Source organism: Papaver somniferum, chromosome 1 (genome assembly GCF_003573695.1).
Source record: "Papaver somniferum cultivar HN1 chromosome 1, ASM357369v1, whole genome shotgun sequence".
Taxonomy (NCBI): Eukaryota; Viridiplantae; Streptophyta; class Magnoliopsida; order Ranunculales; family Papaveraceae; genus Papaver; species Papaver somniferum.
In genome coordinates, this window is record NC_039358.1 from 72,567,985 (window position 1) to 72,640,073 (window position 72,089).

The 72,089-nt window shown below is 36.7% G+C and overlaps 4 protein-coding genes and 1 non-coding gene across 6 annotated transcripts; 3 read left to right on the plus strand and 2 right to left on the minus strand.

Moving 5' to 3' along the window:
• Window positions 1-12,133: 12,133 nt before the first annotated feature.
• On the plus strand, window positions 12,134-15,517 carry LOC113290585 (UPF0307 protein plu4061-like). Of its 2 annotated transcripts, none has more exons than XM_026540178.1 (5): window positions 12,134-12,582; window positions 12,691-12,791; window positions 13,113-13,276; window positions 13,513-13,626; window positions 14,981-15,517. In XM_026540178.1, exons 1-5 carry the CDS (start codon window positions 12,203-12,205, stop codon window positions 15,140-15,142), a joined length of 921 nt encoding a protein of 306 aa, XP_026395963.1. In that variant the 5' UTR covers window positions 12,134-12,202; the 3' UTR covers window positions 15,143-15,517. The 2 variants fall into 2 exon arrangements, with proteins under 2 accessions (XP_026395963.1, XP_026395968.1); XM_026540183.1 differs by lacking the exon at window positions 14,981-15,517 and adding an exon at window positions 13,769-14,948.
• A 3,588-nt stretch (window positions 15,518-19,105) lies between these two features.
• On the plus strand, window positions 19,106-21,175 carry LOC113290599 (thaumatin-like protein 1b). The gene is made up of 3 exons (XM_026540190.1): window positions 19,106-19,313; window positions 19,478-20,168; window positions 20,278-21,175. The coding sequence occupies exons 1-3, from the start codon at window positions 19,253-19,255 to the stop codon at window positions 20,477-20,479; spliced, it is 954 nt and encodes a 317-aa protein (XP_026395975.1). The 5' UTR covers window positions 19,106-19,252; the 3' UTR covers window positions 20,480-21,175.
• Window positions 21,176-25,287: 4,112 nt separating this feature from the next.
• Window positions 25,288-25,371, minus strand: TRNAL-CAA. The gene has a single exon. It is a non-coding gene; the product is annotated as a tRNA-Leu (tRNA).
• Window positions 25,372-36,119: 10,748 nt separating this feature from the next.
• On the plus strand, window positions 36,120-38,518 carry LOC113290613 (thaumatin-like protein 1). The gene is made up of 3 exons (XM_026540201.1): window positions 36,120-36,837; window positions 36,942-37,617; window positions 37,863-38,518. Exons 1-3 carry the CDS (start codon window positions 36,753-36,755, stop codon window positions 38,236-38,238), a joined length of 1,137 nt encoding a protein of 378 aa, XP_026395986.1. The 5' UTR covers window positions 36,120-36,752; the 3' UTR covers window positions 38,239-38,518.
• A 1,549-nt stretch (window positions 38,519-40,067) lies between these two features.
• On the minus strand, window positions 40,068-44,947 carry LOC113290606 (endoplasmin homolog). The gene is made up of 15 exons (XM_026540196.1): window positions 44,794-44,947; window positions 44,254-44,377; window positions 44,002-44,155; window positions 43,825-43,905; window positions 43,599-43,710; window positions 43,387-43,513; window positions 43,147-43,285; window positions 42,899-43,010; window positions 42,637-42,821; window positions 42,315-42,530; window positions 42,013-42,178; window positions 41,600-41,741; window positions 41,291-41,441; window positions 40,774-41,178; window positions 40,068-40,617 (listed from the first exon to the last, which is right to left on the minus strand). The coding sequence occupies exons 1-15, from the start codon at window positions 44,858-44,860 to the stop codon at window positions 40,348-40,350; spliced, it is 2,451 nt and encodes an 816-aa protein (XP_026395981.1). The 5' UTR covers window positions 44,861-44,947; the 3' UTR covers window positions 40,068-40,347.
• Window positions 44,948-72,089: the final 27,142 nt, after the last annotated feature.

Here is a 72,089-nt window from a genome sequence, read left to right on the forward strand (position 1 = left end):
ATTTTAAGCTTTGGTGATCTGTCTTAATGGTAAATTTATTCCCTTGTAGATATTTCCTCCATCTCTGAATATCCATGACCACATCAAGAAATTCTTTTTCATAAGTGGACAAAGTTAAAGCTCTTGGACCTAAAGGTTTGCTGTAGTAAGCAATTGGTCTCCGTTCTTGTAATAAAACTGCACCAATGCAAGAATCACTTGCATCACTCTCAACCACAAATGGTTTAGTGAAATCAGGAAGTGTTAATACAGGAGTGTTTCTCATGGCAGTCTTAAGGTTCTCAAATGCAGCAGTAGCTACCTGGTTTCAATGGAATGCATTTTTCTTGAGCAGATTTGTGAGAGGCTTGCTGATGTAGTTGTATCCTTGAACAAACTTCCTTTAATAACCTGTGAGGCCAAGAAACCCTATAAGATCTTGAATAGTCTTTAGAAGTGGCCAGTTTTTCATGCACTCAATCTTGGAAGGGTCTGCACTTACTCCTTCAGCTGTGATGATGTGACCCAAATAGTCAAGTGAGGACTGTCCAAAACTACATTTAGACAGCTTAGAAAATAACTGATATTGTCTAAGTAAGGAGAAGACAATCTTGAGATTTTCTAAGTGCTCTTCCATGTTATGGTTGTATATCAGTATATCATCAAAGAAAACTAAGACAAATTTTCTCAAGAATGGCTTGAAAATTTCATTCATCAAAGCCTGGAATGTTGCAGGTGCATTTGTAAGGCCAAATGGAATAACTTTAAACTCATAGTGACCTTGATGAGTTCTGAAAGTTGTTTTGAAAATGTCTAGCTCATGAATTCTGATTTGATGATAGCCAGCCCTGAGATCTATCTTGGAGAAAACAACATAACCACATAGTTCATCCAATAATTCATCCACAATAAGAATTGGGAATTTATCCTTAATGGTAATGCTATTGAGTTTTCTATAGTCTACACAAAATCTCCAGGTGTTATCTTTCTTTTTTACGAAAAGGATTGGAGATGCAAATGGGATGTGACTTGGTTGAATAATACCATAATATAGCATATCTCTGATTATTTGTTCTACTGCATCTTTTTGAATATAGGGACATTTGTAAGCTCTGAGATTAATAGGTGTTGAATTTGGCCGAAGAGGAATTGTATGGTCTAAATTCCTCTTGGGATGTAACTCAGTAGGTTCTTTAAAGATATCTTGAAATTCATTTAGTAAGGGAAGTAGGATATCATGGGTTGGTGGTGTAGGATAAGAAGAAATGGAAAACAAGGTACCCACCAATCCATGAAAAGTAGTAGAAATGAATTTTGTGAAAGTTGCACTGCTCATTTGAAGTAAGGAGTTTGCTGGAGTAATACCTTGTAAAGTAATTAGCTGATTGTGGAGCTTGAAAGAAACACAGAGTATTGTAAAGTTAAATGTTACATTACCCAAAGTCTTGAGCCACTCTGCACCAAGGACAATGTCACAGCCTCCTAGTGGTAAAGTTCTCAAATGTTCCTTGAATTGATGCCCTTGCATACTCCATTGTAAGTTAGAACAAATGCCAGTGATGATTGTTCTGTCCCCATTGGCCACAGTGACCATCATTGATTTGGTTGGATCAATGTAGCAGTTCAATGAATTGGCCAAAGCAGAATCAATAAAGATTGTGGTGCTGCCAGTATCAATGAGTATATAAACTTTCTTATTGTTTATTAGACCAGGAATTTTAATTGTTTCTCCAGTTGCAATGCCTGTTAGTGCATGCAGAGAAATCTCAACATCAGATTGCACTGGAGATTCTTGTGCTTCTTCAAATACTTCTTCCTCCTCATCTGTGTCCTGAGGTGCAGTAGTATCCATATGCAACATGTAGACTTTTTGTCTCCCTTTACAGAGATGGTCTGGTGCGTAAACAGTGTCACAATTGTGACATAACCCTTGAGCTCTTCTCTTGTCCATGTCCTCCTGAGAGAGTCTTTTGACAATTAGGTTTTGGGGATTGGTCTTTGGTGGAGGTTGGAAGAATGACTTTGGGGTTGTTGGGAGAGACTTAGGTGAAGTAAGATTTGGTTTATGTGACACTGGAGTAGTGTCTGGTGGAGGAAAAATTTGGGGAGAAGGATTTAGTGAATGACTTAGAAACTGGACTGGTCAATTGTAGTTTTTGCTCTTGTAATCTAGCTAAATTGAAAGCATCAGCCAAAGTTTGTGGATGAAACATTGAGACAGACTTTCCTATTTCATCTTTGAGGGCCACTAAGAAAGCTCATAACAAAATATGTTTCAATGAAAGATGGGTTCATATCAAGCATCAATGCTTTCAGAGATTCAAATTCTTCATAATACTCATCCATTGTGGTGGTTTGCACTAGTTTATTAAAACATCCCACAAAATTTTCATCCACAGGGTTTTCAAATCTAGCACATATGCTCTTAGCTAAATCAATCCAAGTAATTCTATGCCTATTAACTTGAAAGTTTAAAAACCACTTTTTAGCCTTACTCTCAAGGTGGATTGCAGCTATATCCACCTTTTTGTGTTCTTCAATGTCATGTAATAGAAAGTATCTATCAACTTTTTGTATCCAACCACGAGGATTTGCACCATCAAATCTTGGAAAATCGAGCTTTGGAAAGCGATTGGGAGGGATGTATTGACGATGATGAGCAAAACTTTGTTCCTCTATATCATGACCATGAGATCCAGAAGCATCTTCAGTATGGTGTTGATGTTGATTATTGTTAGGTCGACTGAATAATCTCACTAGATTTCGAGTGTTCTCCTGTAATGTGCTGTTAAGATTTGTTGCTAGAGAATCAAACTTAGTAGTGAGTTCAGCGGATAGGGTATTGAAATATGCTTGAATCTGAGATTGAGAAGTTTTTAATTGAGGTACCTCTTCTTCAACAACTTTAAGAGTCATTGGAATTTTTTTTTAGTGGATTCGAACTGCTCTGAATACCAATTGTTGTGAATGAACAACAGATAATCTAGCAAATCAAATAAGGAAATGGATAAATGGTGAAATCACCTTCTGAATCGAAGATCCATACCTGAATCTGTGCAAATGTGCGCAACCAAATGGGTTTTGTTTTCATTAATTTTCAGATAATCCGATTTAGGGTTCTCTTACAGCATAAATACCAATCATTGACCCTACTCGTTACACAATGGATGAGAAACGCGTGTCAATTATCTAACGGACGCAACTACACCAATAACTAGCAACTGAAATAACTAAAGGCGCCTAGCTAATTACTGAGGGCAGCCACCGAGATGCATGTCACACTGTGACAGATTAATTGCGAGGATGACTCTTTCAAATGACTACCATAGATTAGTTTCCCATTCAATTATGAACGTACATATAAGGATTGTGGAATGATAAAGTGGAACTCAATCTATAGCCGTAAGAACTGTTTCAACCTTAAAAGGTTTAGAGTGTCATCCTAATTAGCTCATAATTAACTCCAAAAGATGAAGTCTCAAGAATGCAAGAAATCGAAGAGTATTATTTTTTATTTTATATGCAAACCAAACATGCTTAACTACTCCCCCACACTTAAACTCAACATTGTCCTCAGTGTTCAAAACCGAAAATTCCGATTTCTGACATAACAACCCTGAAAAACTCGAAAACTGTACAAATGGGTAGAGAAGTAGCAAAAACATCCTCAACGAAAGTTGTTCGCCTACATATTTTCTATAAAGTGTCAAAAGGGAACAATGTTTCGATAAATGTTCTGACTTTTATGGGCTCCGGACTGACTGACATGCAATCTGAAAAAGTTCTGTAAAAATACTGAAACTCAAATGTCCAGGCCTATTGCTCCAACTTAACAGACTCCGAATTCAGATTTTATTTTTGGAAAATAAATGTGAGTCTTCCTCTTTAAAATTTGGGGTCAACCACTCAAATCGGACTCCGTATGAAGTCTCGAGAGCTATTTTCGTAACAAGTGCGCAGTCAGAATTTTTCTGACGAGAATTCGTCAAGACTTTCATTATAGATATAGGACTTGTAAAATCTAAGATGGTAATACAAGATATGATATGCAAAACTAAGAAAACTAAAAACAAAAGGATAGAGATACAAAACCAATGATTGCCTCCCACGAAGCGCTTGGTTTAACGTCGTCAGCCCGACGTTATTGTTATCGTCCGTACACCAATAATCTGAAAATTTGGTAATCCTTCCAAATAACAATCTGCAGTTGAAATAACATCTTCACAAAAACATTAGCACAAAATATAAATATTGAAGCTATCACTTTATTGAAGTTTCCCCCCACACTTAGTCCTTTCTACGCTCGGAAGTGGATAGAGAACATAAAATTCGGGAACTTCAAAAGGTTCCACAGCTTGGTGAACCTGCACAATACTCGAATCAAACACATCAAGTGGTGGATACTTAGAAGCAAAATAATCTGTTAAAACTTTGGAAGCACACAACTCCAATCCTAAGTGAGGTATTTCCTTAAAAGTTTGGTTAACAACTCTTTTAGAATCTACTTCAATTGGATGGAAAGGATCAATAGATATAGAATTAAGCAAAGGATTAGACAAACCTTGTACGTGATCCTCATCTTTCTTAATTAAATTCAACATATTATTTACCTCAAGTATATCGTGGTCCTCTATTAAACTATTATTATCTAGCTCAATTGGGTCTTCCACGACTTCAATCAACTTGGTTTCATTCTCAATCTCCATCTCTTCAACAACCTCGTCATCCGAATCAAATTCCGCTTTCAGGAACTCTTCTTCAGTATAGATTTTGGGGTATTCTGTATGAGTATCCATCGAGGGAATAATCGGGTCTACTTCTTGCAAATCAACCGGCCTAAAAATATTGTAATTCGGACATTCATTGTAACGTTGATATGCATTCGAGTATGTTATGGTTCGGTCATACCAAGGCTTCTCCTTTTGAATAGGCGAATGATCATTATAAAGATCCGGAGTTGAAATAATAACTTCATCACTGTTATGTGGACTTTCCAAAGGTTACTCATCTTCAAAACATTTATTGTCGTCCTCAGAAATTTCAGAATTGGTTTGGTTTTGAGGCCAAACTTCTTCCTCATTCCTATTCTCAATGAGTTGAGCAGTTTGTATCTTTATCTTTTCCATATTCCTTTGAAATTCTTGGCGTGATTCTTCCATGTTTTTGTTGCGCTCATACAAATTTTGAATGTATTGGTCCAACTTTTGATTATCCCGATTCAAATTATCCATAAATTGGTGCATTAGATCTGCAAGACTAGAAGAACTATCATTAGAAGAATAACTATCCCCCATCCTTGTAGTTGCTCACTTACATACCCGTCAAAAGGTTGTTGATATGCATGAGAGTATCCATAAGATTCCGTGGGATATTGATCATAGCCAAAAGATTGGTTTTGATTATACCCATAGGATGGTTGGTAGTTATCATATGAATGAGATTGAAAACCATATTGATTACCATTGTTGTATGTGTAATCTTGTGCTCCGTACATGTTATTTCCGTAAGGAAACATGACGACTCACAAGAACAAAAGAGAAAATAAAAACAAGTTAAACAAATAACAAATCAATTAGCGACTGCTCCCCGGCAGCGGCGCCAAAATTTGTATGAGTTGTCGTAGGCTCAACAAATTAATAAATATATTTCCCACTAATTAACTGGTAATATAGCGGTAGTAAGAGATCGTTCCCACATAGAGCTGTGTAATTGATATGTTATTTGATCAGCAAGATAAAGTAAATAACAAAGGGGGGTTTGGTTGTGAGATAAATAGAAAGACAATAAAGAAAAGAGATGATTAAGGAATCCTTCGCCGTTACCAAGCGTTAACAGGATTAGAATACTTATCTATTGTTCGTAAGAACCATTCATCACCAACTGTAGAATAACAGCTAGATCAGTGTTATTCCCAAAACTCCTTTTATCACTGGATACAGAAGTTATCGCCTACCAGATTCTATCCAACAAACCACCAAGTAGTAGATCACTCAAGGTGTAATCCAATCGAACGCCTTAAGCTTTGTGAATTTAGGTTGATCCCAGTAGTTAAACTCTTAGATCAAGGTTTACTTGCTGGTGTTGTCTTCACACATGATTGCTCCATAGAATCCCTCTGTAAGGTCTCGCGATTTCTACTTGTGTAGAGAGTTAATTGACGATTACTTATCTCATAACTTCTACTAGCTATAGAACAATCAATAGACTAATCTAGTATGCATCCCAAATCAATCTAAGAATCACTCATAAATCCTAGATATGGTAAAAACAAACGATGATGATAAAAACTCTCAATAGATTTGTATTATTAATAAAGCTTCACGCTTAGAACATTGAATTCATCCTTAATCAACCAAGGATTTAGCTACTCATATTACAAAGAAGATGAATAATGGTGGTTTCCCCCTAAAGGGATAACCCGATGTAGAACTTGTGATATGAGATTAACGATGATATTGATTGAAAGACTTAATACCTTTTTTATAGGTTTACATTGCTTGGCCATCAAGTATTTAGTTCGGTTCAAGAACCCGGCCCGAAAATACGACATAAAGACTCCCAAACGTGACCTTAGGCTTTCCAAGGTATTAATACACGTTTTCCACTTGCTAAGTTCGCAAACCCAGTCCTCGAACTTCAAATTCCAGCAGAAATTTTCAGAATTAAAGTATGAAACCCGTCCGCGAACTTTATTGTCTTCGGTATTCAGTAAAAGCTTGTTTTGTCCCCAACTTCTTCATCCGTACTCGGAATGACCTCATTCTTTTTGAATTCTTTTTATCTTTCAATTCTCTTCAAGATGGTGATGATAAATCCTTAATATGAATGAGTTAATCTCGGTATTTTGCCTTTCTCTTGATTTTGAGCGTTTTGCTCCTTTTCGTCGCTTTTCTTCCACTTCTCTTGGACTTGGGCACTTGGGATACTTCTCTTCTTAGCTCTTCTCAGCACTTTGTAGCTCCTTTTTGGATGATTCACCTAATAAAGGAAAATAAGAGAAAACAAGAGTAATAATACGAATACATGCAAGAATAATAGCTAAAACAAGTATGGAATGTACACTAAAATCATATGAATTATGCACTTATCAATAGTCTACAGATTGAATAAATCTGTCTCCCACAGAAATACCCAAGATTTTTTGTTCCATCTTTTGATTAATCAATGTGAACAGGAACCAATTAATAAACCGGTCTTATATTCCCGAAGAACAACCTAGTATTATCAATCACCTCATAATAATCTTAATCGACTAGCGAAACAAGATATTGTGAAATCACAAACGATGAGACGAAGATGTTTGTGATTTCTTTTATCTTGACTATCAGAGAAATTAATCTCGAGTCAATTATTTCAGTTGTACTCAATACGATAGAATCAGGCAAGATCAGAATACGCAACTACAAAGAAAATAGTTGGGTCTGGCTTCACAATCCCAATGAAGTCTTTGAAGTCGTTAACCTACAGGGTATCGATATAAACCTAAGGTTAAAGGATAATCGACTCTAGTTATGCAACTAGTAACACACAATAGATGTGGGGATTAGGTTTCCTAGTTGGTAGAGTTCTCCTTTATATAGTTTCTCAAATCAGGGTTTGCGATCTAAGTTACCTTGGTAACAAAGCATTCAATATTCACCGTTAGATGAAAAACCTGATTCAACCAAGCTAATATCTTTCAACCGTTAGATCCAACTTAGCTTGTTACACACAAATGAAATGTACCCTCATTTAGGTTTATGTAACCGTACCTAAATGTGTACACCATGTTGACTCACAGATAGTTAACCGAAGTTAGCCATATGATTACTCTCATATCAACCTTATTCATCTTAACCATAACTAGTTCAAATGACTCAAATGAAACTAGTTAAAGAGCCGTTCAATTGCTATATTCTCATAGAAGTATACAAGAACACAATTGAAGCAAAATCGATTTGATTCACTCGAATCAATACATGAACATTATAGTCGCGGTTTGCAAAGATTGCATTCCTTAATTTATAAATGTTTAGGTTCATGTACAACACCGATTTTAGAAAGTAACCAGCTCAAGTATGCAAACGGGTACGCATACTTAAGTAGGCGGACCGAGTTTGGTTACGCCAGTTCGCGTACGGGTGCGCATACCTACTCACACTCCAAACTCCAGCATAAACTCACGGACGTGAAACTTCCGCCAGTATGCGTATGGGTACGCATACCTGTCCAGACATCCAACAACTGCTAGTACGCATACGGGTATGCATACTTCAGGTTCTCGGTTTTGGACTTACACACAAATGTGATAACACACTATGTTTATATCCAAACATGGTTACATGGTTCTAAGCTCTTTATTTCAATCACTGAAACTTTCTTAGAGGATGACAATAGCCGTTTTCACACACTATTAGCATCAAAGCAATTTTCAAGATATTGAAATAATCATTAACGAAACGTTCCAAGACTACACCAAATGATTGTATCACACAAACCATGTAGGATGTTACTCGGCAATTTTCACATGATATAAGATGAACTTGGTCGAAGCGAAAGCTTTCCAACACATATTTTGAGAAATATGTAAGCGGGATAAACTCAGCTCGAAATCTCAAATGTGTATATAAAAAACTATACCGTAATACGACTTATGTCTCAATATAGGAGATAGAGTAGAAATAGACTTTTCAAAGTGATAGATGAGTTTCAGTCTCCACATACCTTTTGTCGATGAAGTTCCACAAGCTCCCCTTAGTAGTTCTTCGTCTTCAAATGATGAACGCCGTGAAGTCTAAGCTCAACTACACAATCTATGTCCTAGTCCGAGACATCTATAAATAGGCTAGAAATCAAGACTTATAGTTTTGATCACTAACATTGACAAAAATGCTTGAGATAGCAATGCATGCGAGTTTGACCGAGCAATGCTCTAACATATGCATAATCCGTGAGAGACCGATTTGGTTTAAAGTATTCAATTGAGATGAAGCAACTCTTAATTGGTGGGATTCCATCTAAGGGAATGAATTGTGCAGAATCCTGCTGGGATTCAAGAGTCGCAAGGAGATCGACTGTACCTTCATCGGTGGATTTCCTTTTACGGATCAACTACATTCAAGACCGAAGTTAATTGGTAGTAGGCTAGTGTCTGTAACGGGCTTAATACAATTTTGTGTTCAATCTGGACTAGGTCCCGGGGTTTTTCTGCATTTGCGGTTTCCTCGTTAACAAAATTTCTGGTGTGCATGTTATTTTTTTCCCATATTATATTGTTTATCTTTATAATTGAAATTTCACAGGTTGTGCGTTGATCAATCAGAGTAGAGATGTCCGACCTAGTTTGTTGGATACGATTTGATTGATCGCTGGACATTGGTTTTTCATATCGTCCAAGAAATCTTCTTTGTGATTAGGTTCACAGATTCAATTCTGTAAACGTTATAATTGCAAGAGAGATAGAGATATTAATCCAGACACTTTCCTTGATTGAGTTTAACTCTCGGAGTTGTGTTGAGTTTGTCCATACAGATTGCCTACGAAAAAAATTGGTGGTGTATTTTGGTACCCCAAGTGTTTTCAGAAAACAATTATCAGAAAACTAAGCCAATTCCTCAATTACTCTTAGCTTCACTTTCTCACATACTCTATAATGGTTACAACAAACATTGTTCTCATCCTGCTTCTCCATTCTATTTTTTCGATGTTCATCACAACCATTAGATGTCTGTAATCTTACCATAGCGATCGATGGTGCAAGAGATTATCGAACCACCAGTGAAGCAATAAAAGCCTCTCCATCCTTGAGTATATCATCTTATGTAATTCACATTAGAAGAGGAGATTATAAGGACAACGTTCTGATCCCCCCGAATAAGAAGAATCTTGTTTTCAAAGGGGAAGCATGCTAGCAACCAAGACTATGGGACATCGTAGTAATGCTGGCGAATTTGGGACCCATGATACAACAACACTTGGTGAGTATTTTTAATTTTTCAGAATAACAATTGCACTGGTCTTGATATAGCACGTTCATGAATATTCAATTTTTTTTATTTTGCTATGTCCAAAGTCTATACCTAAATAATTTCAAATGTTTTTAGAATTCTTTGCATGGGTCAGTTGGATGATTTAATACAACATGAACTAGAAGAGCATTTTTTGGCGTCACAATGTAAAGCTACTGCCGGCAGTGTTACAAGTGCAAACAACCAGATCACCAATCTCATGAATGTCGTGCTAATCAATCTCGTGCTACTGCCGACAGTGTTACAAGTGCAAACAACCAGATCACCAATCTCATGAATGTCGTGCTAATCAATCTCGTACTATTGTGATTCAAGCAAGTGATGATTATTTAACTAAAGAACCCCCCTGATTTGGAGGAAGCTCACACTTATGGTGAAGTGGGTGAATACCTTTCCGATTAATTTTATTTTAGTATTACACTCGTGGACGAGTTCTTTTTAAACTGGAGGCTTGATTATAACATTACATATTTAGAGTTTTATATTTTTGGAAGTGTTTTAGAATTAAAATTTCTTATTTGTAGAACTTGTTTAATTCTAGGAAATTGTTTATTTTTAGGATTTCTTATTTCCCAAATTAAAGTCTTAGAGTTATTTGTACTATTTTCTCTATAAATACGAGACAAGTCCAACGTAGTTTCTCATATTATTATTCAATCAATATTGATTTTTTCTACAGTTGTTCTACTTTTACTATCAAACTTCATTGTTCAAGCTTCTGTTCCATTAATTACCAATAGGTATGCCAATATGCACTTGTTGAGTTGAATTTGTTTCCAGTGAAGAAAATATTAAAGTGCTCGGAAATGCTTATAAAAGGGAAGTATGGGATCTAGGTGGTACTTGTTGCAGACCATCCAATGGACCTGGATTAAATTTAGAAAAAATCGCCCTGTGTTCAGTGCCAGCCTCTCTACACTTCCGTCCATGCAATTCACAAAAATAACTTTATTAAAGATCACAACAAGTTAAAAAAAAATCAAAATTTTAAAAACTTGGAAAAAATTTATGATTGTTGAAAACAAGTCATTATCAATGTCACAGTTCGTTTTGTTTTGTTCAGACTTGCTTGCTCGCAACAACATATAAGGCCAATTTTTAGTTGAAGAATTTATTTGAAAATTATGAGGTTGAACGTTTATTCGCATGACTTTGCATGAAAGTTCTCCAAAAGGTGAGTCCTTGTTGTTACACACCATATATAAAATCTAGTGTAAATATAGGAAATTTTTGCAAATTGATTCATCTTCTTTTATAAGAAACCTTGAACCGCAAACTTTGTTGCTTATTTCAGGAAATTTAGTGTGAAATTCGAAAAAACTTTATTGTGAATAAAACAAATCCATGTGAGATTCAAAGTGCAGAAAACGTAAGAATTGAAATCAATTTAAATTGAATATTTATATAATTCAAAATTATATTCATTTCAGTGATATAACTGTTTTAATATTTAAAGAAATCCTTGTGAGATTTGAAATGTAGAAAATATGTGAATTGAAATGATATAATTGCTACATAAAGTTTTGTCGCCCTCTAGCCTCATTTGCCTCCTCATTTATTTGGCGCATAATTTCTACATACATTTCTTGCTCTTCTTCATGCGAGGTTTTATCTATTTCCATATCTTCCTCCGGAGAAACAAAATTAGGATTCATGTTTGCAAAATTAAATTGATCGGGATTAAGAGAAAATCGATTGGATAAAAGAGTCTTGTGATTTTGAAGGATGAAGTTGAGTAATATATACAGAGGGAATAACATAACCGTTGGGATGACCATTAGAAAACTACCCTTTGATGGCCTAGGCTAAGTTGCTAGTAGCAAAGTTTAAAACCTAACGACTGAATTTTAACCGCCAGCGTCTTAATGACGCTTCTTCTTCGGCCGCACAATTCATGTTACCATAATGGAAAATCTATTTTGCCCATCAAAGATGACTTTCAATAGATTTCATTTGATAATTCTCATAGGACTTGTGCGTTTGGATATCAGAATCAGAAGTCGGAAGCAAATGTATTTTGCTCCGTAAGAAGTTAATTTTTCTGCTTATAGGAATCGTTTTGAAATCCTCTCCCCAAACTGACTTCTAGTGGGCCTTTGACACGCGTACAACAGCTTCATCCATTCTCTTTTCCCTTCTACCCAAATTTCCAGAGTTGCCCTCTCTACTCTTCAAGCTTCTCAAAGCTCTCACCAGTTACCAAGAGATAGAGAAAGATGGCTCAGTTGGTAAAACCATTCATAAGAACACAAAACCCATTAATATCTTCATCCTGTTCCTCATCAATCCTTCGTTTTCTCACAACTTTCTTCCCAGATAAATCCCCCTATTCGTCGTCAATCCACAACAACCACCACCAACAACGACGGCGGCAACTTACTAGCTTCATTACACTTCCTCTCTGTAACAGAAAATCTGAATTTAAATCACATGCTTTGAAATTACCTGATTCAACATTACTAGAAGGAGATGAAATTGATTCTTCTTCTGCTTCTGATAAGAGTAGAAATGAGAAGAAAAGAGAAGCTCGTAAAGCTGTTAAATGGGGAATGGAACTTGCTACTTTCTCTGAGGCTCAGATTAAACGAATTGTTAGGTATTTTTTCAATTAAAAACCCTAATTATCTTTTATTTGGCTATTTTCAGTTTCAACCTTATCTGTTTTTTTTTTCTCTTGGTTAAATTTTGAATTGGGTTGTTTCAGAATCGCGTCACTAGAGGTAGAAGTTTACGAAGCTATCATGTTGGTCAAGAGATTGGGTGCAGATGTTCGAGAAGGCAAACGAAGACAACACAATTATATTGGTTAGTAATTAAAAATTGTAATGTTTATCAAAATTCAGAATATTGTAGAAATTTTGGAAATTTCTAGGTTGGTTGAAGTATCATTTGGGTGGTAAAAGGTGAAAACGTTAGGAATAAGTACTTCATTTTATGTATCATCGGTATCTTGGCAAACTCTTTAGGGTAGCCGGGTAGGTGTACTAATTTTATCAGTCCTATTAATCTGAATGAGCGCTAATATCTGTTGCTCTCACTTGCGGTGAGCATGCTTGGTGAGGTTTCTATTAAGGAAAACTATAGTTTAAGCTTTTTAGCTGAATTTTTTTTCTCATTGGGTATTAGGGAGATTACTGCGGAATGTGGATGCTGAATTGATGAATGCTTTAATTCTGGCTACAAAAGATGGTGATATGGATATGCTGGAAGCTTTATCTGGCCTAGCAACTAAAACTGTCGCAGAGGATGAGCCAACATTGGAAGATTCTGAATCTGAGGAAGAAGAGGAGGTAGGATACGGTTCACTTGTTGGCATAGAATGGTGTCCATTCAACTGTCTAAAATTATGTGATTGAACTTTTACTTCAATATGGAGCCTGCTGAAGGCAGTCCCCAAAGCTCAACCTTTAGCTAGTAAAAAAGCAGAAAGAAAAAACACACACCATTTAATATAAGCTAACTCTTAGAATCTTGTTTACTTTCACTATTCTCGACAAATGATCTTTGCATCTTTGTTCAAATTCAGGAGTCAGATCCGTACTCTGATCTAGCAACAAGATGGTGTGAAGGGCTGATGAGTAAGGACTCCGACATTACAAACGAAGTTTATTCCATTCACAGCGTTGAATTTGATCGTCAGGTAAATTAACCACAAATTCTCTTATGTAATTGTCTGAGTAGCATATTACAAGTTTCTCATCAATGAATTGCCAAAACAGTTAAAGTCTTGAGAAATTGTGTTTCATCACTCATAAGCATTATCTTCTGTTTGTTTTCTTTAGTTCATCTCTGCGAAGTACATGATATTTCTGAACTCTAAAGTGTACCTTGCAAACATGAATCTACCCATCACTTCTATACCTAGAATTTCTCCTTAGATGCTCCCTGCATGACTTCGGTATTATAGTTTAAAATGATCATTTGAACATCAAAGAAGTTGGTCTCGTTTCACTTTTATGCCACTGCATATGGAGGGAATGGGATGATGCCGTTTCAAAAGCAAGTATGGAAGTATTGATTGAGGGTTAAAAGAAGGCCTGCTGTTCTTCTTTTTAGGCGCATCACCAAATTCCCTCTCATGGAACTAATGCTACTCTCGCATCCATTCACTCCTAACTTCCTGCTCATTGGTGTACGCCGGACTGGAGACAACATTAGTTCTAAAAGCTCCATATTGCTAGAGTCTACATCATCACTACTTGGGTTTATTGGACGTTTTCTCTCTTATTTTAGTTTATGATCATCCAATGCACTGATGTGACAATAAATCTGAAGTAGAACCCAAGACTGAGGTACTGCTTTTTCTTTGAATTGGCTACTAGAGAATACTTGCTAGATAGCAAAATGAGAAGACGGGAAAATGAGAAGAGAAAGTCAGGATGGCACTTTCTAAACTTGAATAACTGAAAAAGCTGTTGGTAGCATATATAAATCATTGTTTGATTGTAAAATATTGCTTTGCAGTCCATGTTATTTAGTGTTTCTTTACCAACCCAGTGTCTCTGCTCTAAGCATTTAACCATAAGTTAGCTTCCTGCACATTCACATACTATTAGTTTTTATATCATGAATATTTACTGCGTGACATATATTAGTAAAAGTATCCGTATCTTCCTAATGGTATGTCATTTGTTTGATCACCTTACGTTGTGATTTTTTGGCTCATGGTATGCTTTATTGTTTTACTGCCCGGACAGTTTGATACTCAATAGACATGAACTTAAGATACTACCCTAATGCTACTATTTAGGTTGGTCTGTACTTCACATTTGATATTGACTCAAATGTGGAACTAATTATTTCAAGTTGATTCACTAATGGTCTCCCACGCTAGTTATAAGTATCATAGCATCACTATAGTTTCATCATTCCTTGTGAGTGCTATATGGATCACCCACATGAGAAAAATGATGTAGGAATCATAATACGTTGCTTTAACTGTCTAGTTTCTTTTCTTGCTCAAGCATTAAATCTCTTGAGGTGGCCTCTATCAGGAATTACGAAAACTTGTTCGAAAAGTACATTCTATTGAAGAACGCCAGCTCAATAGTGAGAATGAAGGCACTTCTGATAAGGCGTTGATTGGGGCAAGGAAACCACTCTTTGATTTCCTTCATTCTCTTGCGAAGCAAATGCCATCTGATTTAAGTTACTGAATCACTTTCATACAGCTAATTCTTCTTTATCTCTGAGGCTAGATTTTTAGAGGGAATCAATCTGCTGATAACGCCATCCAGATGTGACCATCCAATCCCTTCAGTCATTCGTGGTCCTCATGGAATATTTGGTATTTATCCATTATCCCGAAGCTTAAAAAGGTATGTACTAATTTTATTTGGTAAGTTTATCTTCGTTAGAAAGTTTTGTTATCCCTCAATAGATCTAAATATTTTAGTTCAGATTAAGATCTCCAAGTCCAAGGTGCATAAAGACCCAAAATTAAGATTCATTTCTTTGTAAACTATATGTAGAAGAATTCATCCTCAAGTATCAAAATTTTTGTTGCAGTAAAATTATTTTTTCGGTGTTTACAGTGTTGAAACCCATGATTTTGGCTATTCATGTTGGCTCTTGCACTCTTGCTTAATGAAGAAAGTGCCTTTCATGACTGACTAGCCTGCATGAACTAAAGATAGCTAAAAGCTAAGAAGTCTTCTATTTGAATTAAGATTAATTAGAACCTGATTCGCCATTGAAATACTAGCTTGAGTCTTAGCTAATCTGGTCATTCAGAAACGTGCTTAACGGTGATAATTGCTTATTAAAGATGATAGTATAGGAAGGGTTAAATGAATTAGGACAGTCTGGTGTGAATTTAGATACACTAGAATATGTGAATAAAGTCATCTAAGTGTTGGGTGCTAAAACATCTGAATGTGGGGGTAGTTGTGTAGTATCTTTCAGATTTTTGTATCCAACCCTACCATCCTAGTCATAACCTTGTAGGAGTGAGGAACAAATGGATAATAACAACTGAACAACTACAAAACGAGATCTTATATGTACACTACACCCTACATCAACACACCACACCATGTCTAAACCCCACTGCATTGTTACTGAGCTGCACCACCAAATCTTATTTAATGCTCCCCTGTTTTTTGAAAAAGAGATACTATCACTTTTTTAATTTGGCCTATTTTTAGGCTAAAATGAAAAAGTGATAGTATCTCTTTTCCAGAATCGAAGGGAGTACTACTTAGTAATAGGAGGCACTACTCTGCAAACTTAAGAAAAAAAAAAGAAGTGTCTCGTAGTGCACTATCTAAGTAATTCGTGTAGGGGCTACAGTTAACCCCTACTTAATACTGTGGGGTTTGGGTTGGACCATGTTTTAAATGGTGTTTCCTGTCCAGAGCTTAGCCACCATAATAGGAAACTAGAGAGAAGGTTCATGATCGGTTGTTCGAGTTATCAAGCATTTATAAGTGTACGATTCTTGCATTAAACGGAAAGAGATAGATGGACTGCATAAGTTTCTTCTGTACCAGATACATATAAGATCATGATCAGCGCTGGCCTGCCAAGATTGGGCACCCTCTTATGCATTGCATGTCGTGGTCATATATTTTTCTGACAGATGATCCCAAAGAATATACCTTAGTATCTAACTCCATCATCCATGCAGTTGAATACAAGAGACAACAGGTTAAATATCTATCGTAGTCCATAATTGATATAGTTAAGTAGACTACCATGAAAAAGATCAGATAAAATAGTTAAAAACAGAGCTAAGCATTGTCATTTAGTCTGGTCGGTAAGTCGTGAGACGCGCCTTTTCATAAAACTTACATAAAGAAACAAACAAGAGTAATATAATCAGGTTTTGCTTATACATACCTGTATGGTATTATACACTGATGAATTTTTGATTCTTTAAAATTAACAAGAGGCAAGGATTCTAGTTCTTTTTAAAAAATATGTCATTTCATTTACTACTTTTTAGAAAATATCTTTGCCTGTTTGGTCGTAATAGCCTAGATATTTAATGCAAACCAGCACCAGGGAAACAGTATATCTGCTTCACAGTACTGCTGTGAGTGTGATAGACATTAAAGGTTGGAGATATTTGCGGGTGAATATGAAGGTGAAATATCACTGAAAGAGCAAGATGCTATGAATTTGTGTTTCCGTCTATTATTAATACTCCCTGCGTTCTTTTTTAATAGACCAGTTTCTATAAATAAAAGTTTCAAAAAAATAGGTCAGTTTCCTAATTGGGAAAGTCGAATGTTATTTTAATTTTTGGGGATCACTTTTCTCTTAACTTCTTTTGATGACAAGTGTCATGTGGACCACTTCACTTACTTCTTTTTGCTAACAAGTGTCGTGGGGAACCGGCCTATTAAAAAAGAAAAATTCTCAAATTGGTTGATGAGAATATTACATGCAGCACTCATATCTCGTAATTTTTACACCTTTCCCTCAGTTGTCCATGTACCGTCAATTGGATGCTAGATGGCCCCTCCCTAATGTTCTTCCTCTCTCAAGCCTTTAAATTATCCTTCCAAAGGAGTATTCGACGCACATAGAGCTCCCAATTCTTGTCGCGTCGCCCAAAAAGGATTTCATGGACGGTCCGCTAAAATACTTGGACTGTTTTCATTTGGACACAGAATTTTGATCGGAAAAAGGTGAAAAGGTCAACTTCTGGATGTCTCTCTCGATAGTGAACATCGTCCACTATACTGACACTGTTGCAATCACTTCAGCTAGGTGTTCTACAGATAGAGAGGAACCTTAGACTACAATGGTTTTGTTTTAATGGTCATCATTCTATTTTATTAGTTATACAGGAAAAGATGGGGGCGTTTTATGTTTTTATAATATTGGATATCTGGCGACTCAAGGGACGTTTCGCTACAGGTACTACTATTCTGGGAGAGGAGTTGCCTCGGAGCAATTGATCAGCAATTTGAGAGGAGGATATGTTATTGTACTGAAATCTATAAATAAATGGAACATCCAGGTGACTCAAGGGCCATTCTGATACACAATTTGTTTGAATTGTGGATCATGATGTCAACCTGAGCTTGTTAAGTGTGAATGTGCGATTCTTGATATATCAAGCTAAACAAGAAAAAAAAAAAAACAGGTCAAGTAATAATATGCGGGCTGTTTAGACTCGTTTTATTATTATTTGGAACCAGCTACAGCTAGTACTATTTGCAATTTTATGTCATAGGTCTAACAGGAATTTGAGAAGAAAAACAAGTCATTGCAATTTAATTATTCGTAGTGTTTGAAGAACAAAAGTGGATAAGGTAAATTAAGAGCAATTTACGGAGTCTCCGTGGCTAATTAACTGTAGAGAACGAACCAGGTAGGAATATATCCCAGTTTCTAGATTTCCATTGTTTAACTGAAAAGTCAATTTCGGAGAGACGTTGCTGGCCATACTTGACTTGGTGCCAACATGATCCTTCCCGCATTTGCCATTTCAAAGTATGGAAAAGGTGGTCGGAGAAAACCCCAGAACAGAAAGAGAAAAGACACCAAAACGGCTACTCATATCGTAAACAAAAACTAGTCTGCGTGATCTCATATCCTATGTCTAGTTTCTGTGAGTTAATAAAATATGAAACCTGTTTAGACTTCATATTCCTTTTGATGAGTAATTTGTCATATCAGGAATCACAAATTTTTTTCTTAGCTCCAAGTGTTTAAGATACGAAAGGAATGCGAAATGTCCAAACTTGAAACACATGATGCATCACCTTCCTTGTTTTATCATCCAACTAATTCCTGTCCTGACACTGAAATTAGACCAAACTTTTTTACGCTGCAGAAGACTACTGCAAATTCAGTTTTACATTGAATTCAACATATACGTTACTTATAGAATCTGTTGCCTTTTCTTCTGCTCCATGCAAAATATCTTCTCCTCCTCCTCTCATCCGAAGCAACAGAGAGTCTGAGCAGCTAAGAAGATATTTTTCATTTTCTTAGTGGTCGGATGCATACAAAAAACAGAGTCTTATTGAATACTGCCTGAATCTGCCGACATCATTTCTTGAATTGGTCAAGTCGGTGGGACCACTATATATACACAGTAACATGTGCTCCCATACGATATCCCATCCATTTTACTCATCATCTTTTTCTATAAATCCTCCTCCCAACTTCTCAATTTAAAAAAATCTCTCCCTGTTCTGTTTTTTTTCCTCTCAAAGACAGAAACAGAGTTTGCTAACCGACTCTACTTAGCTTCTCCTTCTTCCTCCAGTTCTTCCAATTCTTCTCTCTACATTTCTCAGCTAAATCAAATGGCTCGAGGGAACGTCTTAGTTGCCTTAATTTCCTTTCTGTTGATCCTTAATGTTTCAGGTTAGTGTTCGTGTTCATATACTCTGTTTCTTATTGGACTTAATTACTCTGTTTCTTCCTCCTCTGCATCACCTTTTTAAGAATACTTTCGAAAGAAATTTTAGATCAATTATATGTTTGATTAATAAGAACTTGTCTAATGTTAAAATTTTTGATGTTTTCAGGGGTATTGTCGGTTACGTTTACTATGATAAACAAGTGTAGTCAAACAGTATGGCCAGGAATTCTATCAAGTGCAGGAATATCACCACTTGACACAACAGGATTTGCATTACAGAAAGATGAATCTAGAATTGTTACCGTTCCAACGTCATGGTCAGGTCGGTTATGGGGTAGAACTCATTGCAGTCAAGACTCAACAGGGAAATTCTCTTGCATATCAGGTGATTGTGGTTCAGGAAAAGTAGAATGTTCTGGAGGCGGTGCAACACCACCGGCTACACTAGCTGAATTCACATTAAACGGTGCAAACGGACTTGATTTCTACGACGTTAGTTTGGTGGACGGTTATAATCTGCCCATGTTGGTGGTTCCAGAAGGTGGAACAGGTGGGAATTGTAGTACAACTGGTTGTGTAGCCAATTTGAATGATCTTTGCCCTAATGACTTGAAAGTAACGAGCGAAGATGGTAGCCATGTTGCTTGCAAAAGCGCGTGTGAAGCCTTCGGTGATCCTCAGTATTGTTGTAGTGGCGCATATGGAAATCCTAATACCTGCAAACCATCTTCTTACTCTGAATTCTTCAAGAATGCTTGTCCTCGTGCTTATAGTTACGCTTACGATGATGGAACCAGCACTTTCACCTGTGCTTCTGCGAGTTATGTTATCACCTTTTGCCCTCCATTATCCACCAGGTAAATTTGCAACCGCCAATTATCACAGTTGGTGTAATGTTTATTATTTACCGTTTAAATTTACGTTCAACAATTTGGTATTGATCAATGTTTTCCTATGTTGTTGCAGTAAAAAGGCCACGAAATATCCAGAGGCAGCAGAGTTGCCATTGTACAACTCAACAATGACATACTTAGGCGGTGGTGAAAGTTTAGAGGATGGCGGTGTATCATCATCCTCAGCCATGCGCGTCTCGTTCGTGCAACTCCTTGGCGGTGCCGTCTCTCTTTTCATTTTATTATCATCATCCGCAATTTGGAGGTCAATTTAATTGGCCTTTCGGATCAAGAACCTTCACCATTCCCAGAAAAACCAAACAAAAGAAGCAGAAACATGTTGTATCATGTGCGGTGTGCCTCTACATGGCTGCTTTTTGGATCGTGATGTGGGCTTGGGCCTAACTGAAACAAACAAACAGAAACCGGTCTTTCCGTGTGGACCCCTTGAGTTTGGCACTAGAGTGACGAAATTGGTTATCACTCTCAGAACCGGACAGGACCAAGGCTTATCACTATTTTTGGCAAAGTGATTAGCAAATTTGATCATATATACTTTTGAAATTTTATGTGGTGAAGGTGGAATTTGACGATGATGATGATGATTGATAGATGGACGTAATAACATTATACGCAATAGATTCTAATCTATACAGCGAATTCGCATTATAAATCGCAGTCATATTCACTGATCTGAAAGAGTTAGAAGCCAGTGATGCCACTTACAGATATTTTTAGTTTAGCTGAAGTGATTAATATATATATATATATATATATATATTTTTTTTTTTTTTGTGTGTGGAACTAAAATCAAGTGGGGGAATTTATTTAATTTGTTATTTTGGATTATGCATCTGTTGTCTATCACTGATAGGTATATGTGAGGTGATGTAATGTAATGAACCATTAACGCCTGTAAAAGCAGCCAAAAATTGCAATATCTATGTAAATTGTACTCGTTTATTTCTCTACGTTTTTCTTTTTTCGTTAATGCAAATAAGAAAATCGAACTAGGATACTGTTTATGATAATAGTACAAACAGATAATGTGATTTAAGTTATCCATTTCAATGACGATTGAAAGTCTCGTACGAGCTAGCTAATACCAGTTTGGACTGGTGGGTGGTGATGTATTAGTTTGTTTAGCTACTTTTGTGAAGATTACGTGTTAATTAGCTTAATATAACTGGATATAACCCACCAAACTTTGTGACGATTTGGTGTCATGTAGCAGCTCGTTGTTGATTAAGATGTGTAACCTTATAACATAATGGACTCCATAATAATTTCATATAAAAATATAACCTAACTAGTACTATCATTTATTTTCGTTTAGACATTCTTTTTTTCCTATCTATGAGAACCCTCTTCATCTTGTGTTCAAGTTTTGGTCAACCGATTTTACTAGTTGTTGGCTTACTCATTGCATTGTGACAAGTATTTTCTTGTAAAAAGTATGGTAAACAAAAAGTATGATAGTGACGAATTTCGAACTCCGATGAAATAGCCAAACCGGCCACTTTATCTATTCAGATAAAGGTTTTTGTAAACGCAAGAGAGGACGCGTACGTCCACAACAATGCTAATCAAAGGTAAAGCAGATAACATCTATTTCGTGAAGATGCTCTAGTTGGTCCCTGCTTAAAAGGAAAACCAACTTGATTGAAATGTCATTGCCAATGTGTGTAATCCAATTCATGAAAAAAGGTTTAAATGTTCTCAAATAGACAGTGGTGTACAAAACCAACAGACCGATCTTACGTGGTGCCACATCAACTACAAACGAATCTATCCATAAAAAAGGCTTCTATGATCTTAGAATGACTTCACATTGTCCACACACATCATTCACTGATATGTGATTAGTTGATCATGTGATTCATGTTACCCTTAAAGAGAATGCACTTGCAAGTTGATTGGTTCTTTTTTGTTTTGTCATTCTGATTTAAAGCCTGTTTAACAACCAGAAGCCGATAACAATGGTCAAGATGCAGAGGCACAAAAACACAAATTTTTTACCAGGAGATATTTGTTGGAATCAACAAACACCTACATCATTTTTTTTTTTTTTTTGAGTCTGACTCATTTGGACCTGACTAAAATTACTCGGCGTATCTGGATCTGGCTCAATGTGTTGCTTTTTGAATCAAATCTGACTCAACTGATTCAAAAATATGTGGACCAGTACTTGGTCCCATGAATCAGAAACATTTTAATCCCTGACTCAAACGGATCCGAATCAGGATTAGGTCTGATACATATCACGAATAAGATTCAAACTAAAAAATAAACGGCCAACATCTGATTCATGTCAAGACAGGAGCCGAAGTCGGATCCTGAGGCAAAAAGAAAAAAAAAATTACTCATGAGCTTAGTATTCTTCTTGTTGTTGACTCTACGAGCCAAATTTAGTTGCTCAATTAACCCTTTTCTACATGATTTATATGGGCTTGATACCAGCTTTACTAAGAGTTGATATCAGTCCATATAGGACAAAAAAATTCTGAGGATCCTGATCATTGGATCGATGGACTGGTATCAGTTCCTAATAGAGCTGGTATCAGCCTATATAAATCGTACTTTTCTAAACTAGAAAAGTGGTAAATACCTACTAGTATTATTGTAGTCAGGGGAGTCATTCAAAAAATTACATAAATTAAATAATTTATATGGGCAATCAAATAATTAACCTCATGTTTTATTGGAATTCTTAGATAATCTTGCACGGTTGCACCAATCAAGCATGAGACATCACATTATCTTCTTGTCAACTTAGAAGACTAGAGTTAATTGATTATGGACCAAACACGATAAACCTTGGAGGACGAGCTAACTTTGATTCCATTGATTACTTGTCTGTCTTCAAACAGAAAATAGGAAAGGGGGAATAATTAAGGTTTGATTAGTTGAAGAAAATAATGTGATTATCCATCTAACAAGTATGCGGCAATTCTTCTTACCAACTATTGCTGTCAAGTAAGGAATTTCGAAGAGTTTCGTAACTTGACCAACTTTATGCCAGAAAATAATGCGATGTTTTTTGATTCTTTACTTGTGCCCTTTGAACTGTGTGTTAATGTTCAAGGTTATTAATTAAGTTAATGCAAGTCTATCTTGGGATACTAACTCAGGTTTTAAGTTAGCGAGACCGGGAAAAAAAGAATAGCATCGAAACTGCAAGATAATCTTCTTTAACAATGAAAATGCAGCACTGGAGTGGAAAGCATCAAAGGAGACACATGCTATCTAGTATCCATGTACAAACGAATAGACCTGCTGACCAGTTGGTCAGCTACGTACACTCCCGAGTATCATGAAATTCTTACCCAAGTATTATAGACTTCAACGAAATTGTCTTTCGGAAAAAATAAGTATATGAAACAAAATAGACAACATGAAAATGACACTGTTGTGACCATCTTAGTCACTTCAAGAATGCAGAGAGCCCAGTGTTAAATAGTGCAGTGCTAATGCGCTACATAGCTAAACCGCAAATGCCAAATGCGAGAGAAGAATCTTCTCTTTGGCCCAAAAACAATTTGAGGTGATAAGATCCAAAGCCTATTTAGGTGCTGATATTTTAGAGAAGACGGTACCCATGTTCGGTTATACAAATCCTATCAAAACGCTTAGACATAGAATGGCAAAACTTTATATATATAATGGAGCTTAATTAACTTTATACTTTGGTTATCACTCATCAGTTATCACCTCTTTGCTCTTTCTGCAAACTTGTTCCTAGATATAAGTATAGCTTCGAACTTTGGTTACTGGTTAGTGTAACAAGGCCGAACAAAAAGAAGAAAAGCAAAAAAGTGTGAATGCATGTATATGCAGCAAAAGCATATCAATGCGGCAACATCTTTAATCGTATAAAGGAACTTAGAAGAAGGAAAAAAAAGCTGCAGAAAAAAAAAACAAGAGAAGAATTAAAATGAAGATGATCGATGTTCAACGTACATTTTTATAGATAAAAAGAAAAAGGAAACGTTATCCTGAAAAACCTCTTTACACACACATATACGTAGACAATCAATTAAAAACTTGTCTCAAGTTGTTATCATCCAAAAGCTACAAATTAACTAGTGTGCTCAGCAGTTAAATAAGTTTCTGTTAGCCGGTAGTTGAAGCGACCTGCTTACTCGCTTGTTTTTAGTTTGCTTTCACCACTAAGAGTCCGGAAACCCTAGAACAATAGTATAGACTTATGCAGTGAGTGAGCAATTGACTTCAGTGGCACTATCTCATTCACTCCTACTTGGCTTCGCCCCTGCATGGCTGCATGTACGGGCTAAGCCAGTTAAACCGTTGAATTTTTAAGCTGGATGTGATTCTAACGGAATATGCAGTCTCGAAAGGCATAATGCTGTATGAACTAGAACTACATTTGTATTTAAAATGGGAAGAGCCATGCATTAGCACTGTTACTATGGATTGGTTTTTTCCACTTTGACGGTGTAACCCACTGGCTATTAAATCAAAAATGGGAAGCAGCCATGCATTGGCACTGTTAATATCCTCTTTTCCACTTTGACGGTGTAACCCACTGGCTATTAAATCAAAAATGGGAAGCAGCCATGCATTGGCACTGTTAATATCCTGTTTTTGTGTGTTAGAAAGTGGGAGATGCTGATTGCATGACTGTTGCTATGGATTGGTTTATTCAATTTTGACGTTGTAACCCACTGCCGTTTAAATCTCAGGCTGATAATCTTAATTTGTCTTCGTTTTCTTCTTTTGAGAAATAAACAAATGACGTTAGTCTTACCGATCAAGAAAAGAACAAATTAAGAAATGAGGTTTATCTAAAGCACAAATGATGATTACGGCAGACCAAAAGTGACTCGTAAAAATAAAAAAAAACACAGCCCCATAATATTTGTCTTTTTGACTAAAGAATGCAGATCATGAAAAACCGATCACCGATGGAAACACAAGGAGTAAAATAATATTGGTGGAACATCACACTTTGAATTGATAAATATGTAAGAAAAAAAGAACAAGTGTTTTTCACATGAACTGTTTTTCTGTTGTGGGTAAGTTGGGTAATTTGAAAGGCACGAAAAATTAAAGAAAAAAATAATGTCAGATGTGGGATTTGAACCCACGCCCTCTCTCGAAGACCAGAACTTGAGTCTGGCGCCTTAGACCACTCGGCCAACCTGACTGTTGATGCCACTTCTGAGCCACAAGAAACACCTTTCAACAAACAAATGTTACTTGTACCGGCCTGTGTATTAATCAAAATATTTGAGCGGATGGCATACAGTTAAATATCTTGATCCGTAAACAGAGCAAAGTGCGGTGAGACTTTGCAAAATTGCACATTTAATTACCCACGTGGATGGGTAAGTTCGATTTTTCACGGTAGGATACTTGAATTGATCGTGGAAAGTTAAGATGGTCATCTCAAGTTGAGCCGAGGCTCATCTCAATCTTCTATGATCGTCTCAAGTTCTAACGCTCTACTCCAAACACTCGACTTATACAGAAGTCAGTCTTCTACATAATTTTCTTTACGAAAAATTCTTATAATATTTTAAATGCTTCTCTAAATTTTCAATAAAAATGTCTTTAACCTCAAGATGCTACACGAAAAAGAAGCCAAAAACCATCATGTACCTATGCCGCGGCACAATCAAGTTCGGAAGAAGAGAACAATCCCAATCTACTTTCTGGTCCAAAATTAGCGAGTGCTCAAGGTCACCTGTCTAAAAACATTGAGCGAGATAGCAATGCTCACAAACCAAGAGGCTATTAGTACAAGGTTAACCTTTTTCCAAAAGAGCTACCTGTTAGAGCACTGCTCGGTCGAACTCGCAAACGTTGTTATCTCAAGCTTGTTTGTCAAGTTTAGTTTCCAAAACTATAAGTCTTGATTTCTAGTCTATTTATAGCTATGTCTCGGATTAGGATAGAATGTCTAGTTGAGCTTTAGACTTCACGACGTTCATCGATTGAAGACAAAGAACTACTAAGGGGAGCTTGTGGAACTTCATCAACAAAAGGTATGTGGAGACTTGAACTCATCTATCACTCAGAAGTCTATTTATATTCTATCTCCTATTGAGACAAAAGTCGTGTAGCTATATAGACTTTATATTATACACATTTTATATTTCGAGCTCAGTTTAACTCGGTTACATATTTTTCGAAATATGTGTTTGTAAGCTTTCTCTTTAACCAAGTTCACCTTTATTCTTGATGAAAGTCAAAAGATGATCATGTGAAAATCGTCTGGTAACATCTTACATGATTTGTGTGAGACAATCATTTGATGTAGACTCGGAATGTTTCGTATTGATCTATTGATCACTTGAAAATTTCTTTGAAGCTAATAGTTTGTGTGAGACAGTTATTCCCGTCTTCTAAGAATGTTTCAATTATTAACATGGAGTTTAGAACGATTAACCATTGATTGGATATAACACAGTATGCGTACTTGTATGCTAACTATTGCAAGTTATTCCAAGTCCGGGAAACATAGTATGCATACCCGTATGCGTACTGGTTTGATAGTTGAAGTCCGAGAACTTAGTATGCATATCCGTATGCGTACCGGCTTAAAAGTTCAAGTCTGGGAATTCAAGTGAGTTTGGTCATGTACGACAGTATGCGTACCCGTTCGCACACTGGCGAACCCAGACCAAGTCCGGATACTTAGGTATGCGTATCCGTTTGCATACTTGAGTGGGTTAAGTTATAAAATCGGTTTGTTCATGAACAAATATATTTATATAATAAGGAATGCAATCTTTTGCAAACCGTGGAAATAATGTTCACGAATTGATTTGAGTGAATCAAAATCGATATTGCTTCAATTGTGTCTTGTATACTTCTATGAGAATATAAACAATTGAACAACTCTAGAACTAGTTTCATTTGATTCATATGAACTAGTTGTGATTAAAATGAACAAGGTTGACATGAAAGTGTTCATATGGCTTACTTCGGTTAACTATTGTTGAGTCAACTAAGTGTGCACGTTTAGGTACGATTACCCATATCTAAATGAAGTCAAATTTCATTTCTGTATAAAAAAATAAGTTCGATCTAACGGTTGAAAGATATTAGCTTGACTCTAATCAGGTTTTCATCTAACGGTGAATATTGAATGCTTTGTTACCAAGGTAGCATTGATTGCAAACCCTGATTTGAAGACTATATAAGGGAGAACCTTAGCAACTGGGAAACCTAATCCCCACACCTCCTGTGTGTACTAGCTGCGGCTAGAGTCGATTCTCCTTTAACCTAGGTTAACGACTTAAAGACTTCATTGAGATTCTGAAGCCAGACCCAACTATTTTCTCTGCAGTTGCATGTTCTGATCTTACTTTGTTCTATCGTATTGAGTACTATGTTCTCTAAGATTTGCTCGAGATTTAATCTCCGATAGGTAAGATGAAAAGTTGTCACAAACATCTTCGTCTCATCGTTTGTGATTGCACAATATCTTATTTCGCTACCATACGATTAAGATTATTTTGAGGTGATTGATATTACAAGGCTGTTCTTCGGGAATATAAGTCTGGTGTATCAATTGGTTCTTGTTCACCTTGATTTATCAAAAGACAGAACAAATACTCGTAGGTATCTCTGTGGGAGACAGATTTATCTATTCAATAGACTTTTCTGTGTGAGACACATTTGTTTATCAAGTCTTAGACTTTGGTTCGTAACAACTCTTAGTTGTGGGTGAGATCAGCTAAGGGAATCAAGTGCGCAGAATCCGGTGTGGTTCAAGAGGCGTGAGGAACGCGACTGTACCTTAATCAGTGTGAGATTGGTTATTTGGAATAATGATAAAACTGGTGACGACAAGGAGTTCGAGGACAAATTATTGTTCACCCCAGCACAACTTAAATTGTGTTGGTTAGTGCATCTTGTCTCATATGCCTGATCAAAAGAGATAAGATTATGCACACCTCAGGCTTTAGGGAAAAAAAATTCTTTTAGATTTTTTTTTTCTTTTATTGTTTTTGCTCTGTTGAGCATTGTAAGTCTTGAATTCGTGTTTTTTTCACATCTAATTGATATTGGAAATGACTTCCCTGTTTATTCAATAAAAGAGGGTTATTCTCGACAATTCTACCCTCTTTAGGGTTCAGAGTTGTGCGTGCGTGAACTTATGTGTTTAAAAGTTCCGTAACCCTACATTCATTTTTCCTTCACTTGAAACTCTTTTTATCATAAGACTGCTTGTTGAGATTATCTTGTGATTTCCTCTCACAATTCCTCTCATATGGAAATTCCAACCATTATGTCGTGTGACAGAAAAGATGTTAATATGATTGTTAAGCTATCAATCATGAAGGAAAAATATAAATCTCCGTTACTTCCAACTTTGAAAAGAAAAAGAAGGAATGTGAGGAAGCCAAGAGTTGTTCCTTCAAATTCTCAGAAGTTTTCTGGTGTTTTTGAAGAGTTGAAGGAAACAAGGAAGGAGATTCAGGAAATAAAGGCTATTGCTTTGAGAACTCTTGAAATTCAGAAGGCCCTGTTTCGGCATCAGTTCAAAAGGTTTGTTGGAATTTACTCCTTTCTTCATGAACCTTATGTTCTCATGGCTGTTGACAACAAGGAGTTCGGGGAAGATAAAGAATTTTTCAGAGGTCTCAATGTCTAGGAAACTTCTTATAAGAATTTATTCTTGTGTTTTTAAGAAGGATAACTAGGGTTTGGAATAACCATTATTGTGAGTACACATAGTTATTGCCAACGTTTTCATCTTGCAATGTTTTTTGATTTATTTTTTTAAATTCTAATGTTTATTTGGAAGATGATTTTTGCAGTATTAATCTTTATGGTTTTATATATTGCAAAGTGTTATGGGATATGTTGTTTACGTTTGTGAACCTTGACTGTCCCATACTTGTTCAAAAGTTAGCTCTATTATATGTCGGTATGAAAGTATTGATAAAAGATAGAATGAACTTTTGACTACAAAAGTTAAGCCTTTTATGTCATTATGCAAATATTGATGGAAGAAATGATGAACTTTTGTTTACAAAGATTAAGTCTATTATATGTCATTACTCATTATGCAAATAGTGATGAAAATAGAATAAATCTTTGATTATTCCGCAGTATTGGTGTTTCCCTGATCCACATCTTTGTGTATGTGTTGTGTTGCTCCGTAAGTTCTCTTATGTCGAGCATGACCAATTGAATTGATCATTTTCCTTATGGTTAATTCAATTGAGATTTTTGGATACAAATTCATGTCATTTGATTTGTTAATGTCCGAAGAAATCCTTATTTTCTTGTAAAATTAAGGTCGCTCTTGTTGTTCTTTCGGGAATGACATTTTATGGGGGATAGTTCTTAATTGATCTTGTGCTTAATTTCCAAATCTTTGTGGGGAGTGCGGCTGTGGAATATTGTAGGGGTTATCTTGAATCTTTATAAACTCCTTGATGAATACACTAATTTTCGACTATGTGAAATCATCGAAACAAGTTGGTATGTTGTTCTCTTATGGTCATGAAGTATCTCTATGAAAATTTCATGAGGATCCCACTAGTTTTCGTACATTTTCCAATTCATATTGACAAAAAGGGGGAGAATTAATGTGTAGTTCACACTACAAATACATATGGTTTACGAATCAATATGTAAGGGGGAGTGGTTTTCATTGTGAGATGAAGTATTGACTAAGGGGAAGCGATACATATAACCATAGTATTCTTGTCAAAGTTGTGATACAATTGAACTTTGATGTTGTGTAATGATACTATGACACTGTATAACAATGATTAAGAGCAACTGTTTTCTCATTGTTATAGCTACGGATCTTCAACAACTATGATGCTGGGTTAAACACCTTTATAATCATTGGAGTACTTGGAAGTGACGAAGATTTCGAGTAATGTTGAAGAACCAAGGAGATCAAGCATTTGGATGAGAAGCTAAAAAATTTATTTATTTTGTAATCCATATGTATTGATAGTTTTGTCACTAAAATTGACAAAGGGGGAGATTGTTACAGCACTGCTTGGTCGAAACTCGCAAGCGTTGCTATCTCAAGCTTGTTTGTCAATGTTAGTGATCAAAACTATAAGTCTTGATTTCTAGTCTACTTATAGTGATGTCTCGGACTAGGATAGATTGTGTAGTTGAGCATTAGAATTCACGGCGTTCATCAATTGAAGACGAAGAACTACTAAGGAGAGTTTGTGGAACTTCATCAACAAAAGGTATCTGGAGACTAAAACTCATCTATCACTTGGAAAGACTATTTCTACTCTATCTCTTATATTGAGACAAAAGTCGTATTACTATATAGTTGTCGATTATACACATTTGAAATTTCGAGCTGAGTTTAACTCGCTTACATATTTCTCGGAATATGTGTTGGTAAGCTTTCGCTTCAACCAAGTTCATCTTATATTCTTGACGAAAGTCAAAAGATGATCATGTGAAAATCGCTGAGTAACATCTTACATGGTTTGTGTGATAAAATCATTTGGGGTAGACTTGGAATGTTTCGTTATGATTATTTCAATAACTTGAAAATTGGTTTGATGCTAATAGTGTGTGAAAACGGCTATTATCATCCTCTAAGAAAGTTTCAATGATTGAAATAAGAGTTTAGAATACTTAACCATCATTGGATTATAAACATAGTGTGCATTCTTGCATGTATGTGATCCATGACCGGAGATAAAGTATGCATACCCGTATGCATACTTGTAGTTGTGAAATTTCGTGTACCAAGTACACATACCGGTAGGCATACTTGCGTACGGTATATGTCCGGGAATTTCTGCTGGGTTTTGGAAGTTTACTAAGTATGCGTACCCGTTCGCATACTGGTGAATCCAAACTCAGATCGGCTACTTAGGTATGCGTACCCGTATGCATGCTTGAGTGGTTAAAGTTCAAAATCGGTTGGCTCATGAACTAATACATTTATATATTAAGGAATGCATTCTTTGCAAACCGTGGCTATAATGTTCATGAATTGATTCGAGTGATCAAACGATTTTGCTTCAATTGTGTTATTGTATGCTTCTATGAGAATATAGCAATTGAACAACTCTTTAACTAGTTTCATTTGAGTCATTTGAAGTAGTTATGGTTAAGATAAATAAGGTTGATATGAGAGTGTTCATATAGCTAACCTCGGTTAACTACGGTTGAGCCAACATGGTGTACACGTTTAGGTATGGCTACATAAACCTAAATGAGGGTACATTTCATTTGTGTATAACAAGCTAAATTCGATCTAACGGTTGAAAGATATTAGCTTGAATCTAATCAGGTTTTCATCTAACGGTAAATATTGAATGCCTTGTTACCAAGGTAACTTAGATTGCAAACCCTGATTTGAAAACTATATAAAGGAGAACTCTAGCAACTGGGAAACCTAATCCCAACACCTCCTGTGTGATACTAGCTGCATAAGCTAGAGTCGATTCTCCTTTAACCTTAGGTTTTCACGAAACCCTGTAGGTTAACGACTTAAAGACTTCATTGGGATTGTGAAGCCAGACCCAACTATTTTCTCTATAGTTGCGTGATCTGATCTTGTTGTTTCTATCGTGTTTGAGTACTATCTTCTCTAAGATTGGCTCGAGATTTAATCTCCGATAGGCAAGATAAAAAGTAGTCACAAGCATCTTCATCTCATCGTTTGTGATTCCACAATATCTTGTTTCGCTACCATACGATTAAGATTATTGTGAGGTGATTGATATTTCTAGGCTGTTCTTCGGGAATATAAGTCTGGTATATCAATTGGTTCATATTCACCTTGATTTATCAAAAGACGTAACAAAACTCGTAGGTATTTCTGTGGGAGACAGCTTTATCTATTCCTATAGACTTTTCTGTGTGAGACAAATTTGTTTATCAAGTCTTCGACTTTGGGTCGTAGCAACTCTTGGTTGTGAGTGAGATCAACTGAGGGAATCAAGTGCGTAGTATCCTGCTGGGATTAGAGACGTAAGGAGCACAACTGTACTTTGAATCAGTGTGAGATTGATTAGGGTTCAACTACAGTACAGTCTAAAGTTCATTGGTAGTAGGCTAGTGTCTGTAGCGGCTTAATACAGTGTGGTGTTCAAATCTGGACTAACTCCCGGGGTTTTTCTGCATTTTCGGTTTCCTCGTTAACAAAATTCTGGTGTCCGTGTTATTTCTTTTCCCCATTATATTTTGTTGTATAATTGAAATATCACAGGTTGTGCGTTGAATCGATCAATTGGTAAATCCAACCTTTGGTTGTTGATTGAAATTGATTGATCCTTGAACATTGGTCATTGGTACTGTTCAAGTTTTTTCTCTTATATTCAATCGGGATCGCAAATTCCTATTTGCTGATTGCAGATTGAATTGAGAGATAAAGATATAAAACTCTTTCATATACTTTTCTCTAGATTGAGTCTAACTGTCTAGTTGATTCTCTGAAAGTATATTGGAGTTTGTCTATTTAGATTTCCAAACAAAATATTGGGTGTGGTTGTTAGATCCCCGCTTTTTCAAGATGGAAACAAAAGGATGCGAAAAAGAGAAGAAAAGAGAAAAGGTTTTGATAATTGTTGTTGGAAGGATCGAAAGAAAGAGACCGAAAAAGGATAACATATATAACCAAACATAGAACAACAAAAATGATTGACATGACACAAACATGACATACAACTGGAGACAATCGAAAAACAAAACAAAACCATTGCAGGAGAAGTGTAAAAGAAGGACATTGGGGATACAGAAGCTATACAAAATACACTTACGAATGGGTTCGGATTTTCTGGGGCATTATAATCATCAGGATTTGCTAGTTTTCTCTCAATCATGATGGTTGTGAAACAATTAATGGTTTGGTTCTAGGGTTTGTTTGTTTTTTTCTCTCCAGACGGAAGTTTATGCCCGAATTTTGGATATTTGTGAAAGAAATTTTTCACCGGATTGTTTTTCATGGATTTTTCTTTGCGGGCTAAAAGGAATGACGTGGAGAAAAATTAGAGGAGAGAGAATCAATTTGGAGAGAAGAGATGGAATTCACTCTTAACATATGGGGTAGGAGTTACGCTCACCGTGCGACGTGGAGGCTTATACGACTTAGGATTATAAGATTTAGATATGAACTTCCAAGGTACTTTTCCCCAACAAAAGAGGCGAAGCACAAGAGCTTAAGAAGTGGTACAATTCCTAATTTCGTTTTAAAGGCATTTGTATACGAAAAATTACACAACAGTGATCCCAAATCAGATATATATGACTCTGAAGCGGATACAAAAATTGCTAAGGTATTTATTTTAGATAAAATTTTTGATGGGGGGGTTTTTTGATCGGGGCATGTGGGACAAATGAGATGTTGACACATGTATTTCCTATTAATTGCTTCCAATAAATTTTTGTTTTAAAAACATAAAAGAAATGTATTTTTCGAGAAAATCTTGCTTATATATTTTATGTTTGGTATTTTTGGAAACATAATTTGTGAAAAGTAGGAAATACCTATTAGTCTTAGAAATAATATATTAGGATGAGTCTAGTCCAGTTGACTGAGACAACTGTCGGTTTGGTCCTTTTTGGTAAAATATATTATAGTTTGGTCCTAAAAATTATGGTTTGGTCCTAGGGTGACGTCATGGATGATGTAATTGTCACTAGGTAGTGGCAGAAATACCCTGTTGGGACCATATATATAGAAAAAGTCAATAGAAAATATCTTATTTCAGATTTACTTTCTCTCTCCTTCAGTTTTCAGATCTAGTTTCTCTCTCCATTTTTTCTTTTTCTTTTTACTGTTGATGCTCATGAAAACGATGAAGCAGGATGATAATTTTTTGGTTTTTTTCTTCAATGTAGCTACTGTTGATGTTGAAGATGATGATGAAGATGATAAAGACGACGAAGATTTTGTGTTTCTTCGTCATTTGTTGCTGCTGCTTTTGTTGAAGATGATGTAGACGATGAAGATTTTTATGTTATTTGGATATATTTTTTTGATTTTGATGTTGAAGATCTTGATCTTGATTTTGCTGTTCGTGTTAAAGATGAAGTTCTGCTGCTGTTAAAGACGATGATGTTTGCTGCTGCTGTTGAAGATGATGCTACTGCAGTTCATTCCAGAAATGAACTCTGTTATTTTTTAGGTTTTTATATGGAGTTCATTTCTGGAATGAACTCTGTTTTTTTAGGGTTTTTATATGGAGTTCATTTCTGGAATGAACTCTGTTTTTTTAGGGTTTTTATATGGAGTTCATTTCTGGAATGAACTCTGGTTTTTTAGGTTTTTATATGGAGTTCATTTCTGGAATGAACTCTGGTTTATATGTTTTCTGAAAAATAAGTAGAAATTAACAGGAGTTCGTTTTGACGAATGAACTACTACAAGAAAATAAGTAAAAATTAACACGGAAGGGTAATTTTGTCTATTTTATATTTTTAAATTATTATGGACAAAACAGTAAAGACGTTTTTCCAAAGGACTAAATAGACATGGGACCACCTAAAAAGGACAAAACGATATTTTTCCCTTGTGAAAACAATTAATATGAATGACATATGTTAACATCTTATTTGTCCGCCATCCCCATAAAAAAACTCCCCATCAAAAAATTTCTCTTTATTTTTTAGTTAATTGGTGCATGTTTTTTCCTCACCTTGAACACTAGTTTTCAAGTAGGATGGTTAGAGGTGTTGCAAAAATACTTGTGATGGGTTTGACTATCTTACCCAAGTTTTACATTGTTATGATGTCACATCATTAGGTTCCTCGAGCATCCAGGCTCTATGGGAAACTGTTGAGGTATATATAGTTGTTATTAGCCCAGTCTAGGCCGATCGTCTAAGATTCAACTGCTAGTCTCAAATTCAACTGATTGATTCAACTTGAAACGGAACGGACAAATGCTCAAATTTGAGCCTTTGCCCATGTTTGCCACTTTGACTGCTCCATTATGGGGGTGTGGATGGGCATATCTGCTCATTTGCACACCCTACTGGATTTGCCCTAAGGATAAGCAATGGGATATTTCTCATACAAAAGATAAATGAGAGAACCTTCCTGAATAAGGTAAATAAAAAAAAATAATAACATTTACATGGTGTTTATATGCTTATATTTCTTCAGAAATCAGAAACAAAAATAATTTGCTTTAGGGAAAAAAATGTTTTACTTCTATAACTCATTTTGTTCGTATCAAAACTAAATCGTGACATTTTGAAAAGTAATTCTGAAACCGTATCCAAATAAGTTATCAATGATAAATAACTTTCACATGAGAGATTTAAGAAGAAGAAAAAATGCAAAAGGATTGAACTCAAACGTCTAATCTCCCTTTTGGAAGCAGTCCCTCATGGACCTCATCAACTAGAAGAGTAATTTTTTATTTTGATTTGTTTTTTGAATTTGGTTAAACAGTTATTGGCTAAACGCTCTTATAAAAATAAGTTATGAGATTAGAAACTTGCTGAATAAAAGCATTACATCTGTAAATGTAAGTTCAAAACCATGTATTTCACAGTTTTATTGTGAGGTCACTTAGACCTTGCACACCCGATCCCATTTGTCACTAGAGTTCCAAACAGCACAGCTCCAAACTATTGTCAGCAATTTCTTTTGGCTGGCCTTTTGCACGAGTTGTTACTAGAAGGTCGGAAGCTTACCCCAGTAGAACATGTTGGGATACAGTTAGCTCACTGAGCAGAATAGTCACAGACTCACAATTGAGGGAATCCTATGTTCATGATAATCGTTAAGTTTTTCTCAAGTCCGTGAGCCATATGCAGGCAAGGCTTCATTAAATACAGAGTCATCTTTAGGACACTGTCAGTCAACGTTTATTGTGAGACTATATGTGTTTGGACAGATCCCACTATCGTCAATTCAACAATGTGCTATAAAGTTGTAGGCTACTAGATTACTGTTAATCAAGTAGCGGTAACATAATCATATCTAGTGTAACACAGCTGATTAAAAGTTGATCAAGGATAATCATATTCTACTTAAAGCTACGTAGATCCAATTAGAAGGTCCGTCCGTCCGTCCGTCCGTCTTAATGTCTTATAAATGCAGAAAAGATTACTGACTCCTGACTCCTCCTCCTCCCCTTCTCTCTATCTCTCTCTTCTTCTTTCAATTATTCTCTCTATACTGGCTACCTCGTGCAGCGATCATTGTTAGGTTTTATTAAGCGGTGGTGGTGGTGATTTTCAACCTCATTTACATTCGTCGTACGCTTCCCTATCCCACTATCCCCTTCCCTATTTTATGTACTGTCCTCTTATTATTAATATTCACACCTTAATTTGATGTTGGAGAACATCACTTCACTACTAATAAATTACTACACCTAGCTACATTCCTACTGTTTTGTCAATAATTTACTTTCTCTTCACTCTTATCCCTGTCAATCCAACCCCCCAATGTAGCAGAAACAACAACAATAAACATTTATCTCATTCTCACCATCCTCATCATCAGCTTAATTAGCTTATCTGGAGAAGAAGAGACAAGTACTCAAATCCATAACTCTCCTTTCTTCTTCTTCTTTTTCATACCTAAAACCAAGTTAGACAAACAAAAGAAGATTAGTGATGATGCATCTTGACTCCATGGTATCCTTAACTTTGTCCCTCAACCTCATTCTCATCCTTGTCATTTTCTCTTTGACATCCAAATGTAAGCACCTGGCTCCCTCTCTAGTTAGTTAATAAGTATATGTACATATAACATACTTCATTTACTGATAAAATGCACCATGGGTTGATCTTTTTTGTGTACAGGTACTTCAGGAGCAACATTTACATTCATAAACAACTGTGACTACACAGTTTGGCCAGGGATACTATCAAACTCAGGCAGCCCTAAGCTTGGAACCACAGGTTTTCAACTACCACAGAGCAATTCGGTCTCCTTCCAAGCTCCAGCAGGTTGGTCAGGTCGATTCTGGGGTAGAACCGGTTGCACATTCGATTCATCTGGTAAAGGTAGATGTTCAACAGCTGATTGTGGATCGGGTACAATAGAATGTAATGGAGCTGGAGCAACACCACCAGCAACACTAGCTGAATTCACATTAGGTATAGGCAGTCAAGATTTCTACGACGTTAGTCTCGTTGATGGATATAACTTGGCCATGATTGTTGAAGGTACGGGTCAATCGGGAAGTACATGTGTTACAACTGGGTGTGTTACTGATTTGAATCGGCAATGTCCAACTGAGTTGAAAGTTGGAAATGGTGATGCTTGTAGAAGTGCTTGCGAAGCGTTTCGTACGCCGGAGTATTGTTGTAGTGGAGATTTCAGTACACCTAATACGTGTCGGCCATCTGTTTACTCTAAGATATTTAAATCGGCTTGCCCAAGATCGTATAGTTATGCGTATGATGATGCTACCAGTACGTTCACCTGTACCGGAGCTGATTATACGATTACGTTCTGTCCTTCTTACTCAAATAGGTAAATTTCTGAGGACTTATAGTAAAAAATTTAAGATATTTCTTCGTACATCTCGATAAAAAGTTAGTCGTTTCTGGGTTGGCATGGCAGGGAAAAGAAGCTGCACTTGTGCTTCTTTCTTTGCTTTTTAACTTTTACTTTCTCAGTTGTAGGGTTTTACTTTTTTATTGTGTTCACACTAGATCCTTAGGGTTTTTGATTTTTGCAAACTAGTCCCTGAGTTTTTTGTTATATATTCTTAACAGTCAGAAGGCTTCAAAAGAGACGACACCGGTTACCGCACCACCAGCTACAATAGCAATGACACCACCTGCTACCGGAACAACAGTAGACGGGTCAATTCCCGGATACGCTTACGGGTCGGGTGATGGGTCAACAACAAATTCAGGGTATTCAAACACCAATCCGGGGTATTCAAATACAAATGCAGGGTATGGAACGGGTACAGAATCTGGAACCGGGTCGAGTACTGATTCAGGATCAGGAGGAGGAGCAATGTTGGCTGATGCATCATGGTTAGCAGGTTTAGCTGTTGGAGATTCAACAAGAATCTTTCCTTGGATTACATCATCTGTTGTTGGTGCGACCACCATTTTTGTCCTGTCCTCTTTCTACTTGTAATCTGTCTAAGCAGCAGCAGGGATGGACCAGTTTTGATGTGGATAATATGTTTAAAATGGGCACTGTTAGAGACAGATTGTAAACCACTCAAACCCCCAAAGATTCTCCTCCTGCCTACGTATATTTTTAATGTTTAGCTAGAATTAATGCATGTATACTTTTTTATTTTAATTTGTAAATATGGGTTTAGCATAAATTAGTAGGAGCATATCAGTTTTCTAGTTTGATTAGATTATTTACTACTTTTGAGAGTAAAAGGTGATAAATTTGCTTTTGGACTTGTTTGTTGATTGAGTATGGCTTGATGAGTAGTATCTCCATTCTCCAAATGCCCCCGCTCTTGAGGCCATAATGTCTAAGCAAGAATCCATGTGTGCCAACAACGCAAGATTTGGTTGTTGGGAGATATGATCACTTTACAGTTTACAGTAACTAGTTTGACAAGTGGAAAATGATGACATTGTTTCAACGCATGTCTAAATGAAACAGGTTATTGATTTAATAATAGAGCATGCATGAATGATGCCAATTAGCGGATGTTTCAAGATATGGAAGAAAGATGTAACTGAATGTAGTGTCGTAGGGTAAAGGTGTTGGGCATGGTTTCAATAAGACGCAAAATAAAACAACAGCCAGTAGTATCACTGACATAAAATATCGTAAGAACTAGTACCAAAAGAAATTTAGAAAAGCCAAAGATTACAATGCAAGCTGTCTGCAAAAGCAACCCTACAAAGAAATCATTAGATATGGCTCTATTTATTATTTTTCCTCTTTTTTGTTCTTGTGTGTGAAGTCTGTGGTAAAGGTTTCAGTTTTAGCTCAGTGGTAGATGGCAACTTAGCGTCTCATTGCAGCTTGTTGGGCAACATTGGCGATATCACGCGGCCCTAAGTCAGAACACTTCACTTCTTCTCCACTTGAATAATCAATCACATGACCAATTCCAAGAAAGAAAAATCAAACAAAAAAAACTGAGTTTTGGACGCTGAACAAGCTAGTGTCTTTCTTTTTTCTTTTTTTCTTAATAAGAAAACAGGGAAACCCGGACGTTACAATTAGAATCCGAAACAAACAAGATTTAAATAAATCCCGTAACTCAAATCTCGTAACCAGAATCCCGTATCCAGAATCTCTATAGAACCAGCTAGTGTCAAAAGCAGTGATTTTCTATGTAGAGAATGTGTTATAAATTCAATTAACTTGTAAGTAACTGTATAGTCTACAGATGTAATTTTGCTAACCAAATTTATACATGATTCTTGTCTTTATTATCTTTTCTCCCCAGTGGACTTATTTTACTCAAAAGTGCTGAATGTTGATAGTGTTATTCTTGGAAGGTTTTCTAGTTCTTATATTTGCAATGCACACCAAATGAAATGATCTAAATTAGAACATAGGGATTAAACAAAAGGGGATCACCAAAACATTAACTACAGTATTTCAATTTCCACTAGTGCATATACTAAAAAAAAAAAAAAACTGGTTTGAGAACTTAGTGGCGAGCATCGGCGCGTTGTTGGGTCCACCACCAGTGATAACTTCGGCAAATTAGCCTATCTACGACTACAATTGCTATATCTTTAGCCGCAGAACTAATGGCATGTTTAGTTTTGAGAATCACCAAGAAAAAAATAAGTTTAAAAATGTATTTTGTTCCCACTATTATGCTAATCATTTTCAGTTTTTCCCACGCCTGACTCACTTCACCAATCTTTGGTTGGTGCTTCAACAAATACTACTCACATAATAAGAGATTCGACAGGGAGGTAGTTACGGCTTCAAGAAAGAAGAAAGGTCAAAGGCTAGTTAATATTTAAAATTAGAGGTGATTGGAGTGGATTAAATACCTGCAGAATAATCTCTATTAACTTGGGATTAACTACAAGTTGCTACATAAAAACCCAAAAGGATCCAAAAATAAATCTGGCACTACAAAATTACAGTAACCCTGAGCTCATCCATATTTTTCTGGGTTCAGCAAATGAGCAGAAAGGCAGGACGCACGGTTGGTGGTTGGTTTCTATCCTAACAGAGTTGCAAGTCGTGCCTGCAAAAATAAACAATCTCTTTTGAGAAAGAAAGGATTATTACTACCCAATAGCAAATCTAGAGCTCATCCTTGTATGCAGATTCACTGTCATCTTCTACATCATCTTTTCCTTTGTTGTCTTTGGTTTCTGATTTACTTTCGGTTTCAACCTCAGTCTCTTCTACATCATCTTCTTCTTCAACCGAAGCATCTGGACTAATATTCAAGCTTGATCTCACTGAACTGTAGATGCTGGAAGCAAAATCCTTCGGGTCGCTAAGCATGAACCCGCTCTCCATGAGAGCTGTTTGGTACATAAGACGTGCGGTTTGCTTTACACTTGCGTCCTGTACAACAAAAGCAAAGTCAATCAATATAAAAAGAAAAAAATAAGGAAAATCATTTCAATTTCCTAGCCATATCAAAATATAAATAAATGAAAAACTGCATGGACGTGTAACTCAGCAATCAGTAACAATACTCAAATTAATTTCAACTAGTACCTCGGGATCCTTTGCTACTCTCTCCTGAAGCTCCTTGATGATTGGGTGTCTTGGGTTGATTTCAAGTACTCTCTTGCCACGCATGTATGCCTGCTTGCTAGCATCTGATAAAGTCTGTGATTGCATTATTCTCTCCATGTTTGCACTCCATCCGAACTTTGATGTCACTACAACACATGGACTATCGGCCAAACGGTTACTGAGCTTCACGGAATCCACATTCTCAGTAACGAGGGCATCCTTCCACCACTTGGTCAGATCCTTGAATGAGTCCTTAAGCTCTTTGTCCTTGGAGTCCTTACCAATCTTCAAACCCTCCTTGGACACATTTTGGAATTTATGGTCTTCGTAGTCCATCAAGTACTGCATGAGGTATTCATCCACAGGATCTGTGAAGAAGATAACCTGGAAAATAGATATAAATTAGTGTTTATAAAGATAAAATCCAATCAACAACTTTGGATGCTTGCTAATTACAAGGAAGCGTGAAAAAGGAAATGCACTGCTTAATATATACCTCATAATTTTTCTTTGTAAGCCTCTCAAGGAATGGGGATTTCTCTAACTGTTCCTTGCTGGTTCCTGTAATGTAAAAGATATCCTTCTGCCCTGTTTTCATTCTTTTGATGTATTGATCCAATGATACTAGCTTGCCATCAGACTTTGAACTGTAAAAGAGAAAGGCATGGATCACACTAATAAGCATACCATAGTAAAAGAGTAATCTCGGTTACTTCTTCACTTCCTAAGGAAGGCCCTTGAGAAATACACAAAATAGTATTTCATAAACATGTAACAATTTAGATTGAAAAGAAAATTTTCAGACCTTTCGAATCTAAGAAGCTTAGCAAGGCGACCTCTGTTAGCAGCATCCTCGATAATACCAAGTTTGATAGACTTTCCAAACTCATTCCAGAACTTGGTGTATTGACCCTTCTTCTCGTCGTTGTCGTTAGTCTTCTCGGCATCTGTTCCAACCATGCATATATAAATTAAAGATAAAAAAAAAAAATACATGTATAATATAAACAAGAGTCTGGATGACCGGCATTAGAAGAAAAAAAAAACGTTTGGCCAAAGAAAACATAAGACTCTGGATGACCGGCATTTGCAATGAGTAGACTTGCTTTTAGAGGGTGTATTCAGGCAGGTCATACGAACCAGAGAACTTCAATAGTTCCTATCAACATGGACAGTAAAACCTAGGCTCTGTTATTTCTATCAGTTTGATTAACATACCAGTGTTGTCCTTTTCACTCGACTCGTCAGGATCCTCTTCAGCGATCCGACGGATCATATCAAGAGCTTTACGGATAAGTTTCTTCTTAATTGTCTTTAGACTGTTGTGTTGTTGAAGCATTTCACGTGATACATTAAGTGGTAAAGTGTCTGAATCCACAAGACCCTGCATAAAATACCAAGAAAAGTGATGTCCAGCCTTAAGCCATGTAACAAAGCTTGCAATTCAATCCTTTGCGGCTATGCCTCCTTAAAGGGGGGGGGGGGGGGGGGGGGGGGGGGGGGGGGGTGGAATTAGTTACCATCAAAAAGTTAAGGTACTTGGGCAGAAGATCATCGAATTCATCTGAGATGAAGACACGTCTGACGTATAACTTCAAGTTGGACTTGTTAGCATTGTAGTAACTCTCGTACAGATCATGAGGAGCCTTTGGAGGAACAAAAAGAACAGCCTTGAATTCAACATCACCTTCAGCAGTAAAATGACTCCAAGACATAGGCTTGTCCTCACTAAAATCCTGTTAAGAAAACCATAATTCACATTTGAATTTGAGTCAGCAATTTATAGTGAAAGACCAGTTCAGCTCTAGCAAGTAACTTAAAGAGGTTTGAATAACAATTTACCTTGGCGAGGGAGTGGTAGAATTTTGAGTACTCTTCATCAGTCACCTCCTTAGGGCTGCGTAACCATATGGCCTTAACGTCATTGAGGACTTCCCACTCAGAAGTTGTCTCCTTCACTGTCTTTGTCTTTGGTTTTTTCTCACCATCTTCCTCTACTTCTTCATCCTCTGTGGAACTCTTTTCAGCTGTTTGCAAGAGTAAAACCATGTGAGTGGAGTTCATGTGTTAGCATCGACTAAAAGTTAAACGTGCAAGTACGTACGTGATTCATCTTCGCTGTCATCTTCATCTGCGGGAACTTCAACATCCACTTCCTTGGTTGACCAGATAGAAATGGGGAAGTTGATGAATTCAGAATATTTTTTCACCAAATCCTGTAATGGAATGCACATGCGCAGGAAACTAATTAGATCATGGAAACTAAAAGGTGGAGGAAATGTTCTCGTTGGCATGCTAAGGGGCTGGCAAGAAAATACCCAACAGAATTATACATAAAATTCAAGTGCTCACTTTTAGTTTATCTTCCTCCAAGTACTCCCCAGCCTCCTCTCTAAGATGCAACCTAATCTCAGTTCCTCGTCCTAGTGGTTCATTCCATTCATCCTCAGAAATAGCAAATGCTCCATCAGCCTTAGACTCCCATACGTACCTGAAACCAAAAAGAGAAACTCGTATTACAAGACTGTATTTGAGATAATTTTAACAAGATCATGAAAGATATCTAGCAATGCAATAATCTGAAACACCTACTGTTTGTCATCATTGTGTTTGCTAATGACTTCAACATAATCGGCAACAAGATACACAGAGTAAAACCCAACTCCAAATTGCCCAATTAGATTGAGGTCACCACTTGTCTGCATTTTCTCCACAAAAGCTGTATAGAAACCAATATTACCTATAGTTATTCACCATTCATTTAACAAATGTAAATAAGAAGTCCCATATGTAGAAAAAAATACCAGAAGTTCCAGATTTTGCTATAGTTCCCAAGTTCTTAATAAGATCTTCCTTTGTCATTCCTATACCACGGTCACGGATTGACAGGATTTTCTTTTCCTTGTCTAATTTCAACTGCAAATTAACAAAACCAAAATTACTTTTATTTACGGCAGAAAAAAATGGTTATCAGCTCATACAAGCCATAGAATCTACACTTGTATAAACTTCACTAAAAGAATTACTCACCAGAATCTCGAGCTTTGTATCATCACCTTCTCCAAGAATTTCCTTATCAGTAAGAGCAAGGAACCTAATCTTATCCAATGCCTGAGAATCAAAGCAAAGTTTGACATTAGATACAACTCCACCACAACTTCAGAATCATTTATTAAACCAAAGTCTAAATAGCAAACAATTACTTACATCAGAAGCATTGGAAATTAGCTCCCTCAAGAAGATATCTTTGTTACTGTAAAGAGAGTTGATAATGATATCCATAAGCCGAGAAACCTCAGCCTGGAACTCGAACTTCTCTGCGGATTTTCTAAGAGTTTTCCTTGACATTGATTCTGACTCCCTGTTCAAAAACCACCACATTCAAACACCAATTAAACAATGTCCTAATAATTACCAATTACCCAATAGAAAGAAAACAAACAAAAATTAAACACATACCTCTTAACAACATCCGAATCAGTAGATAATCCATGAGGAACAGCACCAAGCTTATCCTCAATCTTTGGTGGATCAACTAAGTTATCTGATTCACTTTCTTCAGCATTAGCTTGGTTCTTTCGACCTGTTATAATTCAATGGTCATTTCAACTTCAATCAGTTTATACTTTATACAATCTTATTCATTCTTAACATCAATTGAAACAACCTGTTACAACTTACAATAACTAAAACAAAGGATACTTGAGTGACAATCATACGATCCAAGTAACAATAACCTTAAACTAAAATCGGATTAAACAAAATACAATAATCTAGTCCCATCCGACAAAAATACAGATCCAGATCCAAAGTGATACAAGTACGGTAATCTCTAACTTGATTCCATCACTCTATAGGCGGGAAGTAAAATCAAAACGCTACATAAAATTAAACCTAATATTCACCTACAAAATCGAATCTACAGAGACGATATAACGAGATGAAACATCAAAATTAAAAAAATGAAATGCGTAATCAAGAAATCAAAACCCTACTAACCTTGATCTGGAACTATAGAGAGAAGAATTAAGAGTAGAAGAGCGGAAGTAATCGTCCACTTCCTCATCGTGAAGCAACTCTCAATACACAAGGGTTTTTGGTTTGCTCACTCGCGACTGTGTTATATGATCTAATGGATTGATTTCTACAGTTCTTGTTTAATTATATACCAGATCTCTTTAAGGAGATCTAACCAGCACTTGTATTCCACCTAGACTGTCTGTAGTAGCTTGGATTTTGACAGCGTGGATGATCTGACGGATGTGGAGTTATAATGTGCACGTGGCATGTTGTTATTGGTTTTGCTTGCTGTAGTGTGACGTGGAGAAACCAAGTGGTGGTCATTCTGTTCATTGCCATTTTTATACGTTCTCATGATGGAGACGACTACAAGTCTACGGCGACCGAAGTAGATGCTCCCAGTAGGTCCGATTTTTCTAGCCACTCGCATAATACTCTACAAGTTTTTGCATCAAGTTCAAACCATACCTGTGGTAGTCGTAACTCCAAGTCCTATAGGTTAGATTTGGTTGCTAGATTAGCCAAAAAATCGTTACATTCCAACAAAAAAAAAAATGTTGTTTGTTAACATTGCTTATCTCTCTAGATATAGCTCGTATATAAACTAGTAGCGAGATATTTTCGCTGCAGCCAAAATCACCTTTTTGCGGAATGGTTCAGCGCAGACTGATTTGATTTCGACGGTTGAGATGGTTGCGAAGTTCCATTCAGCGCAACCTAATTCTATTTTTCGTTATTCCATTCAGCGCATTTGGATGCTAGATTGGAATGACTACATGACTTAGCTGTCAATCTATCTGCTAGATTAGAACACCATAAGACTTAACCTAACTCTACTGCCCACTGTATAGCATTCTACGGTTCTTGACGTTTGGTTTGTTCTGCATTTTGACATCCAGTGACATATACGCACCTTTCTCTTCCATATCCACCTGCAAAATTGCGGAGAATTAGTCTAATTCTAGTTTGGTAACATGATTTTTTGTAAGATGCATCACAACAAATAGAATAAAATGAGATATGAAGTGGTTTCTTGCTGAGATAGATTTCAGTTCTATTAGGGCCCTGATTGACTGGCCCGTTACTTCTTTTCATCAGTTGAAATGTTAAGATCGAGATCTTGAGAATACATCTGCATCTAGCTTTCAAGATCTTATGAATTGTGTTTTCCATTTTAAAAATCCAATCTTCACTAAACTTAGTGTAATCATTTGCGAACCAACTTATGTCCACTCATGTAGAGTAGTTTCAGCTGATTCAATAATTCTTTTAGCAGTAGTCGCGGACAACTAAATTGTTCTTGAGAAATGACAGTTTCACAAGATGTATTTTATAGTTTCGGTTGCTTGATTACACATCTTGCATAGGTCTTCATCATATTCTACTATTTTTATTGCAGTTGTTTAAAAGCTAACAACTAGACCCAAGTAGAGATGAACTCACTACTAAACTAAGAACATAAACAATAAGACACTAGAGAGAAGTTGCACTTCGTTGAAGAATCTTCAAGTTGAGGTCCTTGAGAGAGTCAAGGTGGGATCTTGGTGAGGCTAAGATGGGACCCTTAGGTTTGGGGCTAAGATTTAATAGTTATAGGCTTGGGAGAGCGCAACCTCATTTGAGTGCTCCTCAAGGGATACATTACGGAGGTTACGATACATTCTATAATATTCCTATACTTGGACTTAGCTTGACGCCTTTACATAAATCCCAATTTGCAAGTAATATAGACTATATAGTTATTGGGGGTGGAAATAGTAATTTTGGGGTGGAAATAGTAATTTTTCTGGGTTCCTCCGGTACATTTCTGGGACGCTTCCGGTGCATTTCTAAGGTGCCTCCGGTACATTATCCTGGGGTGTAAAACACTACTTTTCGAGCTCATTTCGCCGCAAAGGCTTATTTCTCTAAAAACATCTACAAAAACACAAAATAACACAATAAGTACTTAATCGAGTCTAAAAATACAGAATATTGAGAACAAAATAGACACATAAATGCGTCTATCAAATACCCCCAAAATTATTATTTGCTAGTCCTCGAGCAAAAATAAAATCCTAACTCACTAGGTGTCCCTAGTGACGGAGTGTTGTCTCCGGAGGGTTTACCAGAGGTGTACCCACAAAACCTTTACTCCAGACCCTAACTATCTACAACGAACCTTGGAAGGCACTAAAGAATCTCCTTGGTTGGCATACAATCATTGACTATAGGAGGAAGTACCCTGCTGCGAAATTCCAATTGTTGTACACGAGTTTGCTCTCAAGCATACTAAAATTCATATAAAGTGACAGAGCTCTACTCAGATAGTTGCACTATGGACATCATATTCGGAGTCAAACTAATCATATGGATAGAAAAAGGAGATGGAAATAGAAAAATGTAGATGGTTTTGATGTTAACCAAATGATCGATGTTTCACATATCTGTCTGAAGGCCGCTGCCAGAATGAACCTATCCTAATGGACTGAGATACCGGTATGACTAATATCAACACAACTGGCATATACAAGGGAACCAATGGTCAATAACTTAAATCTAGATCAACAAACTGGCAAATACAAGGGAACCAGCAGTTGACTACACAGAACAATAACCATTTTTTTTTTTTTTTAACTTAACGGCATGAATAGATCCTTTTGATCCAAGCGCATGCTTCTTGTCAGCATATTACACGATAGTTCCCACGGGTCCTGCATTCCACGCTTGCTTAGGCGACGGAAACAGGGAGAACACACGCATATTGCTATCCAAGTGTTAATACTTATTCCGATTGGTCTAACTGGTCCGGTCTCTTTTTTTTTTAGTAACTCAGTCACTCTAATTCACCCTAGCAGTGGTAACAACTTGAATCGTGTGCCCCACCTAATCACTTAGAGAAACATAGTTTAAAATGAAAAAATAAAATTAAAAAAAAAAAGAAATGAAAAGGACTCAACGAGATATGGTGCAACTATCATGTTATTTCTAACACCTGAACTCTGTGCTTTTATGAATAGACTCTAGATGTTTCCATCTAATCAGATTGGTTCCTCAACTCCTACAACCAAGATGCTTCCATCCACTTAGATTAGTTAGTGCAATCCTGAATACGCATAAATTTCTAGGCTCTGGAGTTTATTTATTGCAACTAAAAGCTAACAAAAAGTTTCTTCCCCACCCCCAAACTTAAATCTAACATTGTCCCCAATGTTCTAAAGATAAAATTAAAAGCATATGAACAAGGAGAAACTGTTACCATTTGAAGCAAAAGAGTTAAGGAAAGATATTATCGTGTCGCATGAGATTGGGTTACCTCCCAAGAAGTGCTAAGTTTAAAGTCTTCAGCCAGACATCGGAAGGAATTAGTCACCTCATAGAATCAAAAAGTAACAGCCGAAATAACGGTGGGTCTTCAAAACCAAAAAGAGCTGACCAAAGGAAACTGCAGTAAACCAAGAAAATGAACAAGACTAGCATGCCCTTACCTAGTTTCCTGATTAAGACAACTACGTCTAATTGTGGTTCAGGTTCAGGTTCTATAAAAGGGTCTAAATATATTTCTTTAGGCTGCAACTCCTCAAAAGTGAGATCCGAATTATTAGGTCCTAGAGTCTGTAAAAACTCAAATAAAAATTTAGAAGCACATAATAATAACCTAAATAATTGAGGATCCTCTAAGTCAATCAGGTTTGACTTACAAAATTGACCACAGTGAGGGTAGTAGTCATTCTTAAGAAAATGTGTTGATTCTAATTTCCTAAAGCATTTAGGTTTAGTATCACAACTAAATATTCGACACATTTGAAATATAAACGTTCCCACATTTGGAAGAAAACTATTTGGTGGGAAAACAAAGTCAATAAGGGTATCATAGCCTGGGCAAACCACATCAACCAGAGGATGGGTTTTTAATGACTGAACTTCTTTCTGGACATTATTAGGTTCGGGAAAACGTGTATGGAGATAATCTTGTACGATGGTTGAGGCACAAATGTCAAGCCCTACACGATGGAACTTTCTAAGAGTTAAAGGTAAAGCACAAGAAGAATGATAATCACCCCCAAACTTAGAGTTTTGGGTGTCTCTAGGTAGACTAACTACAATTTCCCTAATTTCTAGATCATCGGAATCCTGAAAATGGTCAATTGCTTCTGTTAGGTTATACTTAGGTGATGCATCCTCACTCATATTTAAAAGCTCTATGAGTTCATCTTCTTCGTCTAAGACTATTGTTTCTAAATCGCTAGACTCTAAAACATTATTCTCATAATAAACTCGTTCCTCTAAATCATTATCGGCTTTGTAAACAGGAAATACTACATCGTCTAAAACGAGGGTATCTCTAGTCAAATCATCGTCCTTTTGAACAGGTGAATAATTATTAAAATTATTTGGATTTGAAATAGAAATAATATTATCACTGTAAAGATCAATTGGAGTATCCATTTCCTGATCACTATTCCTACATAAGTATGATTCTCCATCAACACTATCCTCATCATAATAACATGAAAAAGATCGAACCTCATGAAAACAAGTAGTGCTACCAATTATAACCTTGTTATCTTGATTATGTAAATAACTATCTTCATTCTCAAGGGTATTATTGGATACACTATATTGGCAATTCAAGTAATTTCGAGCAATTCTTTCGTTCGTCTCAGCTATCCGCTTGAGGTGGTCTTCTAAAGAAGGTTCGCTCATTATTGTAGTTCTTTCGTCTATAATTATACTATTCATCTCAGCTAACTTACGCGTCGACTCAGCTAACTTCCTGAGGGACTCTTCTAAAGGAGGAATAGGAACAGAGGGATCATAAAAAGGACTAATTTTCAATACTTTGATTGTATCCTCTAGAGACGAAGAACTAGTACTATAATCTTCTTGCTCGTAAGACTGATGCATGTGTGGATAGTAATTGGGATCACCAGGGTATGACCCATATCCTTCCAAAAGATGGCGTTCCCAACCACTATTCCCAACATGGTCATAAAAAGGATGATGTCCATATTCAAATTCAGGTCGATAATCATTGTATTGGCTTCTATCATACCAGTTCGACATTCTTAATTGCAAGGGAATTATACACAATCACAAACAAGGCTGACTCGACCAAATCAAACCTATAGAATCTAGCAAACAAAAAGCATGATGGCTCCACTTAGATTGTTTTCTAGACCAGCTTCTATTCCTTCGAAAAGGAATTCGTTACAATTTGAGCACACCCCTCTGGAATCAATCCGAGCTAATGTAAGTTGAATCGAGGCGAGGGAAGCTCAGTGGAGGTTTGATACCCAAGGCCTCACCGCTATCACAAGGTGGCGCAGTCACACATTCAACTTACAGAAACCATCAAGAACTTTGAAGTATGCTTAAAAGAGTAACCAATATTTTCCGAAAGATTTTCCTACCAAGCTCGTTACCCTATCGGTCTCGTTCTAATCAGATTTTAAGCTTGAGTTCGCGTTAGGTTTCGTTTACCTAAGGCGGGCTAGAAGGGAACGGTGATGAAATCCGAACCCTTATCTTACATGGCCAGTTCTTTCCCTTTACTAGGAAATTAAAGCAGCCGGTTCAGTCCTCAACATATAATCACCTTAAGGCAGACAATGAACCCGCTGACAGGAGATTCGCGGGTGTTTAGAAGTTTACCTCCCGTACCAGACGGGCGAAGAATCACTGTAGTCCACTCGGGCCACTGACTCCGGTGTCAGTGTGCGAACCCGAGGGGCCGAGACGATATTGTAATCGTCGTCCTTCCCTGCAAACTGTTTACATTTAAATTTTTTTTATATAACCCTTCTGTAGGGTTTAAAATTAAAATAAATTGTCCAAAATCCAGTCCAATGAAAAGAAATACAAAAAATAATAATAATAATTACAAAAAAAATAAAAAAAAAATAAAAATGGAAAGTCTCTTAAAAAAAATAAAAAAATAAAAAAATTCTCTCTCTTTTTTTTCTCTCTTTTTTCTTTATTTTTTTGCTTTGTCTTTTTTTCTTCTCTTTTAGCTTTAAGCTTTGATTCCAAGGTCTTTAGTATCCAACTTCAAACCTGTAATACAAAGACACAACCAAAGAGACGTAAAAAGAACAAATGGAATAATAAAAAATAATAAAAACCTAAAAATTCTACCTAAACACAAATCCGCGTCGGCGGCGCCAAAAATTGATGTATTTTCAAATGGTTGTAGTGATAGTGGTAAAAATGGGTTCTTTTCAGATTTGTGAAGGGAATACAATTTTTAGATTTTTTTTTAAACTTAAGAATGTAGCAAAATTAAATAGCAAACTGATGTGAAATTTTATGGACAAATAGGGGTTTAAGATTCCACCATTCAACAATACTTATATGATCTAATATTTTTTTTACTATGCAATTTAAATAATTGGTTTGATTCAAAATATTGCCAAAAGCAGATTTCCAAAATATCAAATGTTAATCAGAAGTATAATGCATCAAGAGTTTAAAACTAAGCATGCATTATCAAGGGAAAACACAGTTGATTAATAAAAATCATTTAATTAATTTTTATCAATGCAATTAATCACATAAAAATATTGCATAAAAACAAATAGAGATTACCACATAATTATTGTGAGAATGGCTTCCTCTGTCACCCCTGGAATTGGGTTTAGCTACTCATGATGAAAAACCTCTCAAAATATTTCATTGATGCTCAAAAGTGTTTTACAATGAAGAGAAAGACAAGAAAATGATATAAAACAGGATTCTGCGACCCACAGAAGGCATCCAGAATCAACGATAGAGATGAAGTGTTGTTGTCGTTGGAAAACTATGACCCACAAACGACAGTCGTTGTCTTTGTTGGTAAACGACTGCCTTTGGTAGTCTGTTCTTCCTCTTCTTCTTCCTCCTCGAGCAGCAGCAGCAGCAGAACCAGAATCTCTGCAACTTCAATTTTCTTGCTCTGTAGTGCTCTAAACCTCTCCCAATTCTCTCTCTCCCCTTCTATGAGTCCCAGCACTCTATATATACTCCACAGGATCAAGAAGTCTCGCTATAACTCGAGATAATTCTCTCTTAACTCGGTTTGATGAAAAAATATTCTGGGAATATTTTCTTCCCTGATTTAGCTTCTCACACGTAGATTTCCATCCTGGTCACTGTAGAAATGTTTACACACGACCCACAATGTTGCTAGAGCCCTCATGCATGAGCAGAACACGCTCAAATCTTCTCCAATCCCGTGTCCAACCCGTGTTTCCCTGTTTTGCATTCCGTGAATTATCCAGCTAATTCTGGCCAAATTTGATCGAACCAAAAGCCCAAAACGTGTTTGCTAGGACATATCACAACTTCCTACCAAAAATCAGCCATTGAATCGCCCTAGAACACGTTCAAAAATTCCAACAAAACATCTGTCAGTTGATAGTATTTTTTTCCCGCAAATTTTTGGTTTTTGAATTTGGGAAGAAGATGTCCCCCCCTAACCAGAACTGGGGTGCGAATAGCAGCTGCCTTGGGGGTGACCTGGGGGTGCTCTGTGCAACTTTTCGAGCCGAATTTTCCAACAATAATTATTTTCCAAAAATACCTACAAACACACAAAACACCATAATAAGGACGAAAACAAGTACTAACAATACGAAACATTGAGGACAAATTAGACACATAAATGCGTCTATCACAGAGTTTTCTTCCAACTCTGGAGTTAATTGCGCTGAAAAGACCTCAGTGTTAGGAAAGGACAAACCATTACTTATATTCCATTAGGCCAACCACTGCCGAATATCGGGGTATTACAATACCACCATCTTAATTTGGAGTTGTCCTCGTCTCCTGAATATATCCAAGCGCAGATCTCCGACGTTCCCTGCTCCTCCTGAGACAAGCACCTGGAAAAACCCCATCCAGCGTACCTTCCCACCCTCGGCAGGTGACCTGTCGTCGGCTCTGATACCATTTGTAATGACCCGTCCCTCCACCTATACTGTCCCCACTTAGCCACTGCGGATATCCGGCAGTGTGGGGTTTTCAACGGGCATCGATGCGGTCATTCGACAACAACTTCTCGGAAGGTCACCCATCTCTGGATTACTCTCTCTCCCGAGCATGCTTAACTGCAAAGTTTTCTGCCAACTCTGGAGTCAATTGCGATAAAAAGACCCCGGTGTTAGGATGGGACAAACCATTACTTATATTCGATTCTGCCATCCACTGCTGAATATCGGGGTATTACAAAACTTAATAGACGACAATCACATAATCGACGACGTACCCCCATGAGACTGTTTTATCATAATTCCATATGTAGAGATAACATAAAGAATAAATGGTGTATCCTTGAATAAAATTGTCTTGCCCATTGGGATCAACTGAGGACAAATTTCATTACAAGAAAATTGGATTTTAACGACTATCCAGATTCGGTTGGTAGAGGCACCTTTTTGGTGGCTGGAGATCTATAACAATCCCAATGGCAACAAATATGCTCTATGGCTAAAGGTTTCTTTGCTAAAGAGATGTACCTACCATGGTGTTGGTGGAGATATCTTTCAACTTGAATGAAGCGACCAAAGTTTTCGTCGGAAATTTTTTCCAATACCTACAAACCGTCGTTGGTATAACCCATTAAGTATTGTTGCTGAAATATTCCACTCACAAAAATATTTGTTGGTGAAGACTAACACATCATTGGTATATCTGGCCAACTATACAACTTTATCAGCTGCTAAAGGATTTCACTTACTGAGTTTTAGTCGTTGTAGGTGTTTGAGGTTGCCGGGTAAGGATTTTAACCACCCAATGTGCGGATGGTCCAGAGTTCTATCTACTAATGTTATGTTGGTAGAATCTTCTAGGCGCCAAATATTTGGCTGATTAAGGTGTTAGTTGTGACGTTGGTAAAGAATTCAACCAACATAAAATCTTGTTGTTGACATTGGTTTTAATCCATTAAAATTTCAGTTGGTGATTGTTGGATAAAGGGTTTGATCCATAAAATTTTAGTTGGTAGAGGATTTTATCCTCCAATTATTTGGCTGGTTAAGGCGTTGCTTAGTTGTGACGTTGGTGAAGACGCCCAGTCACCTACGAGTCTGAGATATTTGGGAGTGATTTATTAAGAGTATTATAATGGAAAGCCAAACATGGTTTTCACTTTGAAAATAATATTTAAATATCATAAATACTGAACTTATCCAAAACACCAACTACAAAATCCATCCAAAAATAAGACATTAAAAAACTTGGAACATATTTGTATGTTGTGCTCGTATACAAAGTCAATGCACATAAAAAAAAATCAGGCTGAACTTGAATCCAAACATCCGAATGCCCCTCCTCCTTTCATTCCGAATACAGGCTTATGCAGTGACCCCATAACGGTTGATTCAAGAGCGGTATTGGGTGTTATCAATAGTTTCCCAAAAGCTACTTCGTGTGGTCGTGATGGCTTGCGTGCACAACATCTAATTGATGCCTTAGTGGGGAAGCAGCGGCAGTTGCAGATGGTTTGGTGGCTTCGATTGCAGGTGTAGTCAACCTTTGGTTGGCAGGCAAATTCCCTGGTGCTCTAGGTGAGTACATTTCCAGTGCACCCCTTACGCCATTACTCAAGCCAGGAGGAGGACTTAGGCCTATTGCGTTTGGAACCATTTGGCGTTGATTGGTCTCTAAGGTAGCTGCCTTTTCTGTCGGTAAGGCAATGTCTTCTTATTTAGGCAATCATCAGTTCGGTGTTGGGATGCCGGTTGGAGGGGAAAGTATTCTTCATGCGGTTAATGGTTTGCCGGAGTTGAAGGTTCGTTCAGACAAGATGTCAATATTGCTTATTGACTTCTCGAATGCTTTCAACATGGTGTGCAGATCCCATCTCATAAGGGAGGTCCAGATTCATTGTCCAGGTATTTCTCGTTGGGTTGAGTTCTGCTATGCTAGGCCTTCTAAACTGTACTACGATCAACACATTTTATCTTCCGCCCTTGGTGTTCAGCAAGGTGACCCTCTCGGTCCTCTTTTGTTTGCTTTGACACTTCACTCTCTTGTGAAGTACATTGCCTCTCGTTGTAAACTTGATCTGCATGCCTGGTACTTGAATGATGGTACTATCATTGGTGATACGCTTGAGGTTGCTAAATCTTTGAGAATAATAGAATTCGAAGGCCCATGCAGGGGTTTACATCTTAACATTAAGAAAACTGAAGTTTTTTGGCCTACAGTTGATCCTCGTAGTATTGTTGAAGGTGTTTTTCCCAATGATATTGGTAGACCTCGCAACGGTGTTAAACTTCTGGGTGGACCTGTGAGTTTGGATATGGATTTCATGATTGATATAGTTTTGAGTAGGGTGAACAAGACCATTCAGCTTATGTCAGCTACAAAAAACTCAGAGACCCGCAAAGTGAGATGCTATTACTTCGCAATTGCGTCGGTGTGTCCAGACTATACTTTGCGATGCGTACCACTAACCCTGCAGCTTTACAAAAATCCACTGATCTTTATGACGACCATCTTCTTCAATATTCGAGGCTTTTAATCACGGGAGATGGTGCAGGTTTAGGGCCTTTGCAGCAGAGATTGTCTACCTTGCCTATCAAGGATGGTGGTCTTGGTATATACACTATGTCTGACACTCGCAGTAATTGTTATCTTGCTTCCCAGAGTCAAACTGCTCCAATACGGAAGGTTATTTTTGGTAACTTATTTCCTCCAAACCATGATTCTGCTTACCAGACAACTCTTCAGAACTTTATTCAGGTATGTGGTTTGCCTTCAACTTAATGTGTCGATAACACTGCCCACCCTTCTATGCATGCCATGGCAGTCACTTATTTTGATGCAGTTAAAAAGCAAATACCTACCCAATTTTCAATATCTGTAAGAGACTCTATTATGTGGCAATGCAACCGTGTCAAACACACACAAGATTACCTACAAGATGTTCCAATCAGCGGGTTGGATCAATGCCTTGGGCCCATACAGTTCATAGATGTAGTTTGTTATCGCCTTGGTATCCTATTGTTTGCTGAGGATGGTTTATGCTCGTGCTGCAATAAACCTATGGATATTTTTTGGGATCATGCGCTTCACTGTGCTAAAGATGTTGGAATTAAGTTTCGACATGATTTGGTTCGTGATGTAATTGCTGATATTTGCTACAAGGCTGGTGTCCATGTGCGCAAAGAAGTTGCTCTGGGTTTTCTGTCTGATGATAACAAGGATTTACGACCGGCGGACATTCTTGTTCTTAACTGGGAAAATGGCCAAGACGTGTGTATGGATGTTACAGGTGTCTCTCCTTTCACTGGTGAGGGTGTTCGTGCCTTTATTCTAGGCCAAGCAATTTCAAGGGAAATTTCGCGTAAACGTACTAAGTACTTGGACGAATGTACCTCACATGGTTTTGGGTTTGGTGTTTTAGCTTTCACTACTCTAGGGGAGCTTGGTGAAGATATTATTTGTTTTTTCAAGCGTTTGAAGAATTGTTTAGTTAGTAATGATGCTGGTAGTGGTCCATGTAGATTTATTTTTCATAGGTTGGGTGTTGCTATTCAGAAAGGGGTTGGTGCCCAACTTGTAGCTCGGTTGCCAACCAAAAGTGTAAAATCTTAATTTCTTTAATAATTGGAAAAAAATTCCAAAAAAAATTAAAAAAGAAAAAACTAACTAATATTCTAAGAGACTCAGAGGATATGCGAGACCTAGGCTGCCATTGAGGAATTGGTAGCAACTGAGAGTCAGGAGCTGGATCTGAACCTTCTAGGTTTCACTAATGACAGTCCCTCTGTCCCCTTAGGTAGAAATTGTATGTATTATAACTCCGGCACTGTAAATCGTCTAGAATTAAATACTGGTTCTCATGTGCTGATAAAGTTGCATTCCCATGTCTGCAAATCAAAATAAGGTGAGAAAAAAAAAGTTGTTATAGACTTGAAAGAATTTAATAGGTTTTGATGTATCGAAAGTTTTAAGGTTCTGAAATATCATCAAAACCTAACTCTTTTGGATTCACTGAATTTCCAAACTGATTCGTGAAAAGATAACTACGACTAAACACATGAAAAAAAGCCTTTCCAGCCCTTTAAAATTCAATGTAATTATTGAGTTTGAGTAAACCGTACACTACCTTGCTACATTTTATGTTCCGCTCATCTTCTTTTCGAGCATTGTGCTCCCTCGTGAGAGGGTCAGCCACACGACCTCTACACAAAACATCCCTTCAGGCCACTGCTTAAACCTTGTAAGTATTCATCTCTCACATTAACGACTTCCTCAGATATGTATATGATTAAACTGAACGGAGACTACAAATAAAATGTATCGATTCTATTTACATACAACTCGAATTAAAATTCAGACAAGATATTAAGGAATCGACAAACTCCAGAAAACGTTCTTATATAAATAGAAATTTAATTCTTATTATGAAACTAGATACGAACCTCTTGTTATCAATTAACTTCAAGGTGACTAAGGAAATTACGATAAACAAGTGTCTAAAGGAACGATCATGTAAATACTATAAACCAACAAATGGAATGACACTCGTGTTAAAGAAAACTGAAGGCAACCTCAGTGTTCCACTAGCTTAATGAGGACAAGTGGACAACTTTTGGGGCATGGAGAGCCTATACTAGGTTTGAATACCAATAGTCAGACATAAAAATTTGACTACTTCAATTTCAAGACCTCTGCATTCTGCAACAATGAGCCTGGACTAGTTTGCTATAACCATACTTGTAACATAACTTGTACTATTACATCAATAACCTAGTGAAACGCAAATCAACTACATACAAATCAACCTTATTCTTGTGAAACTTCGGTTCCAACCAAGAGAAACACTTGATTAGGTAAAGCAGATTATACAGTGAGGCACAACAAAGGTATAATAAGATTACTAAATTATTTCACAAGTAAAATAATAAATACCCGAGTGAATGCATGCAAGGATTCAAAACCTGAATTTTCTGAAAGGCGCACCATTTAATATCACCATTTTTTTCATTCATATTTTTCTTTACGGCTGCTTGATTAAAAAGAGAATTAGTTTATCAACCTAGGGATTTTTATGCATTTTGGAGGTGATTTTGAAGCCTAAGTTTCTCTACATATGTTTCAATCTTGTTTCTTTAGCATAATCATTCATCTTTTGGTCACTCGACTCCCTATTCATTCAAATATTATACCTATATATAAAGCCTAATTAAAAATTTAGTTTCACCAATCTAACCTTATGTGGGATTGACTCGTATTTATCATAGCTACATAGTAGACACCATTGCACAAAAGAAAGAACCTTTGGGACGTTAATGTCTTTTCGGGCTTAATAAACATCAACCTTAGTAGTTGTCATATCAGGTATCTGAAAGCTACTAACCACACCAATGAACTGGTGAGTTGGTATAAATGTCTAGCAACAGATTAACTCAGCGGCTAGTCATAGTGGGTTGAAGTATTTACCTTCTGATGTACTTTGTAGTTGTGAAACTCTCGTCGCTGAAAGCTACTACCAATGCCAACAACTTGATGGTTGGTACAGGTGTCTACCGACATATTCTTTTGGTGGGTAGGACGAGTGACAAAAAAGATATATACCTTCTAGGGTACATTTTGGTTACCCAATCATGGTACCTTGAAGCCGATAACAACAAATATGATATTTTGGTTGTTAAACTATTGTTATTAAAGAATTTCAACTACTATCTTTGTTGGAAAACTAGTGGTTAGAGGTTTTTTCCAACTGGAGTTGTTTTTAGTTACAACAAATTGTTCCTGAAAAGTTCCACTTACTGCAGTTGGTAAGAAAATAGTACGTTAAAGCCAAATTTTCTTGTATAACTTGTGTGATGTGCTTAATTGTAAGAAAGTGGAATATTGTGAGACAAGATGTCTGACACTGGTGTGACCCACTGAGGTTCCATTATGTATGGTGATCTAGTTGCGTAGCCTTGGGAGTTTGTCTTTGCTTTTTCTCTTACGATTTTTTCAATTCATCCCTCCACTCTTGTTTTTGCGGGTGAAATACCATCTTGTCAGTTACAAAAGGAGCTAGGGTTTATCTATCCAGACAAAAAAATACAGAAAAGCAAAATGGGGAAAAAGAAAAAGCGTTAGAGTTAGGTTCAGGGTTTACCAATAGGAAAACACACCTTCAAATAAAATCAAAGATCAAAAAGTAGTATAATGAGTGAAGAATAACAAAGGGAATAAGACGTTTGATACCACTAAGATATAAGGCATGCCAACCGAATTATTTTAGGGAACCAAATTGAATAAGGAATGTCATTCTGTTAATAAAGTTTAGGAATGGATGCTCAGATCTGTCCCAAAGACAAACTCACGGATCGGTCGATCCCCGCCATCTACAACCTATTTTTAAGGGTCGGATCTGTCCCATAGATAGACACCACTTCTGTTTATATTAGAGATATTACAAGGTTTAAACCTCTATATATAATACAGGCTACGAGGTAAACCCTGGTTACATCTATATGGGTCGCGCACACATGACCCCAAGGCCCTACAACATAAAACTTTCATTTTCCTATCATATCTTATTTTTTTATCTTAATTATCTTTTAACCTATAATAAATACTTATCTAAATCCAACAGAAAAAAATTGTGAAAAATTGGCACTATTTACACGGAAACTAAACTATGCCCCTCATGCATAAGAAACTGAGTTTCCTATTTGTAGTTACCTAAAATAGGTGAGACGCTAAAAGTGAGATTCTATGGTTTTGAAAGTGAATTACGGGAGGTTGAGCACGAATACTCTTCACCTACACTACGCACAATGGCCGTTCAAAGGCTGCTTCAGTTACAGGAGAGGTTAGTGCTGGTCTTAGGGAGGGAAGCCGATGAAGAGAATCCAGAGAATTATAGGGTTCGAAGAAAAATTGATCTGGGAGTTTATGAGAAGATTGTGTTATCTTGGATAATAAAGGACCTATATTTATAGTTGAATTCTCTAATCTCAAGTCGGTGAAGATATGGATTTCTTGCCGTAAAGAGCATGTTAGAGCATTGCTCGGTCAAACTCACAAGTGTTGCTATATCAAGTTTGTTGTTAAATTTAGTTTTCAAAACTATATATTTATTTCTAATATACAATTAATTAAGTCTCGGTCTAGGATAATGGAGTTGAGGAATGAGCCAGTCATCATTTGCGTTCTATGTAACATTTGAAGTTAAATATCAACCGAAGATTTTGGAGAACTTCATCAACAAAAGGTAAGTGAAGACTGAACCACCTATTTCTCAAGTTATATTCACTTTTCTATCTTGAGACGATTATCGCATAACTAATTAGACTAGCTTGCATAGACAAGAATTTCGAGTCGAGAACAAATCATTTAGTTTACGAATTTCTCGAAATATAATGACTAAGCTTAATGAATATTTGTTCATACTTGATCAAATTCGGTGGAAAACAATTTATTATTTGGAACCAAATCATGTTCAAGTTCATCATTCGAAAATAGCCTGGAATAGTGATAAGTGTCATTATTATTTATTCAGGAATGTTTCAAATTGATTTAGAGAAATATAGAACTACTATATTCGGAATGCACGACAGTATTATCAGTCTTACAAACTGAGAAAAATGTTATATGTCTGAAGTCGTATTACATGTATTCGTACACGTAGCAGAGTAGCTATATGTCGACTTTCATATTTGTGTGATTTGCATATTCGTATGTATATCATGGGAGAATCTGTCGTGATCCGGATAGGTTTGTATATACGTATACAAACAATTATAGAATTGTGGTAAGGGAACAATGTTAAAATAATCTAATCGGTATGCGAACCAAAACAACTCAATGTTCTTGAACCAGTTTAATACCTAAATGTTTTGTGAACTCCGGAACCGGCAAATGTTTACGAGTTTTCAAACCGGTACACGAACTAAAAAGTTCTGTAGACTCCAAAACTTTGAAATGGGTCAAAGTTTACAAACCGGTACGTGAACTAAAAAGTTTTATAAGAGTCCGGAACTTGGTAATTGCATAAGTGTGCAAACCGGTCTATGAACTGAAAAGTTCTGTCGACTCCGGAACTCGGTAATTGTACTTTGTACATTGACAAACTATGTCGATCATGATTCAATTGCGATTAAATATTTCTATGAAGTAATTTGCATTTGATTCTTTCTATAATTAACACTATACTCAATTGATCACATGATTATGACTCAATCTTAAGGTCTTAGTGAAGATGAAAATGAGTGTTAAGCTTTTAAGTTCAAATCGGCGAGTTCCGACTAACCATATTGAACATAGTATTTATACACGGTTCGGTTACGGTTTGCCAAACCATAGTGTATATCTTGTTATGTGATTAAGATACAAAGCTTTCATCTAACAGTGGATATTATTTTCTTGGTTTTATTAGAGCACTGATCGGTCAAACTCGCAAGCGTTACTATATCAAGCTTGTTTGTCAAAACTATAATTCTTGATTTCTAGTCTACTTATAGCTATGTCTCGGACTAGGATAAAATGTGTAGTTGATCTTTAGACTTCATGACGTCCATCGATTGAAGACGAAGATCTACTGAGGAGAGCTTGGAAGAACTTCATCAACAAAAGGTATGTGGAGACTTGAACTCATCTATCACACATAAGTCTATTTATTTCTATCTCCTATTGAGACTAAGTCGTATAGCTATATAGACTTTATATTATACACATTTGATGTTTCGAGTTGAGTTTAACTCGCTTACATATTTCTCGAAATATGTGCTAGTAAGCTTTCTCTGTAACCAAGTACATCTATAATTCTTGACGAAAGTCAAAAGAGGATCATGTGAAAATCGCCTGGTAACATCTTATATGATTTGTGTGAGACAGTCATTTGATGTAGACTCGGAATGTTTCATATTGATCATTTGATCACTTGAAAATTGCTTTGAAGCTAATAGTTTGTGTGAGATAGCTATCCTCGTCTTCTAAGAATGTTTCAATGATTGAAATGGGAGTTTAGAACTATTAACCATTGTTTGGATATAGCACAGTATGCGTACTTGTATGCTAACTGTTGTAAGAGTATTCCAAGTCCGGGAACTCAATATGCATACCCGTATGCGTACTGGTTTAACGGTTGAAGTCCGGGAATTTAGTATGCATACCCGTTTGCATACTAATTAAACTGAGTTCGTCGTGAACGACAATATGCATAGCCGTTTGCATATTGGCGGACAAACCAAGTCCCGAACTCTAAGTATGGGTACGTGTTTGCATACTTGAGTGGTTAAGTTCTAAAATCGGTTTATCATGGACAAATACATTTATATAATAAATAATGCATTCTTTGCAAACCGTGGATAAAATGTTCATGAATTGATTCAAGTCAATCAAATCCAATTTTGCTTCAATTGTGTCTTGTATATTTCTACGAGAATATAAACAATTGAACAACTCTATGAGTAACACAACTAAATTCATTTGAGTCATTTGGTCTAGATGTGTTAAGATGAACAAGGTTGATATGAAAGTGTTCATATGGCTAACTTCTTTTAACTATTGTTGAACCAACTCAATATACACGTGTAGGTACGGTTACCCATATCTAAATGAATGTATATTTCATTTGTGTGTAACAAGCTAAAACCATCTAACGGTGGAGAGATATGGCTTTGGTTTTAAGCAAATTTAGCTTGAATCTTAAATCAGGTTTTCATCTAACGGTGAATATTGATTGCTTTGTTTATAAGCTATCAAACCCTGATTTGAAGACTATATAAGGGAGAACTCTAGCATCTGGAAAACCTAATCCCCACACCTCTTGTGTGATACTAGTTGCATCTAGAGTCAATTCTCCTTTAACCTAGGTTTTTCCTAAAACCCTTATAGGTTAACTACTAAAAGACGTCATTGGGATTATGAATCCATGCCCAACTATTTTCTATGTAGTTGCGCATTCTGATTTTACTTGTTCTATCATATTGAGTACTATCTTCTCTAATATTTACTCGAGATTTATCTCTGATAGATAATATATAAAGTAATCACAAACCTATTCGTCTCATCGTTTGTGATCCCACAATAACTTGTTCTACTACCATATAGTTAAGTTATTGTGAGGTGGTTGATATTTCTATACTGTTCTTTGGTAATATAAGTCCGATATATCAATTGGTTCCTGTGCATCTTGATTTATCAAAAGACGTAACAAAACCTTGTAGGTATTTCTGTGGGAGACAGATTTATCTATCTAAATAGACTTTTCGGTGGGAGACAAATTTGTTTATTAAGTCTTCGACTTTGGGTCGTAGCAACTCTTAGTTGTGGGTGAGATCAGCTAAGGGAATCAAGTGCGCAGAATCCGGCGTGAATCTGAAGGCGTAAGGAACGCGACTGTACCTTAATTAGTGTGAGATTGGTTAGGGCTCAACTACATTCTAGTTCGAAGTTAACTTGTAGTAGGCTAGTGTCTGTAGCGGCTTAATACATTGTGGTTTTCAAAGCTGGACTAGGTCCCAGGGTTTTTCTGCATTTGCGGTTTCCTCGTTAACAAAATCTCTGGTGTCTGTGTTATTTCTTTTCCACGTTATATTTGTTTGTATAATTGAAATATCACAGGTTGTGCATAAGTTAATCAATTAGTGAATACGACCTCTTGGTTGTTGATTGAATTGATTGACACTTGGATATTGATTTATGATACAGTCCAAGTTGTTTCTTATATTAATCAGGCTCACGGATTTCTATTTATTTGATTTGCTGATTACATTAAGAAACAAAGATATAACTCTTGGATATATTTTCCTTGATTGAGTCTGACTGTCTAGTTGATTCTCTTGGAATTATATTGGAGTTAGTCCATGCAGATTTCCTAAATGAAATATTGGGTATAGTTGTTAGACCCCTACTTTTCAGGTTCCAAAGATATCTTAGCTTAAACCCAAAGCAACCTAGTCTTTGAAGTCCATATTAGAGGAACTTTTGGCAACTTGTTTTTTGAATCCCGATACTACTTTTTGGTATGTCCTAGTTATATCTAGAGTAGTCCTCTCCTGAAACCTTTTTAGGGTTTAACGACTATAAAGACTTCACAGGGATTCGTGAAGGCAGGTCCAGTTATATTTTATCTTGATAACTCGAGTATCCTGATCTTGATTGTTTGTAGAGATTTCTCCAACGATCAAGATAGATAATAATCAACAAAGTCTCTTCATCTCTTACTTTGTTGATTCCGCAAGTTGTATACTTGTGAGGTGAATAATAATCTAGGCTGCACTTGGGGTTGCATAAGTACATATTTTGAGGATAGCCAGACTTTTGTCTAAGTTGCTATCGATTTCCATCACCTGAATCTATCGTTTGATTTGATCATCCGTTTAAATTGTAAATCAGGAAATCAAATATATGATTAATCTGTGGAAGACAAATTTGGTTTAAAGTCTTCAATTGAGGGTTGAAGCATGATAGACGCATTTATGTGTCTATTTTGATCTCAATTATCTATATTGTTAGTATCCATTTTTGTACTTATATTGGTATTTTATGTCTTTGTAGGTGTTTTTGGAGAAATAAGCTTTTACGGAGGAATTGGCTCGAAATGTGGCATTTGCAACACCCGGGGGAATTACTAAAGGCACCCTAGAAAAGTGTTAAAGAAACCCAGGAGTTTTCACTATTTACATACCAAAAATTACTTTTCGTACCCCACAGATTGCTATTCGCACCCCAAGGATTGCTAACTGTACCCCAGAACACATGCTATGGGTACATTCCGACCGGATAGGGGGTGACGTTTTCTTCCTCAAATTCAAACAGAAAAAGGGCGGGAAAAATTAGGTTTTCACTGCAGAAATTAGGGTTTGAGATTTTGATCGAGTTTTATGGAGACTAAAAGGCTGAAATTGATTGGGTTTACTTCTTAGGCTTAAACATGCCTGGTATAGTCGTTTGATTGAAGCCAAATTGGTTAGAACTCTAGTTGGAGCAAAACAGCAACTGAAGAAGTTCACGGGTCCCTGTTTGATTAAATTTTGGAAATTTAGAGAGTTTCAAGGTAAGAAACAGATTTCCTAAGAAACTTATATGCTCAATAAAGAGTTTGGGAAGAATTGGAGAGGCCAGAAACGCGTAAAAAAGACTTGGTGAGGAAGTTTCGTACCTTGGAATCAAAGGAAAAAGGGAGAGATTTAATAGGGTTTTAGAGGGTTTGGAGGTGTATAAAAGGTGTGATCGAGTCCCAGAAATGGGTACTGAAGTTTAGAAGAAGTTAGGGGAAGTTTAGAACACCACAGAGCCAAGAAATCGAAGTTGCAGGAAACCGGGTTCTGCCGCTGCTGCTGAAGAACACGAAGAACATTAGACCCCTTAAAACAGTCTTTTATTCTACAACATATTCCTTCTATCGTTTCCTGTAACAGTTCTTTATTGCAACAGTTCTCTGTAACGGTCAGTTTGAAGCGCCTATAAAACGTTGCAAAATGTCAGCTTTATTAGTTTTCTCTTGTTTTTCACCCTTTTGAGCTATGAACACCTATTTTGAGCACGTGAATAATATGAGGAGCTAAACCCCTTAGCTGAGGCGACGGAGGAACCCATTGTTCCATGAAAAGTGGTATATTTCTATTTTAATTAATTCTTGTAATTTCTTTAATGATTATTTGCATGTAACTAATACTGGAAAATTGATTTTTATTGAATGATTGTGATTCGTTTTGATGGAGCATGCTTAGTTTAAGACTTTTGATGTTTCATGCTTGATGTATACAATTGTTACTTCGAAAATCTACTAGAGGCAATAAATTAGAATCACTTTAAACGCAAAGAATTGCATGAATATTGATTAGATCGAATCACTTAATTGGTCAATGGTGGAACCCTGAGTCTCAGTACTTTTTACAATCTTGATAACAACTTCTTAAGTTTTCTATTGAATTTGAATTTAAAATCGAATCTTCACAAGTTCGAGAATCGAATCCTTTATCTACCACTGTCAAAACTACATCAAAGCAACTCTTAGTCGTGGGTGACATCGTCTAAGGGAATCAAGTACGCAGATTCTTGCGAGGTTCAAGAGGCGTAAGGAACGCGACTATACCTTAATCGGTGGATTTCATTTTAGGGCTCAACTAAATTCCAGACTAAAGTTAATTGGTAGTAGGCTAGTGTCCGTAGCGGTTTAATAAAGTGTAGTGTTCAATTTGGACTAGGTCCCGGGGTTTTCTGCATTTGCAGTTTCCTCGTTAACAAAACTTCTGGTGTATGTGTTATTTTTTTTACGCATTATATTATTTATCTTTATAATTGAAATATCACAGGTTCTGCATTTGATCAATCACAGTTCCTAGGTCCAACCTTCTTAGTTGGATAAGACTTGATTGATACTTGAATATTTCTCTTTGGTACCGTTCAAGTACTCTCTGTGTTGATTAGGTTCACGTACTTGTTTCTGTAAACATTCTAATCTCGAAAGAGAGATATAACTCTAGAAACTTTCCTTGATTGAGTTTTTACTCTCGGAGTTGTGTTGAGTTTTTCCATACAGATTGTCTAAGAAAAAGTTGGTGGTGTATATTGGTACCCCCTGCATTTTCAGAGCACTTCTCCCGTCTCTTCAGGAATAGATAAAGATAGACTAGGTTCAGTTATCTCATTATTCCACCGCATTTACTCTCTTTTGCGGTGATAAATAGGCCAGGTATTTCCCATACATGTTGTAGACCGCCAGACCAAAACCATAATTGATATCCCCCCATTTGTGTGAAGCTGAGTCAACCTTTGTGATGATGTGTTTAGAGAGAAAAATATTCTCTTTAGCCGAGTTGGCCAAGATAGAGAGATATTCTATGATTTTTGAGAATGACAAGGATGAGTCACGTGAAAAGTCATGAAATGCCTCAAAAATCGTGTGTAAAGTGTGAGATGAGTTGAAGTTTAGCTCCCTATCTCAATGGTCGGTCACATATGTCACGTGGAGACCGTATTATTGCTTGTGGGTCCCTTTGTCACATAGGGTGAGTCGTGCTTACAAGAGACATATGTATGTCTCTGATATGGGTCATAAGTCCGCCCGAGACGTTTTTATGCATCTATAGAGCCTACATGACCAACAGCATCTCGTTGAGGATGTATACTAGGAACCATGGCATCACAATCAACTGTGTCTCGCGGAGACATGCTGGAATTGTGATTTTTCTGGTTCATAAGTATGTCGGTGACGTTTTACGCTCTACAGAACCTAGGTGACCAGTAATATCTCGTCGAGAATGTGCGCTAGGAATCACGACATCACGACCAGTAGTGTCTATCGGGGACGTATATTAAAAATCGTGGCTATAGGTGCCTTGAGGGACAAGGGCTTAATCTCTTCCGGGAGAGTGGAGTTTTTGGCCTATGGTCTTGAAATGACACTTTTTACCCTTAATCAAATTTCACCATCTACATTATTGTGTCTCTGTTTCCGTGTGGTTAAGCTAAGCAATGCCCCTCGCCCATAGTGAGATGCACCTTCATACGCATTTCACTTAGCTTCAATTAAGCTGTAACCAAGAAAAATGCACAACCATTGTGCTTGGCGTAACTAGAATGGTGCTCTTTATAACCCAAATTTTTAGTTTAGGAATACGACTTATATTTAAGCAGTAAAAATCTAGCTACAAGTGTTTGAATAAACATTTTTAGACATAGTGCCGATCCAATTCAAAACTAGAGTACTTTTTATGCATTTTTGGTGCACCAGGTATGCTCGAGTAAGATTGAAGCATGCGGATCCTAAGAAAGCAATTTGCCGCCATTGGATCCTTATTTTGCAAGTAATAACTAACATCATGATTTATTTATTTTTTGGTCTGAATCGTCTGGATATGACTGAAACCACTTGACTCATTTGAATCCGACTCTATGTGTTTGCTTTATGAGTCAAATATGATTCAACAAATATGCGAGTCAGTAGCTTGCTTCCATGAATCGGGGACACTCTGATCCTAGAGTCAAACGGGTCCGAGTCAGGTCGCGAGTTGAATCTGACTCAAACTTAAAAATTAACGGTCTAACAACTGACCTCTCCCTATTTAGGAGCCGAGACAGATCCGGATCAGTGGCGGAGCTTTTTTTTTTTTAATAAGAAAGAAAAGTTCCATTGATAATTTAATAAACTACATCAAGTTTTTCAGAGATCAAAGATGATAACCACTGGGGAAAACTCTCCGACCAAAAAACAACACTATTACTTAACCTTGCATCTTTAGCTAATAGATCAGCTACCTCATTAGTTTCTCTAGGGATATAACAACATTCCGACTTATTGAAATTCTTTAGAAGATCTAAACAGTCACGAATTATACTGTTCGTTGTTCGTTTCACTAAACCTAGTTTGCCATTTGTAAGAGCATTGCTCGGTGAAACTCACATGCGTTTCTATCTCAAGCATGTTTGTCAATATTAGTGATCAAAACTATAAGTCTTGATTACTAGCCTATTAGAGTTAAGGTCTTGGATTATGATATAAAGTATAGTTGAGCTCAAGACTCCATGGGCAATCATCATACAACACGAAGGACTACTCAAGGAACTGGTGGATCTTCATCGACTAAAAGGTATGTGGAGACTTGAACTTATCTGTCACTCAAAAGTCTATTTACTCTATCTCCTACTCTTGAGACAAAAGTCGTTTTGATATATAGACTTTCATTATACACATTTGCTATTTCGAGCCGAGTTTATCTCGCCTATCTATTTCTCGAAATGTGTGTTGGTAAGCTTTCGCTTTAGCCGAATTCATCTTTACAAGTGACGAAAGTCATGTTATGTTTCAATCAATTTGAAAATTGCTCTGACGAAAAATGGTCTGTGAATAACGGCTATATAACGTTCTCTGAGAATGTTTCAATGATTGAAATGAGATTTTAGATTACATAACCATTGGTGGATATAAGCATTGTTGTGGAAACACATATATGCATAAATCCTATTCCTTGAACCAAAGTTTGCGAACTGGCGGAAGTTCTCGACCCGAGAATTTCTGCTGGAGTTTGTGAACTCCTTCCATGAGCTTAAGTCCGCGAACCTAGTCCGCGAACTTGAGCAGGTTATATCTAAAGTTGGTTGTTCTTGAACTAATGTTTAAATAAACTAAGGAATGCTTTTGCAAACCGTGGATATAAATTTCATGAACCGATTCGAGTGAACCAAACCGATTTTGCTTCAATTGTGTCTTGTGTAGTTACATAAGATTTTCTTGCAATTGAACAATTCTCTAACTAGTTCATTTGAGTCATTTGAACTAGTTATGGTGAAGAAGAATAAGGTTGATATGAGAGTAATCATATGGCTAACCTTTTGGTTGACTTGTTGAACCAACAAATGTTAATGTTTTGGTATGATTCATAAACCCAAAATCGGACATTTCATTTGTGTGTGACAAGCTAAGTTTTCGATCTAACGGTTGAGAAATATTAGCTTGAATCTAATCAGGTTTTCATCTAATGGTGAATATTGAATGCTTTGTTACCAAGCTAACATTGATTGCAAACCCTGATTTGAAAGTGTATATAAGGGAGAACTCTAGCAACTGGGAAACCTAATCCCCACACCTTACGTGTGATACTAGTTGCATAGCTAGAGTCGATTCTCCTTTAACCTTTGGTTTCTTCTTCTAAACCAGGTTAACGACTTAAAGACTTCATTGGGATTGTGAAGCCAGACCGATACTACTTTTATCATAGTTGTGTGATCTGATCTTTCTGTTTCTATCGTACGAGTACAATTGTAATAATTGGATTGAGATTGATATCTCCGATAGGCAAGATAGAAAAGTAATCACAAACAAACTTCGTCTCATCGTTTGTGATTCCGCAATATCTTTTTTCGCTGCGTCGATTAAGATTATTGTGAGGTGATTGATAATACTGAGTTGTTCTTCGGGAATATAAGTCTGGTATTATTGATTGGTTCCTGTTCACCTTGATTTATCAAAAGACGGAACAAAACTCGTAGGTATATTCGTGGGAGACGGATTTATCTATTATCGTAGACTTTTCTGTGTGATACAGATTTGTTTATTAAAGTCTTCGACTTTGGGTCGTAGAAACTCTTAGTTGTGGGTGAGATCAGCTAAGGTAATCAAGTGCGCAGTATCCTGCTGGGATCAGAGGCGTAGGAGCATAACTGTACCTTGGATCAGTGTGAGATTGATTGGGGTTCAACTACAGTCCAGACCGAAGTTAGTTTGGAGTAGGCTAGTGTCTGTAGCGGCTTAATACAGTGTGTTTTCAATCTGGACTAGGTCCCGGGGTTTTCTGCATTTACGGTTTCCTCATTAACAAAATTCTGGTGTCTGTGTTATTTCTATTCCGCATTATATTTGTTTATATAATTGAAATAATACAGGTTGTGCGTTGTTCAATCAATTAGAATATCCGACCTTTAGGTTGTTTATTTAAATTGATTGACACTTGGATATTGGTCTTTGGTACCATCCAAGTTATCTCTCTTTGATAAAGACTCGCAGATTTCTATTTGCTTGAGTAAAGATCAAACGAGAGATTGAGATATAAACTCTTTGATATACTTTTATCTAGATTGAGTCTGACTGTCTAGTTGATTCTCTAGAAAGTATATTAGAGTTTGTCCATACAGATTTCTAAGCGAAATATTGGGTGTGGTTGTTAGACCCCCGCTTTTTCACCATAAATGGCATTCACCACATTAACAAAGTCCCCTTCTAGATGAAGATTGATGAACTGATTTGCAACTTCCCACTTGATTCCTTCCAACGCAGCTTGCGCCTCCGCCTTTTATGCTTCCTGAGCTACTGCCGGAATGCACCCTGCTGCTCTCCAACTCCCTGCATCATCAACAACTATTAGTCCAGTACCCATAAGTTTAGAGCCTTTTGAAAAGGATGCATAAAAATTCACTTTTATAAAACTCTCAGGAGGTCTAGTCCAGGGAACATGTAGGCTCACTGTAGCCCCATGCTGTAGACTAGACAAACGATTACTATTACTAGTAACCCAATCCTGTCTACTCTGTTTGATCAGGCTGACTACAACAGATATATTTACATGAGCATTATCGATAGGCCTGTCAATGGATAACCGTTATCCGTTAGCCGAATCCGATTATCCGGTTTTCGTTAGGTTAAGTTTCATTATATCGGTAATCGGTTATCCGTAACCGATAATGTAGCGGTTATTTTTATCCTACCGTAACGATACCGGTTGGGCTATTTCCGTTATCCTTATTTCCGATATCCGCTAACGTGTGACTAGCACGTGTAAATTCCTATACTTAGGTTACTATACTTCGACAGAATCACTTCTTCAGATGGTTCAGTCGACACAAACGAGAGAAGAAAAACTCACCCCTCATCTCCTTCCTTTCAATTCGAGCAAAATCATCATATTCTCTATACAAATCATGTGTGATTACTGGTTAGAAAACTAGGGTTATCTTCTTCTATTTCTTTTGAGTGTCATTTCAATCCTAAAAACTAAATTTTCAATTTAGAGTTTCTGAAATTAGGGTTTTCAGAACAGATTGAGATTCGTGAAATTAATCATGTCCCAAAGCGAAAGAGGAACATCCAATTATCTTGGTTCATCAGGCAGAAGCAATCCCTCTCCCTCACTTTCAGTTACATCTCAATTACCTTGTGCATCAAACCAAGTTCAAGGTTCAGGAATTCATTCAACACCTGATGCACCTCCAACAGAAGAAGCAGTAGCAGAAATAGAAGTAGATGAAGATCCAGTTATAGCTGAAAAAAAGAAAAAACTACGTGCAGTAAGGTCTGATGCATGAAATGATTTTGAAAGGTTAATTGAAAAGAAGATGGTAAAAGGTAAGGAGATTGGGATACTTATAGCTGAATGCAAACATTGTAAGAGGAGAATGCCTGCACCTAGTAGCCAAGGAACCAGCAAATTGCATTACCATGCTAAAACCTGCAAAGAAAAGCCTGAGAATAAGAAAGGACAAAGAAAGATTACTAAAATCAAAACAGGTAATGCACAAACTAAGTTAGCTAATTGGAAGTATGATGCTGATGCTACTAGGATACTAGTTGCCAAAATTATTGCTAAACATGGTTATCCAATCACTATAGTTGAGCATCCATATTTTGTCGAGTTTGTGAAGTCTTTAAATTCTGCTGCTAAGCTTTACACTAGGAATACAGTTAAGGAAGATATCATGAAACTAAGAACTGAATTCAAACTGCAATTACAAGAACAATTTGAGACAATTACATCTAAGTGTAGTTTAACAACAGATATGTGGTCATGTAAGCATACAAAGGATAGTTATTGTTGTGTGATAATGCATTACAAAGATGATTAGTGGAAACTGATTAAGAAAAC

Coding starts and splice junctions, on each gene's coding strand:
- LOC113290585 (XM_026540178.1), top strand. CDS start 12,203: ATGGCTCAGTTGGTAAAACCATTCATAAGAACACAAAACCCATTAATA. Junction 13,277..13,512: donor AATCTGAGGAAGAAGAGGAG/GTAGGATACGGT, acceptor GTTCAAATTCAG/GAGTCAGATCCGTACTCTGA. Junction 13,627..14,980: donor GCGTTGAATTTGATCGTCAG/GTAAATTAACCA, acceptor GGCCTCTATCAG/GAATTACGAAAACTTGTTCG.
- LOC113290599 (XM_026540190.1), top strand. CDS start 19,253: ATGGCTCGAGGGAACGTCTTAGTTGCCTTAATTTCCTTTCTGTTGATC. Junction 19,314..19,477: donor GTTGATCCTTAATGTTTCAG/GTTAGTGTTCGT, acceptor TGATGTTTTCAG/GGGTATTGTCGGTTACGTTT. Junction 20,169..20,277: donor TGCCCTCCATTATCCACCAG/GTAAATTTGCAA, acceptor ATGTTGTTGCAG/TAAAAAGGCCACGAAATATC.
- LOC113290613 (XM_026540201.1), top strand. CDS start 36,753: ATGATGCATCTTGACTCCATGGTATCCTTAACTTTGTCCCTCAACCTC. Junction 36,838..36,941: donor TTTCTCTTTGACATCCAAAT/GTAAGCACCTGG, acceptor TTTTGTGTACAG/GTACTTCAGGAGCAACATTT. Junction 37,618..37,862: donor TGTCCTTCTTACTCAAATAG/GTAAATTTCTGA, acceptor TATTCTTAACAG/TCAGAAGGCTTCAAAAGAGA.
- LOC113290606 (XM_026540196.1), bottom strand. CDS start 44,860: ATGAGGAAGTGGACGATTACTTCCGCTCTTCTACTCTTAATTCTTCTC. Junction 43,286..43,386: donor AAACACAATGATGACAAACA/GTAGGTGTTTCA, acceptor TTTTGGTTTCAG/GTACGTATGGGAGTCTAAGG. Junction 41,742..42,012: donor GAGTGAAAAGGACAACACTG/GTATGTTAATCA, acceptor TGGTTGGAACAG/ATGCCGAGAAGACTAACGAC.